Genomic DNA, 71,119 nt, shown 5'->3' with positions numbered 1-71,119 from the left:
TAATGGTGATTCGAAGGTTAGTTTTGGTCAGTTGGAAGATGCATTGAAGGCCTCCACAAACCCAGAAGATGCATTTAAGCTGGGTTTGTGCTATTTGATAGAGGGGGTACTGAATGCCCCAGAGAAGACAACAACGATATGGGGAGATTCCCTGAGGATGGTTGAGGATATTGATTACTTTTTCAAGTATCCTTGGGGGAAGTTAGCAAAGGCCTTCAAAAGGACATGAAGAAGCAATTGAAACACTATGAGGAGAAGAAGAAAAAGGGGTCAAGCAAAAAACAGAAGGAGGCGAAGTATAGTTTCACTTGCTATGCACCCGCGCTTCTTTACTGGGATTTTGAGGCCATGCCTTCTCTCGGGAGTAAGTTCGGTGAGAACAGTGGGAATCAGATTCCCAGGATGCTCAGCTGGGCTACAAAGACTGATATCACTATTTCGATAGCTCTGTTGGCTCCTATATTCGCCAATCGTCGAGTAAGTTCCATTTTATCTTGTTAAATGTCATAAATTAATGCTTTAACGATTTATTTTATTAAAGTTTTTCTGAGACATGTTATTCAACTATGCAGTTAGTGGTATTTTCCATGCTGAAGCCACGTCCCGGTGAGGTAGTCTACTACAATAGCCTCCCAGAAGTTTATTCCAGGTTATTCCCTGAGTTGGAGGTTGGGACTGTAGTGGATGAAGTAGTGGTACCTAAGAAGGAGGCAGAGAAGCTAGCAGAAGTTTCAAAGGAAGCCTCCATTTTTTATGAGGATGTCCCGAGGGTTGATGAGGGCACTTCACAGGCCTGTGCAGCTTCATCTAGTCAGGTTGCCCAGCCTGATTATGAGCAACTTCTGCAGAGGCTCAAGAGGGTTGAGGAGGGTTAGGCAACCTTACTACAGAATCAGACCACGATCATGGCTCAGTTGGCGCAGCTGCTTTCACTGGTCTCAGGTCGATCCACCGACGTAAAATCAGATACAGAGTCTGATATCTTTCCTGCAGACTACGAGCGCGGTGATCGCCATTGAGAAAGTCTCACATTGGATCGCCATTGAAGTCTCCATTCCAACGTGGTGCATCAACGTTTATGATTCCAACCATAGCGTGCTCAGTCCCGCTCTCATGGAGGAAGCGATCAAGCCTTGGTGCTTATTGTTGCCTTCGTTGTTATGGTATTCTGGCATGTTTGACGACCATGAGGACCTCCAGGTATATCCTGAGCAGAATGCAAAGCCTTTCTCATATTGTCGTATTCCTCCAGAGGAGTGTCCTCAGACTAAGACAAGGTATTCCCCTATTTAATTAGTGGATTTTGAAATCTGAAAATTAAAGTTATTTTTATCTTCTATTGACACAAAATCGATTATATGCAGTGGGGATTGTGGTATGTTTGCCATCAAACATATCGAGCATCTGGTTGCCAGGCTACCACTCGATACTGTTATCAATGAGAACATCCAGCAATTCAGGACCAAGTGGTGTGTGGACCTGTTCTATCAGAATTTGGCCCCGTGATACTCTTTACATTTTTGTCTTACACATCTTGTATAGTATAGCATATAGTTAGTTCTGTATATTACTTTTTATCAAACAATATTTTTTGAAAAAGTTATTAAATAAAAAAATATTAAATTCACATAATGTGTCTGCCTCGACATCCAAACACACAAAGTATTAGACGAAGTATTCCATATGATAAATGCAGCAAAATCAATTAAATAATTACATAACACAATATTTTAAATCCTAGCCTTACATGACTTCCTATTGTGCCCATTACCATCGACCACAAGAAATTCGTGATAACCAAGGACTTGGACATCTAAAAAAAATTGCTTTATCACCTATTTGTTTCAAATCCTTTTCCATCTCAGGTGATAACACAGTTGTTGCTTTTGCAGCTCTTTTCCATCGAGATATGGGTGATGAAGAAATATGGTGTGTGGGATTCTTGGACTAAATATCTTTACGTGGACTTGGCTAACCAAACTGTGCCATCATCCTTAAGAAAACACTTCCGGCCATTAGGTGTTTCACATAATGGTAACCTCTTACTTGAATCAAGAAGTCTTCATGAGAAGAGATGGTATGCTCTGTCCTTTTATGATTCCAAGAGTAGGACAGTCCACTATATTGGTGAACGGGAGTGTCGTTCCTACTTTGCTACTTATGCCGAGAGTATCTTTCTAGGTTAAAAAGAGGCAAAGTTTTCACCTTTTGTTCTTTAAAGTATTATTCTTTGATGATTAATATGTTTCCTCTTAATTCTAATTGTGTTGTTTGGATGTCTAGTAGTTCGTATTTTTGGAATATTTTTTAGCTTATTCTGGTTTCTATTTAGATTTTTTGTTATTTGTTCGTTAAAATCTTTTCATGCTTACTTTTTATATATTTTTTTTGTGGGCATGCATACTTTTTATCTACATACAAGTTGAATCTACAATATGATTGAATTGAACAACCAAATATGAAACAACAAAGTGAACTGAGTAAATAGAGAGGTTGAGTTTATAAACAAATTCTAATTTTGCTAGTTTTTTTTATCCTATTTTATCATACTTCATATTCACCAAAGCACAAAGCAAAACATGTTTGTACGCCCTGATTTTCCCACGAGCTGATTAGCAGGCCGAGCTTCGGACTAATCATGGTTAGTCCATAAACATCCCCCAGACCGGAGCTCCTGTCTTGAGGTCGTACCCCCCTTAGCTCGAGGAATCCTCAAGGACTCGCCAAGACTGGAGCAAGGAATCGGAAGGCCGAAGGTCGGGTCAAATGAGCAGCTCGTGGTACGAGCTAGATATGGAGGCTATGACCCCTTGTAAAGTCAACACACGCAAGATAAACGTGCATATATCTGACATCACGTGTCCGATATCTCCCTGACTTCTCGGACACGCAGCAGGAACGTGCGTGTTCAAACACCCACGGCTGGGTTGGGCCGTGTGGCCCATTACTTCCTTGCCTGTTGATTTGACCATACTTATGTGTCAGGTTTAGGAATTAATCATGAATGTCACAGAATTGATACGACAAGTAAGAAGGTCACGAGATGACCTCCCTACCAACTTCCAGGTGCCTTCTCCTATAAATATGGAGACCCTGGGAGTTGATAGGGGTTGGAAAAAATAGTCCCTGGAAGGATATATACTTTGTAACCAAATATCCAGAATATATCAATAATATTGACTAGTGGAGTAGAAGGATTTTAACCTTTGAACCACTTAAAAACGTGTCTTGAGTCACCTATTTCATCCTCTAAGATCTTATATCTGTTACGGTTCTACGTTTGGCACTAATCCCTTTCTCTCCTTCTCTTAATTACCTGTTGCCGAAGAACCGCGTCAATAGTTTGGTGCTTTCATTGAGAGCAAGTTCGATTAGTGCTGCTGCAAACATCCAACTATGGTGACTACTCAATCCAGGCATGGCAACGAGACAGAAAAACATGATGGGCAGGAGGCTCATCATACCACCATCCCTGATGAACAAATTCCTAAAGTCCAACAGCGGCCAGGAAAGCAGCCGGCGGGCCAAGACGATACTGGTAGTTCGGCGCCCCGGCCACCTAATCCGAACCCGTGTTATTATACTGCGGTGGAGATGGAGAACGCTCAGCTGAGGAGCTAGTTAGCAATAGCTAGTCAGCAAATCCAGGATATCCTGGCCCGACTACCCCCTCTCACAACCAACGTTAACGTTGGAGAGAGGCAAGGTGAGGCTCCTAAGTCTCGCCGGGGTAATCGGTCCAGGCATAGCCGTTCGGATAAACTTCCAGCAGCCAACTCCACCCCTTCATTGCACCATCGAGAGGCAAACTTCGGGGAAATGCCTGGGACCGGACAACAGCAATACAGTCGTTCGGTTAGGACGTCAACTCCTAGCTCTCAGCCATCCTCGAGGATGCCCAGAGGAGCTCGAGGAAATTCCCGAAGAAGATCCGGGGAGGGCTCACGACGACAGCCCGTCCCCAACGACCGTCCTGTGCCTCGTCCAGATCGCCCGGCGTAGGACCAGCAAGCTGGCAGGGCCGAAAGGCCCCCACCAAACTTGATCCGTCCAGACGGAACTAGGATCGCCTCTCCAGTCAGGCATCCTCCATCTCCGATCAGATATCCGTCTCCTCCTCGGCCAGTCCGGGACATCCCAGCCTATGGGAGTAGTAGGAGAAACCCACCGTCTGCTGGACCTTCCCAGCGTAGCAGGGCGCTAGGGGAAAACTCAGGTCGTCACCATCGAAGGCGAACTCCAAGCCTATCCAGCAGAAGGCACTGGACCGGCAGTCGCCGGAGTGATCTCTCTGGGGGAGACCTGCGTCATCGGTTAAGTTCGGTGCAAAGTCACCAGAGAACCCAGGGAGGTGACCTGCGAGATCGCCTCAACTCTCACAGAGAAGACCGAGCTGGAAGTGGTGGCCAGGCTCGTTCAGGGGGGGTCATGTCCGAAATATGCAACGAAGGGAATGTCCCAAATAACCTATCTCAAGATAGGAGGGGCAATAACCCACCAAATGTGTATAATGGATCCGGAGCTGTTGAACAGCCCCGGAATAACCAAGGACATCAGGACCAAACCCTCGAACGCCTGACCCAGATGGAGGAGCTGATGAGGAAACTTCTATCAGAAAAAGAAAAAGACGAATATGATTCAGGGGACGAGATGGAACTCTTCGCCCCCAACATAGCAGCGACGGCATACCCGTCTGGTTTCCGTATGCCTCACTTGTCAAAGTTCAACGGGGACGGAGACCCGTCGGACCATTTAGGGATGTTCAACACCCTAATGATGGCCCATAACATTGGCCCGGAGCTGCGATGCTTAATCTTCCCTTCCACACTGACCGGACCTGCCAGGCAGTGGTTCAAGCAGAGTAAAAGACAATCAATCAGCTCCTGGAAGACTTTCTCAGCTGACTTCAAAAGGGTGTTCCGCGCCTCCCAGGCCGCCCAAGTCCAGGCCGACTCCCTAGCTAACGTGAGACAGCAGCCCGGTGAGACGCTGAAAGCCTACTTGAGCAGATTCGCAAATGTCGCTGCTCGAGCCAAGGACGCAGATGATAGCTCCAAGCTCATGGCCATGAGAACCGGAATCCTTGTCGGAGGAGACCTGTGGAAGGATATACAGAGAAAAGGAGTCAGCTCGGTTAACGAATTCCTTAACAGAGCCCAAGAATGGATAAACTTGGAAGAAGCAGAAGCCTCAGCCGCAGGAACCAGCCAGGTTCCCGATCAGCCTGCAGGGATAGGGGCGGAGGTCGTGGCAGCGACCCCAGACGTCATACAGAACAACCAGCCCGGTGGAGGCAAAAGAAAGGGAAATGGCGAAAACAATCAGCACGGCCAAAAGAAGAATAAGTCTGTAGACAAGTTTAAGCCCGTGTTCGCGACATATACCGAACTCACCCAGTCCAGGGAAAGTATCTTCCTGGCCAACTCTACTCGAGTCCCCTGGAAGAGGCCGGAGCCATTGAAACACCACAAGGGAAAGAGAGACACTTCCAAATTCTGCCGTTTTCATAACGACGTCGGCCACAATACCGACGAGTGCAGGCATCTCAAAGATGAGATAGAGACTCTCATCCGAGCAGGCCCCTTGGCTCAATACTCACGGAACAGGGTCCCAGCGAGTCAGCCTGCTCCAGAAGCCCCAGCCAGTCAGCCCGGGTCTCGGATAGATCAGGACGTCCCTCCTTCCGTGGTCGGAGGAGAGATATCCACCATCTCTGGAGGTCCGCACATGGCTGGCACGAGCAAAGGCGCCCAGAAGAGATACGTGAATGAACTAAAGGCTCACAACGGAGTGGAGTTCATCCCGGAGCAGCGTCAGTCAAAACAGCAGCGATTAGAGAAGCAACCGATCACTTTTACGGAGGAAGACGCAGGCCATGTCCAATTCCCCCATAATGATCCCTTGGTTGTAGCAGTCCAGCTCGCCAACCAGAAAGTAAGGAGAGTGTTGGTAGACAACGGAAGCTCGGTGAACCTCCTATTCCGATCCACCTTAGAAAAGATGGGTTTGACCGTTGCCGAGCTAAAGGCGACCTCCATGATGCTGTATGGTTTTTCGGGAGAAGGATCGGCAGCGATAGGGACGATCGAGATGGTGATCACCCTAGGAGAAGAATCTCAAACAATATCCAAACTACTCGAATTCGTGGTCATAGACTGCTCCGCTGCTTACAACGCCATTTTGGGCCGACCCACGCTCATAGCTTTCGAGGCCATCACTTCCATCCGACACCTCTCCATGAAGTTCCCCACCTCGACGGGAATCTGCACGATCAAGGGCAATCAGCTCGCTGCCAGGGAATGCTACAGCATTTCCATGAAGGGAAAGTCCAAACCCGAGCAGCTGGCTATGGCCATTCAGAGTGAAGAGGAATCTCAAGGACCCTTGGCAGACCCTGAGATTGAGAAACCTCAGAGCGCCGAGGAGGAAAAAGTCGCCTTAAGTGAGGATATCGACCCCCGAATAGGCGAAGACAGATCCGAGCTCCAGGCCATTGAGGAGCTCGAAGAAGTAAACATTGATAAACAAAATCCATCACGGATGGTCAAGCTCGGAAAAAACCTCTGTAGCAAGAGAAAGGCGGAGCTGACTACGTTTCTGCAGAATAACTTGGACGTATTCGCATGGTCGCACGAGGACATGGTAGGGATTAGCCCGAGCGTCATCATGCACACGCTCCACCTGGATAAAAGCATTCCTGCCAAGTCTCAAAAGCAAAGACGTCTAGGAACAACCCGAGCTGAAGCCCTTGAAGAAGAAGTGGCCCGGCTCAAAAAATGTGGCTTTATCCGTGAAGCCAAATTTCCAATTTGGGTCGCCAACCCCGTGCTAGTTCCAAAGCCCAACGGGAAATGGCGGACCTGCATTGACTTCTCCGACCTGAATAAAGCCTGCCCCAAGGATTGTTTTCCATTGCCAAGGATCAATCAACTGGTGGATGCCACGGTGGGACACGAGCTCATGTCCTTTATGGACGCGTACTCAGGCTACAATCAGATCGCGATGAATCCGGCGGACCAGAAACACACCAGCTTCATGACCCCGACTAATGTCTATTGCTACAAGGTCATGCCGTTTGGTCTGAAGAATGCCGGAGCTACCTACCAAAGGCTAGTAAACAGAATGTTCGCGGACCAGATCAGAAAAAACATGGAAGTGTACGTTGATGACATGCTAGTCAAGTCAAAGATTGCCGACAACCATGTTTCTGACCTGGAAGAATGTTTTAAAATATTACGAGAATACGGCATGAGGCTCAATCCCCAGAAATGCATTTTTGGATTCGCGTCAGGAAAATTCCTGGGGTTTATAGTCAATACATGAGGAATCGAGGCAAACCCCGACAAGATCAGGTCACTGCTCGAGCTTCCTTCGCCTAGGTCGTGGAAAGATGTCCAGGGCTTGACAGGGAGAGTGGCCGCACTGAACCGATTTATTTCCAAGTCAACCGATAAGTGTTTGCCCTTCTACAACCTGCTCCGAGGAAACAAGAAGTTTGAATGGACAGTAGGGTGCGAAAGCGCATTCCTCGACCTGAAGACGCATCTGGCTGAACCACCCGTATTATCCAAGCCCAAGGCAGGCGAGCCTCTTTTTCTCTACCTAGCTGTCACTGAGGATGCAGCTAGCGCCGTACTGGTACGAGAAGAGGACCAAGCTCAGAAGCCAGTCTACTACATCAGCAAGAGACTTCTCGGGGCAGAATCACGATACCCACTTATGGAAAAATTGGCGTTCTGCCTGATCACGGCCTCGCGAAAGCTCAGGCCGTACTTCCAATCCCACTCGGTACATGTCATGACCGATCAACCTCTAAGGCAGGTTTTGCAAAAGCCTGAAGCATCGGGACGTTTGTTAAAGTGGGCGGTCGAACTCAGTCAGTTCGAGATTTTCTATACTCCACGAACTGCCATAAAAATTCAGGCCTTGGCCGACTTTGTGGCAGAGTGCACGAGATTCCAGGAGGATCCGTCAGAAGGCTCTCCCCAGATCGCCTCGCCCCATTCGCCGTGGAGGATCTTTGTGGATGGCTCATCCAACGAGAACGGCTCCGGGGCCGGAATCATACTGATATCCCCCGAGGGACATAGATTCCACTCGGCGCTAAGGTTCCGGTTCAAGGCCTCCAACAACGAGGCGGAATACGAAACTTTGTTGGCTGGGCTGAGGGTGGCCAATGAGTTAAAGGCGAGCTCCGTCCAGTGCTTTAGTGACTCCCAGCTCGTGGTAAACCAGGTTCTGGGCGAATATCAGGCGCAGGGACCCAAGATGGCTGCCTATTTGGCGAAGGTAAAAGCCGAGCTGTCCGCATTTGAGCGAGGATCGCTCGAACAGATACCTCGAGAACAGAACACCAATGCAGATGCTCTTGCCAAGCTCACCACCTCAGGAGAGACAGAGACCCTGGGGTTGGTGCCAATAGAATTCTTGGAAAAACCAAGTATAGAAGGATATCAGGCAGAGGTCGAGATGATCGATGCCAGGCCAACCTGGATGACCCCCATTCTTGAATATCTCGTCGAGGGCAAGCTGCCTGAGGGACGTAACGACGCGCGGCGAGTCCTATATCAAGCTCCGAGATATACGATAGTCGATGGAGTGTTGTACCGACATGGGCACTCCTTACCTCTCCTCCGGTGCGTTCTTCCAACTGAAGCGAAGGCCATCCTGCAGGAAATTCACGAAGGATTCTGCGGAGACCACACTGGGGGGCAAAGCTTGGCCTTAAAGGTTCTCAGGCAAGGTTATTATTGGCCGACTCTGTCCAAAGACTCAATCTCATATGTGAAAAAGTGTGACAAGTGCCAGCGATTCGCTGCAGTTGCCCGAGTTCCTCCAGTCGAGCTGAAAATGATCTCGGCCCCTTGGTCGTTCGCCGTTTGGGGGATAGACTTAGTAGGCGCCCTGCCTACCGGAAAGGGCGGGGTCCGTTACGTCGTGGTCACCATCGACTACTTCACTAAGTGGGCCGAGGCAGAGCCGTTGGCAACGATCACGTCTAAAAAGGTGCTTGACTTCGTGATTAAAAGCATCGTCTGTCAATTCGGCCTGCCCAAGAAGATCGTCTCCGATAACAGCACTCAGTTCGACAGTGACCTATTCACCGAGTTTTGTGAAAGGCACGGAATTGTGAAAAGCTTCTCCTCCGTGGCCTATCCTCAGGCGAACGGCCAGGTCGAGGCTGTCAACAAGACTCTAAAGGCGAGCCTCAAGAAAAGATTAGATGAAGCGAAGGGGGTCTGGCCGGAACAGCTCCCCCAGGTCCTATGGGCATACCGGACCTCGCATCGAACTCCTACGGGTCATACTCCTTTCTCCCTAACCTTCGGGAGTGAAGCAGTCCTCCCCGTGGAGGTTAAGGTTCTGTCGCATAGAGTCCAGTCCTACGACCAAGGTCGGAACCATGAGCTCCTATGCCATTCCCTAGACCTAGTTGATGAAAGGCGAGAGGATTCACAACTCCAGCTCGCCCATTATCAGCAGAAGATCACTCGCTACTTTAACACCAAAGTCAGAAAATGCGCCTTTAGCGTTGGCGACTTGGTCCTAAGGAGAGTTTTCCTGGTCGGGAAAGATCCCAAAGATGGAGTCTTGGGACCGAACTGGGAAGGACCCTACCAGGTCATCGAAGTCATCAGGGAGGGAACTTATAAGTTAGCTCGACTTGATGGAGGGGCCGTCCCACGGACTTGGAACGCCATCCACTTAAAGAAATATTATCAATGATCCACTTGTAAGGCCTGGAAGGCCGCTTTTTCTGTATTAATAAAAATCAGCTTTTCACGCATATTTGCAAGTGTAATCTTAAAGTAACCACGAAAGACCCTTTCCCAGTTACTTGGGGGGCATATGGTACCTGGATATAACCAGGTCTCCTTAATGACTTAGATGTTGATCCTTATCTATGGATCGTTGCTCTTCTTAAAGAGCTCTAGATATGGATAAGGGTTAACGCTAACTAAGTCCTATCCGTGTTTTAACCGGGCAATAAAACTTAGAGGTTGATTTAAATCTATTTCTCGTTGTTCTTCTTAAAGAGCTTGAGATATGGATAAAAGTTAACACAAACTAAGTTTTTCTAAATAAGTTCCTGGTTTTAACCGGGTCATAAAACTTAGAAGTTGATTTAAATCTATTTCTCGTTGTTCTTCTTAAAGAGCTTGAGATATCGATAAAAGTTAACACGAACTAAGTTTTTCTAAATAAGTTCCTGGTTTTAACCGGGTCATAAAACTTAGAAGTTGATTTAAATATATTTCTCGTTGTTCTTCTTAAAGAGCTTGAGATATGGATAAAAGTTAACACGAACTAAGTTTTTCTAAATAAGTTCCTGGTTTTAACCGGGTCATAAAACTTAGAAGTTGATTTAAATCTATTTCTCGTTGTTCTTCTTAAAGAGCTTGAGATATGGATAAAAGTTAACATGAACTAAGTTTTTCTAAATAAGTTCCTGGTTTTAACCAGGTCATAAAACTTAGAAGTTAATTTAAATCTATTTCTCGTTGTTCTTCTTAAAGAGCTTGAGATATGGATAAAAGTTAACACAAACTAAGTTTTCTAAATAAGTTCCTGGTTTTAACCGGGTCATAAAACTTAGAAGTTGATGTAAATCTATTTATCGTTGTTCTTTTTAAAGAGCTCAAAATATAGATAACGGTTAACACAGGACTAAGTTTATCAAAAAGATATATATTGTAGCCAAAAGCATAAAAAAAAAAAAAAAAGTAAGTTAAAGGCGTCAAGGCAAATTGTCTCGAGGTGAAAACACCTCATGCAAAGGTTACATACAAAAAACTTAAAAATATTCAAAGGCAAAAAAGAAAAAGCGCCCTAGGCTCCATCAGTTGGCCCTTTGGAGGTTGTTGTTTCACCCTGCTCCGTCACGCCAGAGGCTTCCCCGGTTTCCGAAGGCGGTGCCTCTTGCTCAAGGCGAGCTTGAAACTTCACCAGCAAGCTCGCCCAAAGGCTCGGTGACATGAAGGAGAAGTCAGCCTCCGGGTTGAAAGCCCAGCAGTGATAGAACAGATCCTGCATGGACTACTCCGATGTGGTCCGTTCGGCCTCCAGGGCGACCTGGGCGGCTTGGATCTCAGTCTTCGCAGCCTCGAGGTCTTTCCACGAGGTGGCAAGGGAGGTCTCGAGCTCTTGGACCTTCAAGCGGGTCTTCTCCAACTCGGCCTTCGAGGTCGCCAAGGCATCTTTAGTCACTTTGGCCTCCTGAAGGGTGGCCTGGTGATCGGTCCTCATATCCTCGAGCTGAGTTTTGGCCCTGGTGATGCTCCGGTGAAGAGCGACGACGCCCTGAGGGAAATGAAAGATAAATTGCCTTAGAGGAAAAGTAGGGCAAAGTATAATGGTAAAAGCCTAAGACAAAGAAAAAAGGAGGGGGCAGCTTACCGTTAGAGTCATGCTCATTGAAGACTCCATTACGTCAACCGGGCTCATTGTCTCAATAGCCCGGAGCTCCTTCTCGGTGAACTTACAGATATGGTCAACAGCGTAGTTCGCCGATTCGTACACCGTTCCCCGGAAGGCCTCGGGGATCTTCTCTAGGTTCTGAGGGTTGACTGGGATGCGCACATCGGAGGCCACCGCAGCCGGAGCCCCGAGCTCCGTCCCTGCGTCCTGGGTGATGGTTGGAGTTCGCTGAGGTGGTGGAGGCATTTGGCCTGCTTCGGCAGCAGGAAGAATCGCTCCCGCATCCTCGACTGACGGGGTTTTCTACTTCTCCTTTGACGGGGACTTGGTGGAGGTCCCAGCAGTGCTCCTGGACCCCCGGAGCCTTTTCAGTCTTGGCCCGGCTGAGGGGTTTCCCTCGAAGACTGCGCCTCGCAAGCTCCCCTCGGGCTGAGACATCTCTTATGTCAAACAAAAAACATGGTTATTACAAGTTAACAATCATACAGAGATAAAGACAAAAGGTTAAAGCTAAAAAATATACGAATACTAAGGGAGCCCTACCCCCCGAGCTGGAAGAACCTAAGACGATTATTTCCCGAACTGGCGCAGGTTCTGGCTCCGGGTCCGATTCGGGGCTAGATTCTCCTACGTACTGCCTAAGCCCCGGAGCATAGATACCCCTCTGGAGTGATGGCCATGTGCGTAAGTTTGTCCCATACTCCTGGAAAAGGATCGACCTAAAGGATAAGGTGTTATCTACTACTACGGTACCCCTAGGCCGGCTCTCCTGGTGGTCCAGCACGAGCCGGTCGACACAATGGAGCAGGAGCGTGTTCAGGTCCGGATCGCTCCTGTGACGATGGACGAGCTGCCTAGGATTGAACCTAGCCAGCCGGGGGTCTGCAGCGGCCCTAGACTCCTAAACAAGTAAGGGTTACCTAGGCCAGAAGGACCCGCGGCTGCTACGGATTGGCTACTACGGATTGGATCCTCTCCTCGCCCATCCTCTGGGTGACCTCCAAGGTCCTCTTCCTGTTCATCACAAGCGGAACTTCATCGCCCTCGTCCTCCTCACCTTCATCTTCCGCGACCTCCTCCACGTTGATAGGTCTGACGTCGCGAGCTGGGGGCAGCCCCCTGGGCCTCTTTAGGTTCAGAGTTTGATTCGGAAAAATCAACTTGCAAGCCACCATCATCTCGTCCGTCACGAGCACGCGATAATCCTTCTCACTGGGGGGCAAGCCCGCCAGTGTTTCATACTGTGCCCCGAGGGTCACAGATTTCTCTGTCCTCGCGAAGATGGCTGCGTAATGAGTTTAAGTCAGAAAGGGGTACAGGAGGAGCTAAAGTGATATTTAAACACACGAGCTAGGGTCAGAGAGCACTTACGAGGACGATTGAAGTAGTGGTGCTCGCAGTTCCGGAACCCAGTTGACATGAAGAACTGGTCATTGAAATCATTGGGGTGGCTGGGCAGCTCGATGACCGCCGCCGTGTTGGGAAAAAGGGTTAAATAGTAAAACCCGTCGCCTCGCCCCCGCTAGTCCGGGCTGGCTTTGAGGCAAAAGAAATATAAAATATCCGCAGGAGTGGGGACCTCCCACTCTTGCTTCTGGAACAAGTACCTCAACCCTACCAGCAGACGGTAGGAGTTGGGGGGGAGCTGAAATGGGACCAACCCCACGTAGTTCAGGAAATCAGAAGAGTATTGATCCAGGGGAAGGAAGGCCCCTGCCTTAAAGTGTTCACCACTCCAGGCCGCGAACGATTCGTCGAGCGGCGCGCAGTTCTGCTCGCCATCCGAGGCAGGTCGGGAAATAACGGAGGCTTTCCCCAGCGCGATGTTGTGAGTGAGGAAGAGTTTGTTAATCTTCATCTGATCGGTTATCTTTGAGATGATTCTCTCCGCCTCAAAGAATGCGTCAGGGGCCACCTCGACCTCCTTCTCCACTGCCGGCCCAAAACGAGGGATCGAGGAGCTAGGCACCACCGCCTTTCCTTTCTCCTGTTGGGAGGCCGAGCTTCCAACGTTCTTCTGGGGGAGATTCTTTTTTGGAGCCATCTGGTCGCCTAACGAACAAAAGAAAACACTTTAGAAAAGGCAACCCAAGCAGGAGAAAGAAGCAATTATTACTTGCACGAGCTGAGGTAAGCCCAGCCCGTGGAGAGTGGAGCCACGCGGTTCAATGAACACGCGCTCATACTCCCAACAGATCCCCGATTACTCGGAATTCGTGTGTCAGGAGGTTCAGAATAGAATTTGCCTTGGGGGGAAAGTTTCAGTAGACAGAAAATTGCAAAACCACTTGTGAGGCGTGTTCCCTAAGCTACCCGGTTTTGCACCCAAAAATTCCCAAAACTCCTACCCAGAAATTTTCCCAGGAAAGGCATCCTGAAACCCATATTCTAAAAGCGATTTCCTACAACAAATATACCCTAACCTAAAAAGGTTGTCACCCTCCATATCTACAAAACCCAGAAAACCCTTGCATGCGGCTATAGTAAAAAAATTTACCTAAGCTACAGTAGCATGTTTTCAAAGCACACAGGGTCAGGAAACTTACAGTGTATGGCTGGGAGGTAGACGAGAGTGTTGCGTTGGTAGGAGCTTCGTCGGTGTAGTAGCTTCCAAAGCTTCGGAGAAATCCGTACGCCTAAGCTTCTTGAACGATGAAAATGGCAGCAACAGAGTCGAGGGTTTCGTTCTTCTGGAATATGGAGAGGAAAGAGGAAAAGAGGTTTGGAAAATTTCGAACGAAAGGGTGGCCCGTACGTAGGGTGGCCACCCCCTTTTTATATGCGTGAAGGATCACGTGTAGAAGGCTCTTGGATGGCCCTGATGAGGGATCTGAGGCCCTCCACTCGAAATATGAAACGACGGCTGGACATAGGCTAGGCCATTAAATGCGGTTCTCGTAAGACGTACCGTCACCACCCACGATGTTCCACGTATCAGGCGCCTGCATAAAGAGTGGAATGCGAAGAGTTTGTGGGGAAGTCTAAAAGCCCCTACTATGGTCTTATATGCGACGTCATATACCACGAGCAGGAGCTTTGGGGGCAGATGTACGCCCTGATTTTCCCACGGGCTGATTAGCAGGCCGAGCTTCGGACTAATCATGGTTAGTCCATAAACATCCCCCAGACCAGAGCTCCTGTCTTGAGGTCGTACCCCCCTTAGCTCGAGGAATCCTCAAGGACTCGCCAAGACTGGAGCAAGGAATCGGAAGGCCGAAGGTCGGGTCAAATGAGCAGCTCGTGGTACGAGCTAGATATGGAGGCTATGACCCCTTGTAAAGTCAAGACACGTAAGATAAACGTGCATATATCTGACATCACGTGTCCGATATCTCCCTGACTTCTCGGACACGCAGCAGGAATGTGCGTGTTCAGACACCCACGGCTGGGTTGGGCCGTGCGGCCCATTACTTCCTTGCCTATTGATTTGACCATACTTATGTGTCAGGTTTAGGAATTAATCATGAATGTCACAGAATTGATACGACAAGTAAGAAGGTCACGGGATGACCTCCCTACCAACTTCCAGGTGCCTTCTCCTATAAATATGGAGACCCTGGGAGTTGATAGGGGTTGGAAAAAATAGTCCCTGGAAGGATATATACTTTGTAACCAAATATCCAGAATATATAAATAATATTCACTAGTGGAGTAGAAGGATTTTAACCTTTGAACCACTTAAAAACGTGTCTTGAGTCACCTATTTCATCCTCTAAGATCTTATATCTGTTACGGTTCTACGTTTGGCACTAATCCCTTTCTCTCCTTCTCTTAATTACCTGTTGCCGAAGAACCGTGTCAACAATGTTTATATCAAAACAACGAGTTCAAAAACATGTTTGGAGTAAAAACATTTATCACAGCCTATAAATAAAATTCCATTGGAATAGAGGAGAAGCAAAATCAATTAAATAATTACATAACACAATATTTTAAATCATAGCCTTACATGACTTCCTATTGTGCCCACTACCACCACATCTGCTACACTTACGTGGCTTGACAATATTTTCCCCGCTTGAAGCATAGCGATTTGTCTTTCGCCTACCCACTTTCTGTTTCCTGGGCCTTCCTACAGGGGTTTTCTCAGTAGGGACGTCGACAACCGTATCTCTGATGTGATCAGGGATTACCCATTCATCCTCGTTCCCAACAGGGTAAATAGTATCTTTATAAGTGTCCTTCAATGCCTCGATTCTATAGTAAGGGGAACACAGTGAGTAAATGTTTATGCTTCTTTTTCTGGCTGCAGCAAAAGCATGTACATAGGGTATCCCAATGGTTTGGAACATGCCACAAGTGCATGATTTTGTGGCCAAGTTCACCTCACCATCACCATTACCATCGACCACAAGAAATTCGTGATAACCAAGGACTTGGACATCTAAAAAAATTGCTTTATCACCTATTCTCTTCAAATCCTTTTCCATCTCAGGTGATAACACAGTTGTTGCTTTTGCAGCTCTTTCACGTCTATCTACAAACCAAGACTGAAGAGTGAATCTTATGAATTCAAGAAAAGTGGCGACTGGAAAGCTCCTTGCCTCCTTGGTCTTATTGTTAAAGCTTTCTGCATAGTTACTCGTCATGATATTGTATCGGTTACCAGGAAAATAAGCACTACTCCACCTTTCAAAGCCAATTCCCTCTAGCTATTGAGCAATGAGCAGATCAATTACCTTAATCTTGTCAAAGAACTTGTGAAATTCCGTTCTTCGAAATGCGTACGCTGCACACCCCATGATGTCTTGCACGTGGTCAGTTTTGAATTTTGCCACAACATTTATACAGATATGATGGTAACATGCACTGTGATACGCATCTGGGAACACAAGCTCCAAAGCATGATTAATGCTTTTATGCCTGTCCGATACAAAAGCAAGGTTCTCAACGTCCCATATGGTTTCCTTCAATTTTCTCATGAAATAAGTCCAAGAGTTATGGTTCTCACTATCCACCAATGCAAACGCAATTGGAAACAACTGGTTGTTTGCATCCAATGCAACAGCACAGAGCATGTGGCCACCATACTTATTCTTCAAGAATGTGTCATCCACACAAATTACAGGACGACAGTACTGGAAACCACACCTAGAAACACCGAGGGAAAATAAGCAATACAAGAAACGACCATCTTCTGCTACAAAATCAGTAATTGTACATGGGTTCTTATGCTCCAACTGACACAGGTATCCAGGTAACTTGGAGTATGATTCCTCAGGTTTCCCTCTGACATACATAAGAGCCTTTTCTCTGCATCTCCACGCCTTCTCATAGCTCATTTCAACCCCAAAAGAGTGCTTCATGTCCTCCCTTATGTTGTTTGCCATGTACCGAGTACCATCGGTAGCAAATTTCCTCTTGATTAGGTGCCCAACAACCCATGGTGATGCTTGACGGTGGTCCTTATCTCGAATTTCTTGTGAGCAAGTGTGTACTTTGTTGTATACAGTAATCTCGAACATTTCAGATCGCATTTTTTTCTTACCCCTCAATCTCCAATCACAATCAGGATCCTTGCAGGTAATGTACCACACATCAGTCCCAGATTTCTTCACCATAAACTCAAAATTATTCTTCATCGCAAATATGGATGCTTTGGTTTTCAATTCAAGCTTGTTCTGAAAGAACTTCCCAAGGTGCAATTCTCCTGAAGCTTTGCTGGTTGAGGAATGATGTTGATGTGAGGCCTCTATTTCCTCTTTGGTGAACATGGGAGCACTCCATGTTCTACGATCTTCACCTAATTCCAATGGAGAACTCCATCTAAAACTATCATCGATTCTACTTGGACATGGACGACTACTGCTGGTCCCAAGTGTTTGCTGGTCTTCTATTCTACGCTCCTCATCTACCATAACATCTGAACTCTGTGTTGGAAAATCTTCCCTAACATCTGGCCCACCAAGATCTGTTGCATCAGCAATAAGATCGTCGTTAACATAAGGTTCGTAGCCATAGGGATCGTACTCTGCCGTGTCATGCACATATGAAGGATCTCTAACCGGGATATCATCATGGACTATGACATCTGGATTTGTCTCGGGAACACATGTTCCAACGTCACCTTGAGTTCCTTTGAAACCATGACATGGAGGAAAAATGTTCTCTTCAAATCGAACTTCTTTATTAACACTGGCAGAAGCCGATGCATTTCTTAAACCTCCCTTCTTAATCAATGTGACACATAGAGGAATGAGCTTCTCTACAGATTTCGATGCTAACCCAATGAATGCACGCACATGCCTATCATTTTTTATAACGGTAGGTTTGACGGATTGTGATAGGCATGTGTACGGGACCTCAATTTTTAATTCATGCACACATTTATGCACTTCAAGCTCATCGTACAAAATGTCAAGCAGTTGCTCATATGTTACACCCTTCTCCACGGGCAAAACTTGATTTTCAGCATCTCTGAAAATCCAATCCTTATTTTCGAGTTCCCAAACACCATTGAATGCAACAAATACGGAAACAGTCGAATCTGCAAAAAAAAAAACAAAAAAAAAAGGTCAAAAAGTTAAACTACAACATAAAACAGAAAATATCGATTTCTATCGATATATGTCGAGTCCTATCGAGGTCACACATATCGAGTTTTATCGAGTACAGTCGAGGACTATCGAGGCAAACAATCCAATAAAATTCTTATACACCTATCGAGTTTTATCGAGTACAATCGAGGACTATCGAGGCAAACAATCCAATTAAACTCTTATACACCTATCGAGTTTTATCGAGAACAATCGAGGCAAACAATCCAATTAAACCTTATACTCCTATCGAGTTTTATCGAGTACAATCGAGTTATTAAATCCAATTAAACTCTTATACACCTATCGAGTTTTATCGAGTACAATCGAGTACCATCGAGGTACTAACATCCTAACACTATCGAGGCATGTCGAGGTCCATCGAGGACCATCGAGCCAGCATGCATGCAACACATCGAGACTTATCGAGTTTCATCGACACTCATCAAGGCAGGAAAAAAATCCAGAAAAAAACGCACGAAATATCCAAAATTAATTCCGTGAAAAATTACAATAAAACATGAAGGCATACATAGATCTGTTCGAACTAAGACAAGTAATGTAACCAGACAAGTTTCCTCACTACATATAACAAATATATACTTACCCATAAGATTTTTTCCCTAGATCCGAAATCCAAAATGAAGTTTCTTGACTTGACTCACAACTTGCCCCTAGATCGGAAATGCAAATTAATGGTGGCTGGCTTTTTTTTTTTGTGTACGAAAGTTTGAGAGACAGAGAGGGAAAACATAAGAGATAGAGAGTGAAGACTACGAGAAAAAGAGAGGGAAAATTATGCTAGGGGTATTTTGGGTAGTAACGACATTAGTAGCACCAAAACGAGAGTTTTATAGTAATAAGGTATTTTTCAAACAGAGTGTCACTTATTGCATTAAAACTCAAATTTTCCTTTTAAAAACGACACTATGGTACTGACATTTTCAGCGCCTGTACTGCAGTACCCAAAAATTTCCCAAAAATATAAATGATTTTGTTTTAATTTTTGAAATTTATCATGAAGCAAATTAATATTTTTTGATCAATTAGAAAAATAGATCGAATGGGGTGAAAATTCAATATCTAGTTAGAATGGACAAGCACTAAAGTAATGTAATTATATTTTAATAATAATAATATATATACTAAAATTATCTACTCAAATATTTCACAAATGATATGATATTATATTTTATAATAGTGAGTACCGTAAAAAAAAAAAAGATGGTGTAAAAAGTGCTGGCATCTGAATTGGTGTAAGTAACATTACTCTTTTTTTAAGAGAGGAAATCGGAATGTGACTGTTGAAAGGCGGTGGATAAATAAAGAGTGGTATGTATTTTTTTTTTTCGAAAAAATATTATAGATGTAATTTGATTCATACAAGATGTACATACTCTAATTTATTTTCCTCACTCTCTTTTCCCTTTTGATCTCTACCCACACTTGGTTGGATAGAAGCATCTTCGGCGGGAGTTCCAGGTGAGGCACTGGATCTTTTTCCTCGTCCACTTTGTTCTCTGGGAAAGAATTCTCAACCTCTGATGATCAAACAATACAGATTTATCATAAATTAAGGTATTCTTGTTTTCCATTTAATACATCCATACACATGTATAAATATATATATATATATATCTTTTTATTTTTCTACGTATTTGTACCGTGAAAAGCATCAAAACTCCAATTGTATAATTAGAAGATGAAAATGCTGTCCTTACTTTATGCCCGCTACGTGTTCGAAGAATTGTCTATTACCTATTATGATATGAGTTTAGGGAAATTCTATGGTGGTGTATAATTTTTATGATACATCCTACCACGTAAGGAACCCTCGAGTATAAAAGGGACTTTTGGTTTGGGATTTATACAAGTGTGGTGAGATAGGAAATGTGAATGAGTAGAGTCAGACTTCGAACTGTACATGTCTTCTTCCTTTAACCCCTTCAAACTTCTTCCTTTGAGTAAAAAAGTGTGGTGCATGTCTTCTATACGTTTATATATTAATACTAGTTACAATGCACGTTTTGTACTACATATGTTTGAATTTAAAATATATATATATTTAAATATTACATAATTTTTATAATATATATTAAATATGTGAAATAATTAAAATATACTACATGTTATTAAAAAGAAAGCGTTCTCTTAATATTTAAAAGATTTAGTTTAGGTAATTTATAAGTTAAGACGAAGATTCAACTATTTCTTCTGGTTGCAATTCTTGAATATAGTAGACATTAAAATTCTTATATTTTTGTTGCTTTAACTTTTATAGATTAGCGTAAATTTGTATTGTTTGTTCTTTATTTCGCCATTCTCTCTCTTTCGCCGACTTCCTCCGTCCTACATATTTGATCTGTTTGTCCTCCGTTCTGTTAAAGTGTTAATAACCACTTTTAAAACATACCAAATTTTGTTAAACTATACCAAATTCTATTGAACCATAAAAAATATTGTTTCATAGTAATTTCTTTTAAAACCATGTTATATATTTTAATTATTTCACATCATTTAATATATATCATGAAAATTATGTAGTTTTTAAATATAAATACTACAAATATGAATAAACTACAAATATATAGTTTTTAACCCTTCATCTTCAATTCCCCATATTGTATACTAAATGCCTAAATTTTGTTAATATTCGATTAGGGTTTGGATTCGTTTTATTTTTAGGGGTGATACATATAGAACATATGTGTGCATTTTTCAGATTTTTTCTTGTTGAAGGTTCATCTTTAATTTTACTTAGAAGAATTGTCTAATTAATTTTTTTTCCTCATTTCATAAGAACCATAACCTGTGTTATTAGAACCATAATTAGATCAAGTTTTTTTTTCACTAGTATCTTGGAATTCTCGAGTGGTATATTATGAGCATAATATATTTTATTCATTTTTCTGTAAAATAGTTCACTTATTTTAATTGCATCTGTATTTCAAACTCATGATAACAAAAAACTGTTTGGCATAACAAAAACTGACTGGCACAACAATTACTGTTAAATAGCCATTGTATATTTCTCAACTGTTGCATTGCTAGACTGAATTATAGATATTGTTAAAGTGTTAATAACGAACTGTTAAAGCATATAAAATTCTGTTAAACCATGCAAAATTTTATTAAATACAAAATACCGTTTGATAGCCATTTATAAAATACGTAAGATATTTTATTGAAGAAAATCAATCGGTCCTTATACATTAATCCAGGCTCCGTGTGCAGGTATAAGAGTATAAACAAAGCAAAATATGAGTGGCTCAGATCATAATCCACCGGTGGGTTATAGATAGCCACCACAGAATTTCCAGTTGAGTTTAATCTCATTTTTTTTTCTTCAAAATCATCATCTAAGATCTTCTTTATTAGAGGACATATTACTTTAGACCGCTTTTTCTTTCAACTTATCTTCTCGTTGAAATCCTACAATCCAGCCGTCTACCATCTTCAGGTGGCAACCAAAAAAAAAACTAACTAAACAAGTCCCATGAGAAATCACATAACTCATGGGAGCAAGTTATGAACCCAACTAGCCTATCTAACCCTATTGATTCCAGAGATCATAGTTTGGTCCGAAAACATGACACATCAATAAGAATGGGTAACATGGAATGCAACCAACCCCTCCATAATTGTCTGCTTTAGAACTCAAATTTTGCTTATAAGTTAAACTGGTAATGATCTTATATGGGTCTTTACTTTTTTCCACTTTTCAAGTGATTTAATTTGGTATGTTTCTTAGATTGATTTTGATGCAGAGGCAGACACAAAAGGCAGCAAAGATGACTAGTCTGAAAGACATAGTACCTGCAGCGCAGAACAACATAAACACACAGTTCATACTGTTGGAGAAAGGCAAAACGGTAACGGAAGGTCAAAACAAGACATGCTTGTCGCTTGTGGCGGACGAAACGGCAGCGGTTCACTTCCAGTTGTGGGGAGAGGAGTGCCAAGCCTTCGAGGCTGGAGACATCATTCGATTGTCCAAAGGGATTTTCTCCTACAACAGAAACAGCCTTGTGTTGAGGGCAGGCAAGAGAGGGAAAGTTGAGAAGGTGGGAGAATTCACTATGACTTTTGTTGAGATACCCAACATGAGTGAAATCAGTTGGATTCCTGATCCAACTAATTCCAACAAATACATTCAACAAGCTGTCCTTTCTACTCATTCACGCATCTTTCCACCAAAATATTAACATTCTTCTCTTTCTTTTCATGCCATGAATAATGCAAGTAAACCAACACTCATCTGTTTTTCCTATTTGAGAAATGCATAGAATGTCGTGTGCACACAATGCCCGTTCAAATCACCACCAAGTTACAGAATATGGTGCGAGAAAACCTTGTAAAAATTATTGATCGAAAGATATGATGGCTCGCCAAAAGAAACGGTTTTTTTTTTAAGAAACAAATGGTATACATAATTATTTTGTAATTTATATTACATTACACAAAGACTAAACCAAATTTCTCCCCTGTAAGTTTTCTCTATGTTGGACAGCAGAAAATACATCTCTAGATGGGCCTAAAATAAAATAATGTACATGTATTACAAACTCAATCTTGAGTGATGATCCCGCTAACAACTAATTTTCTACTACTTCCAATCTATAGTACATTCATCTTATGTGACTTGAATAAAATAGGAGAACCAATACAGACATTCTGCTTGAGGTTGAATCAAGAATAAAATAAGCATCTGGAGAAGAGGAGATCACATACAAGGCAATTTACAAAGATGCAAAAATCGGTGGCATGAGGAAAGATATATCATATATAAGCAAGAGAACTCCGGTCATGGTCAGGCTGTGGACGACCACGAGTCGGAGTCGGTGGTCTTTGAATGTTAAGCTCCTGCATAACAGCAGAAACATAGTTATAAATAACAGATGTCTTTTTAAAATTGAACTATGGTCGTGTCTGTTCCTTGATCATTTTGTAGCAATAGGAAGTTTGATACAACTTTCAGTATAGTACAACAACAGCATACCCACAAACAGATGACCAAACTGAAGTTACCCACCAAACAAGTAAAACAGAATAAATTGGCCCATTTCATATTCTAAACAACGTCCGGGAAAATGCATAAGTGGTGAGCTAACTGTTGGATATGGGAATTTCATTTACTTTCAATGTTTAGGATCTATTTTCAGATAAACTGAAGTTACCAACATATAACTTGAGGACAACTTTCTTCCAAGTCAGGGGACCGATGTAACATCATGTTCTAAAAATATTGGAATTTTCTATTAGGATTCTTAATTTATTAATTTGTTTAGTTTTATTCCTGGTCCGTTTACTTTATGTACTTTATTTCTGTTCTTCCTTCATATTATTATTATTATTATTATTATTTTCTTTCCAGCAAAAAATATAAAAGCCAAGTAAGTTTAATTTTATTCATTGATTATCAACAAAATTTAGCAATACTTCACATATTATTCTATACTTTCTGAACCCATGGTAAGAGTGGGAAATACCAATCCTTCCTTCCATGCCAAGCAGAGTGTAGGACATCATATTATAAATATTATATATATAAGAGTAAAAGTCTCACCTGCATCCATGTGTCTTCCATAACACGCTCTGGAGATGTCTCGGGTGATTGCAATGGAGGTGGCAATGGATGAATTAATTTTGGAACCACAACCAATCCCCTGCCAACTACAAGAATAGCCCCGGCATTGTTTGCCGTCCCTATATGCAGATATCATACACAACTGAAATTACTATTTTTTGCCTAACATAAAATTAGGAATAAAAAAACAAATTTTGCCTTTTCATTCGAAAAGCTCAAAAGTAAGCTTTTTTTTTTTAAATATAATATAAAATGACGACGACAACAACAACAACAATTATAATAATAATAATAATAATCTATTTTTACTTTAGGCTAAAAATTTGCTTACCACAGTAGTTCGTTGCTGAGAAAAGAGTGATCAACTGTCCCTGGGCAAATCTTTCAAACCCGTCCATGACACATTCATGGGCCCTTATAATTAGCTGTAACTTGTTTTTCTTACAGAACTCTGTGACGCGATCCGGCTGCAAGTAGCAAGCATAACAGTAGAACTTTCAGTTTATGGAGGCAAACTCTTTGTAACTGATTTTATAATTCTAAAACATAAAGATGAGCTGAAGACTTCTGAAGAGAAGGGATCAAGGAAAATTCCAATGGGCATAGTCTTCATTGAGTCTTCTCACTTGTCAAATTCCATTGTAGATGACAGAATGATATATCTAATCCATGCATAATATTATAAAAAAATGGATACAATTTTGGGCTGCTACAGTGATTCCTAGCATCAGCAATAGGTCTGAAAAATATCTAAATATATCAAATTTAGACATTTGTATCCTGTCAAAAGTAAGGAATCATGACATCGATGATTAAAATATATTCCATTTTGAGAATTGAAAAATCACTATTTCAATTCATTTCTTTTAGGCAAAGAGTAAGATTCCCCTTTTTTCCACTTCTGGGATGATAAATATTTCTCATAAGATCTAAGCATTTATACTGCTGATCACTAAGTTATTAAATCCTGCGGTTTCTAGTACCTTTTAAATTGAATTCATATTGTTCTATATCTAGATAAAGAAAAAAGTTGCACACGAACAATGATATGGATATAATTTTTTTATAAGACAATATAATCACAAATACAGGAATTCTACTTTCAATAGACTAAAATATGCATACCCCAAACGTAACAAGACCAGGCCCTCTAGCATTTGGTCTCAATCCTTCCACACTATCATTCTCTGTTGGATCAGACCTGTTTATATGGATACCGTAAGACAAAATAACTAAAACACAGATCAACAGCAAACGAAAAGTTGATATGAAAAAGAGCATACCATAACAGGTCCATTAGAATAATAGATCCTGCATCCATTGTTATAGGTCTCTCAAGCTTCTCTATTTGTTCTACAGAATGTATAGACCTCCCTATGCCACCATGCATACATATAATTTTCTTTTCGATGAGTGCAGCAAGTGGAAGATAGTTGAAAAGTTGATTGAATCGTGTCCACGCCCAAATTCCATCATTCTCTCCCTAGGTTTTCATACAAGCAACATATTAAGGCTAGCTCAAAGTGATTGTGTGGGTGAGTGTGTATGTAAGTGGTATAGGCTCAAATCCTCATAAATGTATCCACGCCCAAATTCCATCATTCTCTCCCTAGGTTTTCATACAAGCAACATATTAAGGCTAGGTCAAAGTGATTGTGTGGGTGAGTGTGTATGCAAGTGGTATAGGCTCAAATCCTCATAAATGTATCTTAATAAAATAATAATTAAAAAAAAAACATGAACAAAAATTTATACCATTCTCTCAATGCATTCAATACGAAAACCAAAAAGTGCATTTATGTCAGCAGCCTCATGATTTCCACGTATTAAATGAACATTTTCTGGATACTCAATCTGCAAAACCAGCAGGAAATTAAGAGGCGAGACTTCATATCAAAATTTTAAGTGTTACAAAGCAAAGCTTGCCTTGAGTGCAAGAAGTAAAGTTATGGTTTCCAAGCTGTGCTGTCCCCGATCAACATAATCTCCCAAAAACAAGTAGTCAATATACCTGAAAATAAATATAATAGGCTAATTAAACAACCCTGCTAACTTGTCCTGATGTTTTTTTACAAAACGAATCATAGATTAAAGTCTACCAACACACATTGCTCACATATTTTGTTACTGATACAGCTAATTCTTAATGGATAACGACACCAAGGTTCCTGCTGAAAACAAGACAGACAAGAAAACCTAACATCCACCTCAATTTCCTATTTACCAATACACCCACAAGGTCTCCTTACTATAAGGCAGAACAAAGTTCCCAGTCTCCCGCCTTTAAAAACAAACCAATCCCAATTAACTAAGAGCCCTTTCCTACTTCATGACAACTAAGAATCTAGTAAAATCAGTCTTTTGACAATTAAGAATCTAATAAAGTCAATTCTTCACATAACACAAGATGTTATACTTGCAGTAGCAACATGTTAGCAAACTGAAAAACAATTACCGAACTTACGTTATGTCTCCTGCCGTGGATGGAAATCCATATTCATCAAACAGCCGCATCAAATCACCAAACTGTCCATGAAGATCACCAAATACTTTAACAGGTGCTTTAAGCTGAAGAACTGTCGGCTCTTGCATAAAGATTTGTTCAGCAGCATAACAAAGCTCCCCCACTTCATAAGAATCCAAGAAAAACCTTCTGTTGACAGGAGGTTTCCAGTTTCGAGGCCTCAGCAACGCAGATATAATCTGCATGGAAAGAAATTTTAACAGGAGACATAATAAATAAAAAGGGGAAAAAAAGCTTTACATGTATAATGAAGTACCTTCTTATGTAAGCCCTGAGGAGATCTCTGCCTGGTGAACTTTTTGGCTGGATATGACAAGTCATTATTTACTGGAACCATTCTTCTGCTTTCATTTTCAAATTGATCCAAAGATAATTGTCTCACCATCCCACCCAGGTTACCAACAGCCTCTTTAGCTACTACAACCTGTATTGCAACAGCACAAAAACTTATAAATTATGAAGTTTCAGCACAAGATATCAATTTATAAGAAATTGGTGCAAACAACTTACAGCTCTAGGATGGAGCCGAACATCAGCCTCATTGTCACTACCATCTGAAATTGTTTCTGCCACTTGTGAGTTGTCATCGGATACAGATGTTTCTTCAGGAGCAACAGATGAAGACTGCAAAGCTTGCCATACAGCACTAGCAGCCTCAGCTTCAGCAGCAGAAGCCTCCCTGAGTTTTTCCAAAGAATTTTTGTCCATGCTGCTAAAGATGAAAAAAGATCACCAAAACTATATAAACATGAACCTGTTTAAAAGTAGATGGAAAAGAATTTGAGTGTGAATACATAGTAAAAAATAAAACCTCATGCCGCCAGATGTGGAACTCTCAGAGTCACCATCTAGAGAAGGTGTTGCTGAGAAAGATAGGTTAGCTTGATTTATTTTGGGACTTGTAATAGGCGTTGATCTCTCAGATGTCAAAACAGGAGAATTCATTTCAGCCTGAAATGATGAATTTTCTGCAACCAGAAAATCATCTAGCAGGATATCTGCACAAGAAAACGTTATTAAAAATATATCACATGTAGAAAAAAAACTTAGTCAAGATTACGTGTATTGCAAGACAAACCAGATCGAAATTAGTTCTCATTCTATGTGGAAATGACCAAACAGTGCTTCTTAAAATGTTAAATATGGCTTAGTTTACTTTTCACGACAATGGAAAAGTAAGGAATTTGCCAAATTTGTTCTACTTCCACTTGAACAACTTTCAGTAAATCTAGTCTTCAAGAAGGGGAAAAAAAGGCTACACTTTCAGACAATTAATTACAATCTTTAAATTGCAAACTGTAATTAGACTCTACCTCCTCTTAGGCCACCGTATATATAGATACGAACACCAATAGATGAAGCCGCATGGCGACAACGGCGCATAAGCTCCAATGAAGGATCATAGTCAGAATGTTTGCTGGTACGTGGGGAAGTCACAAGTCCATTTCTATCCAACCAAACTCCAGCAGCAGTGTCCAACACTATATAAACAAAATATCCATGATAAATAAATTAAAAAAAATGTTATAGCAAGTCACTAAAATTACAATAATTAGTGGTTAGCTTTGACTTAAAGCTTACCTGCAATAGCAGCTTCACCTTCTACTCCACGCCCTCCCCTTAGAGCACCTCCGGTAACATGTAATCTTGCACCAACAAAAACCTGAAACAAATAATGTTCAGAGCTAGGTAAGAAAAATTGGCTTAATAAAATATCTCAATAAAGTGAAGCACAAGTGCATGCAAAAGGTAACAAGAAATGAATATAGATACAAAACACCAACACTTCTATTCCCACGAAATGAGATAAAGGGCTAATGTAATTACTTTACTTCAATAAATATATCTAAAATATAATAAAAACCACGCTTGAAAGACAAATAGTACATTATAAAGTATACATAAATTAGTAACAACTAGCAACATAATTCAAAAAGTACATGGCTTACCGCAGCATGTTGGTATCTTGATGAAGGAGAAACTCCAGGTGCAAGGGTCCATTCCCATTGTCCATTCCTATGCATTAGCAACCCATAAGCATCTGCCATTGGCTGTCCAAGCAAGTATGTGGTTATACATTATTCCAAAGTTTAACAGATGCCCAGTTCACTATTAAACTTCAGGCAGAAATCAAAGGGCAAAACAAGGACAGCACGGTATGCACAAGGATGGTGGGTGATATAGAGTTTATTAATGTAGTTCCTGAAGCTTTTACATAAAGAGTCAACATACTGTGCCAGAAGCGTCCCTTCCACCACAAAGCAAAAACATGCCATCTGAGCGAGCACTGGCAGTAGCATACCTATAATACATGGTCAGTTTAGTGTACTATAGGTATTTAAGTAGCCAAAGAATACTTAAATCATAAAATGATAAATAAGAAAAACAGTACTTACATTCTAGCAGAAGGTCTATCACCTTCGGGGTTCAGCCTCTGCCATACATAAGGTTTTTGGGCAGTATCCAATACCCAAGCATCAGAAAGAACTCTTTTCCCTGAAAAATATAATTAACCACAATATGGTTTACATACATTCTCACAGGGAAAATAAACTTTTCTGGGTGAGGATCTAAAGATATACAAATGTAGTCCCAACTACAGAACATATTTGTACAATTGAGCCAACAGATATATGCTAAGAACCCTTTCTTTTCTTTTTTCCTAGCTTCATTGGGTTCAATTACGGCCAGCATGAAATCTATCTATGCAGTACTAATTTAAGCAAAAAACTTAGTACCTGTTGTACAATACAGACTTCCAAACTGACCGTCTAATACAGCCAGTAGACTCTAAAAAGATGCAAACTTCTACCATAAATACTCTATACTTAGGGTTGTCAACAGCAGATTCATTACGTACAAATAGGAATCTATACGTTACATACTAAACATAAGCTAGTGAAAAGGTGTCTAACAACCGAAAATGTCCACACTTACAATTTCAATAAAAATAAAATCTTGAATCTCAAATTTAATCCAACATAAAAATGCCCTCACCATCATTGCCACTAACAGTAACAAGGTATCTTTGAGCAACCAAGTCCATAACATGCCCATAACGAGGACCTGGCCCTTGCCCTTGCACGACCACTCTACAATCACATTTATAAAACCATAAAGCTTGATTTTCATAAACTACAATCAAACTTAAAAAAAATGATAGAAAGAAGTTGATTCTAACTGCCTAATATCACCTGTGCCACTTGAATTTATCGTTAGTCAAATCAAGCACATAGAGATCATCTGTAGAATGCCCGGCAGGACCAATGCCACCCTAGCCATACAAGATAAATTCAAAAATCAAGCTAACATCCATAGACATGGACACAAAAACCTTGTAAAAGTATTTCTTTGTCTCAAATTATAATGCTTTAAGCACCTGAAAGACAACCATTGTGCCCACTGCAGCTGCAGCGTGCGCTGCTCTCGGAGAAGGTGGGTCCCCGGCAGGCCTGACTCTGCATATTCCAAAATCAAACTCGCCACAGTGATTAACAATGTCCTACCTCATACACAATAATCAGTCGTCGAAAGAGAAACAAAAATAAATTGGATTCCCAACTTACCTAATCCACTTCCTGGTTAAAACGTCATAAGAATGAACCGAATTCGTCACACCCGCTAACCCTACATTACCAAAACGAACAACAATTCATTATTTTTGTTCTTCATTTTTTACAGCAATCGATTCAAAGAAAAAGCAAAGAGTGAAGCAAGAGTAACTAAGATGTAGAAAGAGAGAAGTATACTGATGCCAGGGGCGGAGGAAGCGGCGCCGCCTTCAATGGCGGTGGCGCCTCCAAATAGAATCAAGCGAGGGCCATGAGTCTTGGTAGCGGCGACGGCGGTGAGAGTATGACCACAGCGAGGACCAGGGGAATCTTCATCGGTATCCCAGTAGGTCTCGAGGGGACGATAGGTCGGAGCCGGGTGTAGCCACGGCTTCGAACCCATCAATTAAATCCAAAATCCAAACCCAAACCCAAACTAAAACAGAATTTCTCTTCTTCAAAGGAGAAACTGCTCAACTTTCGATTGAATCGCTAAACAGTGAAAAACCTAAGATCGAGGACGACGATAGCGGTGGCGAAGGGGGTCCGAGCTTCGGCTCCGGGCCCTCAGATTCTCATTAAGGCCCCAATTTCGTCTTTCTCCTAATTTAACTCACCGTCCTCTTCTTTTGAATTTATGTTTCTATCAGAGAGCATAATCCGAAATGTAAGAACAACCTGTGCAACCGTGAAGAACAGAACAGAACAACAACATATTTCATTTCATAGCTCAAAATCAAAAGGAAAAAGGGAATATTAATTAATTAATTTATTTATTTATAAAAAATAAAAAAATAAAAAAGTGGAAATGATATAGAGTTTGGGCCCACTAGCCATAAAGAGTCAACCGGCTTGCACATTTCCTTTTGGAAGTGGGAACCTGTAAATGTCAAAACAAAGGGCTGGCCTGGCTTACCCATTCCTTCCCAAATCATTGAATACAGCTGCTTCAAAATTCCACAATACATTTTTTCTTTTTTCTTTTTTCTTTTTTCAACGGCTATTTTCCAATGAACTCTATTCCAATAATAAACACACAAACTTAATTTCAAAATAAGCACACACAAATTTTAAGGAAACAAAAAAAAAATGTAGATATTAAAGAAACCACCTCTCTTAAATGTTAAAACCAACCTTGACTTAAACTAGCAACTATTCCCCTTTTTCTAGCAAAACAATTGGGTTAAAATTCCTATTATCGTGCTAATAAAGTATATGGTCAAGTCAAGGACAAGTATGTTATACTAGTAAATATCTATATATCTATATCTCTTTATATAATAAGTGTGTAGATAACAGAAATTCTTGTTTTTAACGGTTTTTTATTTTTTTAATGTTAACTTCGGAATATTTTTATATTTAACAGAATATTTTTATATTTAACAGTAGTTTGTAAACACTTAAACTTAAATAAAATAAAATAAATAATTAAAATAGAATATTTTTGAGATATTTTACTATGATAATTATTTAAATATAATAAATAATTAAATAAATTAAAATAATATCTTTTTTCAGATATTTTATATGATAATTATTTTAAAATAATAAATAATGAAACAAATATAATAAAATATGATATTTTTGAGATATTTTACAATAATAATTATTTAAAACTAATAAAATCATACGTTTTATAACTTAAATAAAATTTAATTAAAGTTAAACTCACTTATTAGAATAATATAATATTAAACATATAATATAATCTACTATGAATTAGCAACAAATTATTTTAAAAAAAACTAACAAGAAATTTAAATTTAAAATTCATATATAATATTTAATATTACATTAAACATATAATATATAATATCCTGTTGTTACTCCCAAATTCAAAAACTAGAACAAACATAAACTTAAACAAAAATAAATAAATTATTTAATTAAAATATGATATTTATTTCAAAATTTATATGACATTAATATAAATTTATTAAAAATAATTAATAAATTCTATAAATAAAACTAAGCAAACGTGCATATTGCACGTTGCTGGTATCTAATATCTATCTAGTATATATATAAATGAGAGCTTTAAGGATATTATGTGGCACCCTAAAATCTCTTCAAACCACTCTTTCTATTTTCTCATTTAATCTAATTTTTTTATTCATTTTCTATTTTCTAAAATATCTTAACAATTGAAAATATCAATATATATACATATTAATTTGATTAAAAATTTATTTAGTTAAATATCTTAACTACTTATTTATTGAAAAATACTAAAAAAATTAATTAAACAGTTATCACAATTAGATTTTATTATATTATTATATCATTTTATAATTAACATTTTACAATCTAAAGTATCTAATTTTTTATTTTCTTTAATATTTTATTAATTTTTTCAGTTTTAACCCATAAAAGTATACCGTTACAAAATAATATGTTGCTTTTGCAGACAGTTTTCTTCCTTAAAAAGAGAACTACCTTGATATTGGTAAGAACATATAATATCTGAATATTAATGAGAATTAAAATTTATTATCGGGTGTTGAATCGCTTGATGCTGTCATTTTTATTTAAAATTCTAATTATTATTATTTTCACTAAAGAAAGTAAACTCTGAGTATATCAATTTACACTGTATATATGAATTTTAAAGAACCCTAAATCTATATCTTTATATCTATATCTATATATAAATGAGAGTTTCGAGGAGATTATGTGAGACTCTAAAATTTATTCAAAGCACTCTTTCTATTTTCTCATTTAATCTAATTTTTATTCATTTTCTATTTTCTAAAATATCTTAATAATGAAAAATATTAATATATATACATATTAATTTAATTTACTTAAATATCCTAACTACTTAATCATTGAAAAATACTCAAAAAAATTAATTAAAAATTACGTAATAGTTTTCGATTCTCTATATATCTATTTTTCTGATTATATTATAATTATGTTTTTTATTCAAAAGTGAATAGTTTTACAAAATATTATAATTATTATCATCAATTATCAATATTTATAATTGTATTTTTCTCTTATTTGATATTTTACTAAACTTGTGAAAATAAGATATTACTAATGACATTATTTGGATTTGTAATTTGTTTTCACTATAATAAATAAATATTTTATAGATTGTAATTTTAGTGAACATTCCCGCAGCAACAAAAGATGCGGAGGTTGATGTGAAACACGAAAAATTCTTTTTAGAAATAAGGAACACATTATGAATGAAAAATAATATTACTAAAAATAAAATAATGCACAACAACAAAAATAATAAATGTTTATTTAAATTATTTATGTTTTTTTTTTTAATTTAAATGTAATAGTTTTACAAAAATATATATTAACAACATGTATAATTTAATTTAAATTTGATTTATTTCAACGATGTATATTTTGAATTTAAATTTGATTAGATATTTCATTATAACAACTATTTAATTAAATTATAAATATAAGTAAACAATATTTTTTTCTCATTTTTTATATTACTTTTTTAATTTATAGTTATTAATTTATTAAGGAATTTTTTTTATCTATTTTGTCTTTTCTCATTTTTATTTTAATAAAAATTATAATAGATAAAAATATCTACATATAATAATAATAAAAAAAAAATCTATCTGTTTATATTTTAACTTTTTGACAAAATGCAGGATCCAAATGTTAACTTTTAACAATAAAATATTCAAACGGGTAATCAACTAAATTATACGTGGTTCAAATAATCTATTTTTACATTCCTATTTTTTAATTTTTGACAAAACATAAGGTCCACAAGTTAATTTAATAAAAAATTAATGGTCAAAATTGGTATACAACTAAAATAAAAGGTTCAAAATGGTGTGAACCCTTATAGAAAACATAAATTATATATATTTATATAATTTACTTTTTATAAATCATTTTTAACCTTTTGAATAAATATATGATCCACATGTTAATTTTAAAAAATAAACAATCAAAATGAGTAATCGGCCAAAATATAATGTTCAAATAATAGATTTATCTAAATCTATTTTAATATTTTGACAAAACTTGAGGTCTACAAGTTAATTTGTAAAAATAAAAGTTCTAATGGGTGATCGACTAAAATACAAGGTTCAAAATAGTGTGAACCCTTACAGAAAACAAAAATTATATAAATATATAATTTAATTTTCATAAGAAGTTTGAACATTTTAAATAAATACATGGTCCAAAGGTTCATTTTAAAAAATATAGGGTTAAAACAGATAATGAGCAAAAATACAGTGTTCAAATAATCAATCAATCAATTCTAATTTTTATTATTTTGACAAAACACGAGATCTAAAAGTTAATTTTTAAAAATAAAGACTTCAAACAGGTAATTGGCCAAAATAAATCTTACACAAAATATAAATTTTCTTATACATAATTTAGACTTTTTATAAAAAGAACTACGCAAAGCGTATAATAATAATAAATAAAAGTAAATGTACAACAAACTTTTTGAACTTTGTTTTCAGTACTTTAAAATTTGTCGAAAAATTCTACAGGAGGTTCGTTATACAATAACAGTGAACACCATCGTGAAATAAAAAATTATGGTCAAGATGTCTTCACGTGTCTATATAAAGAATATATTGTACGAGTATGGTCAAAATGAATCACCACCCCACAGTCTCCCAAAAAATATTTTAAAATATATATGTTTTAATAATTACAAAAGACTGCGCGCGCGATTACATTTTCTAGTATATATATATACACAAGATAGAGAGTTTAAAAGAAAAAAGAAAAAAGAAAATGTCATAAAGAGATTCTTAAGAAACAATATAGAGCAAAGGGTATTTACTCTAGTCATATAAATTCATTGCAAAATCTAACAAGAATATAAACCCCTTGATTAGGATTGACATAGTTTGGGAGAAGAAGTATAATACTATTAGCCATTAGACAATATCTATGAAAATGACAAATTATACTATGTTGTATTATTTCTTGTATCATATGGTGATGGGAATAATAATTTTCAATATTTATATATTTGCTATGAGGTTTCTCTTTTTTTAAGTCCTGAAAAATTGTTACTTTTAGTGGAATTTAAACATTCCTATTAATTATAATAGAGTTGATTCTATATATAATTATTTTTTAAAAAAAATAATATATAAAATTCATGTGTTTAATTAAATAATATATTTCAATTAAGATGAATTTATCTAATTATTCTAATGTAGAACTAAACACAATTTACAAAACTACAAACAGTTATATGCTTAATAATTCCATTAATTAGATAATTTTTTTAGCTTCTCCTACCAATGATCCTTAGTATTAAGTTTTATATTGTAGACTAGAAAATATTAATTTTTAATGGGTAATTTAGCAAAATAGCCTATTTTTGAATACTCTAGCTTAATTTTGATATATTTTTTTGTAAAATAGCCTTAACATTCCAGACAACTAGCTGAAATTTTTTTAAAAATTAGTCAAAATTTTAGGCCGAATTGATTTTGAAAAAAAATTATAAAAACTATTTCAGAGTAACTTAAAAAAAAGAGTTCATTTTTTATTTTCGTTTGTCTTTATGAAAAGTTGTTCAAGATGTAACTAGCTGCCAGGTGGTCCAACAGGGAAGAGTAAGACGTTGCACTACCCCAACTCCTTCCTTCTTGAAAAGGCCAATGTGCCCCGCCTTGAAAAAGTCTCTAGCTCCTAAAAAATTCTGCCCAAGTTTTTTGTCCAACCAACATTTATTATTTCAATCCCCCCGAAACTTTGGCATCAATAAATTCTATTTTAGAGAAATAAAAATAGAAAGGCACCCACTTTTTGAATCCTTAATACTTGGTTATTGAAAGTTGACATGTATGGATTAACTAATGGAACCAGCACAAAGAATGACACCCAATTGAGCACCGAGCACTGAGCACTGCTGCTTCTCTCTATTGCACTCTTTATTCAATTCAATTGTTTCATATTTTAAAAGTAGTATAAATCATTTATAGAATTCACATATTATTTATTGATTTAAGAGAATGCAAAAACAAATAATAATAATATAAGTGTATTTAGTGTTTTTTTCTCTGGAAATGTGAATATATTTTTAAATAATTTAAAAAAAATGCTAAGAAAAATCTATTTCATGCTCTTTTTTGCATTTTTCTATGTAAATGTTTGGCAAATGACATTGTTCAAAACATACAACTTCCCAACAAATGAACAAAAACAAAAAACATACAACTTAAGAGTGTTTTTATTTTAACTTAGTTCATTTACCCAGTTAGCTCAAGAGATAAGAGTGATTATAGAAGCATTATACTACTTTGAAATCATACAAGTTTTTTGCATGGGTCCATAGACTATGATATCCAACACGATTAGGTGGCACAACTACTACTAGCTTATATAATACAATTATACAACCCAGTACACGTGAGTCGTAAATCATGATGTTACTCTTGACGAAATCCGAATAAAAGTGGGAAAAGAAAAGAAAAGAAAGCGTAACCTACCCCTACTTCCAATCAATGCTTGGGTTCTCTTTACACGCTGTGGCTGTGCAATTAGTGGCCATTTTCTCAAATACTACATGTCTGGTTTTTATACAACATTATGCAATAAACAACTCCAAAATAATGTCCCCAATGCGATTGTAATCTATAATGAAGAGTGCTAAGTAGCCTCTTCTCTTCTTTATTCTTTCTTTATTTTTGTTACAAGTAAACTTAGCATTAGTCATGATATTATACTTTTATTACATTTCTGCCACTCTAACTAAACTACTTCACTAATTTTTTTTTACTTAAGGGAGAGTAAAAATAAGAAAAAAAATTAATCATGTAAAAAACAAAAAATAACATAACTTACTTGTAATTGTAAATAGTTATATTTTATAAATTTGTTATTATTTGATTAAAGAGAGATTCTGTATGAGTTAAAGATATGACTTGATTTAAATATTTAATTCCACCACCAACGTTGTTACTAATTAGTTATTAAAAATAAGATATTACTAATCAATTAGACAAAAAATAAAAATTTTATGGAAGAAAAACTCAGGATCTCTGCAGTTAGAAAGTAATGACAATACTATAACAAATATAAATAATATATAATTTGTTAAATATAGTTATTTTGTGTCACTAGTATGACTATTACTCAGTATTGTATTTAGAAAGAAGAACTGTTGATGTTGATGTGGGATGCATCCCATTAACTTGTTTGTAGAAATAAGTGATTATAGATGGGAAATTTGATAAATCATGCTTACATTAGCTTAATAATTAAAATTTGAACCAAAGTTAACCACCCTATGATACAAATGCTTATCTTTCATTTAATACCAAAAATACCCCTCTCATAACAAAATCCCATACCTTTCCTCTCTAAAATCTTGCAAAAAAGATACACATGGGTAAGTAATTTTCTTTGATTCTTGTTGTTGTTGGTTGTTTTTATGATTTAGATTGCTGTTTAGATGTTGGATCTGTAGTTTGTTGGTATTTTTTGCTGTTTTTTGGGTGAAAATCGTGGTCTGTGAAAATCTGCGTTTTTTTGGGTTCTTTGAATTTTTTTCTAAATGCCCGATAGTGTCCGATATAGGCCCGATGCAGGGACGATAGTTGTTGGGTTTCAAGGTTAGTGATGAGGTCCGATGGCCACCCGATGCTTGCCCGATATGTTTTGGTTACCCAATGGTCATTAAGGTTCGATGGCTACCCGATGGTTGCCCGATATTTATTTCATTCTACAAACCCTTTAAGTACGATAATGGATCGATACGAGTCCGATGCATGCCCGATAGTTGTTATTAAGTTAATGCAGACTTATTAGTACGATTGTACACGATGGTACCCGATAAGTGCCCGATGCTTGCCCAATAGTACGATGGTACACGATTTTACCCGATGGTACACGATAGTGATAAAAAAACTTAATAAAAACCGTACCTTTCGGCTTTTCCCCTGCCCATTTCCCGTTCCCTCCCAAATCCCAACTCTTCACTCCCACAAAACCATCGAGCAACATAAGTACTCACACCCGACACTTCTCTCTCCCTCACCCACCATCACCCGACGCTGCTCTCTCCCTCACCCGACGGTCGGAAAAACCCCCACCGGAGACGTAGAAAAACGAAGCCCCAACCCCCACTGGAGACGAAGAAAAACCAAGCCCCAACCCCCACCGGAGACGAAGAAAAACCAAGCTCCAACCCGTCACCGGAGAAGAAAAACCGACACCCCATTGCGCAAAAATGTCTAGGGTATGTGTTTTTTTTAATCTCTTCTCCATTAAAAAATGTTATAGTATGTATTGTTGAATTTGACTGTGTGACATCTGATAAACCGTAAAATTTTGAAAAAAATTTCTGGGTTTTTTTAGAGGTACGATAAGGTACGATAGTGGGTCGATATGGGTACGATAGTATTTGTGTTTCTCATAACTTCAGGTTGAAGATGAGTGTACGATAGGGGTACGATAGTGGTTCGATGGTGGTACGATAGGTTGTGTTTTCTGATAACTTGAGGTTGAAGATGGAGGTACGATAGGGTACGATGTTGGGTACGATGTGTGCCCGATAGTGGGAACAAATTGTTGTGTATGTTATAATACGATGGTGTACGATGTGAGGTACGATTGTGCACGATAATGTTATAGTTCCAGTTTTCCATTGGTGTCCGATATGGTGCGATAGATTCCGATAGTTGCTCGATAGTATATTGCAGAATATAAAATTTGATGTTTTTTTTTGTTATTCTATTTAATTGGGTATTTATTTGTTTTATGCAGAACTTAAGACCTCCACAACTGATAGTTCCAGTAGAGGAACATTTTACGGGACGTATCACTTGGCGCGGCAGTTGGTACTTTCCAAAGATTAAAGCAAAATTTATACAGTGTGGTTTATTGGATAGGGTGAAGGAATCCCCTTTCAAACAGTTCTTCATGGCGGAACCATTAAATTTTTCTGGTGCCTTAGTCCATCAATTGTTGTTGCACAAATTCAGAGGGGAGAAGACTGACGAAGTCCAGTTTTATATTGGGAAAAAAAGATGTAGATTTAGCCAATTGGAGTTCGCTTTAGTTACTGGTTTAAATTTTGAGGCCGGACCGTCTGAAGCTGAGATTAAAGCGAAGACCACTTCGGATCGGTTAATTCTTGAGTACTTCAATGGTCATTCCCAAGTGAGCATAGGGCAACTGCGCAGAACTTTTGAGAGTTTTCAAATAGTTGATGATGTGTACAAGATGGGTTTGTGCTTATTAGTTGAGGGTGTTTTGAAAGGTCGTGAGGAGAAGTTGATGGTTTGGACTGACATGCTGAAGATGGTAGACGACGTTGACTTCTTTTTCCAGTACCCGTGGGGGAAGATATCATACCAGAAGTTGTTACAAACTTGTCAAAAAGACTTTGTTGAAATGAAGAAGCATTTACAGAAGAAGATTGAGAAAGGAAAGACTCAAAAGGAGGCCAAGTACTCTATTTATGGGTATGCTGCAGCATTGCAGTATTGGGCTTTTGAGTCCATCATTGAGTTGGGTCAGGATCATGCTGTGAGATTGGGCCAAGGCATACCAAGAATGATCAACTGGCAGAGCAAGGAGAAAGTAGAGATACACAAAGAGCAACTTATTAAGTTGTTTGCCAAAAAGGTGAGCTTTTACTTTACTTTTGAATGTTCTATATTTTTTTCTAGATATGCAATTTTATGGGTACTGCACGATAGGAATACGATAGAGTACGATTTGAGTACGATTATGGGGTTATTTTGTGGTTTTTTGTCAACTGTTTGAAAACTGACTAAGTGGTACGATTTGGTACGATGATGGTCCGATGGGGGTACGATATGTATTCTTTGTTAATGTAGTAGTAGTGGTACGATATTGGTACGATGTTGTACGATGATGGTACGATAGTTAGCAAGCAATTCTCACTTACGGGTACGATATTGTTATGTTATGGGTACGATATGGGTACGATAATTGCATGATATGGGTACGATATGGGTACGATTGGGGTACGATAGTTTACCATTTTTCAGAGATGACAATTACTTATTTTTTATATTGTTTTACTTTCCAATCTAAATATGCATTGTTTTTTGTGGCAGTTGACAGTATACCCCTACCTGTGTGCCCGACCTGCTGAAGAACAGTATGTGAGGACCCTTACAGACAATGAAGCCCCATTGTATGTGGACATGGGGTTAGAGGAACTAGAGGTGGGTCCCGATGGACAGCCTACACAGGAAGCCTTACAGAGCCAGGCTGAAAAGCTTGCTGAAAAGTTAGCTGAGCAAGCAGAAGCAGCAAATATTTTTAAGGAGGTTCCACCAGCTCAACCTGAGGCACCTGAGGTTCCCCCATCAACACCTCATGCCAGCACCTCCTCCCAAGCTGAGCAACCAGGCTACTCTATGATTTTGGCCAGGTTGGAAAAGGTTGAAGGGCAACAAAGTGCCCTTATTAAAGGTCAGTCCGAGATCTTGGGTCAATTGCAGAAGCTTATGACAATGATGGAAGATCTTAGTAGGCCAGTTCCAGATCCACACCCTCAGTCCACTGAAGAAGGCCCTCAGTCTCCTGTAGATGAAGACATTCTCCCTAACGATTATAGACCTGATGATGTAGATGATCACATTTTTTGCACACCAGAGGATATGCAAATTACTGTAATCGGAGATACTGAAGATTCTGAAGTACAATTCTTAAACATAGCTCCACCAGCACCGGAGAAGAGGAGAGAAAGAAAGAGGCCTAGGTGGTTCGATGAGTACACTGCAATGAGGAAAAGGAATAAGAAATCGAAGACAGCAGTGAATGTGGATCCATTGAGGGTTGTTGATGGTAAATTACTTATGACCTTTCACAAGTGGTTGCTTGGCACCATTGGGAATAAATATCCGAGGGAATGCTTCTCAGGGACACACGATGCTGCTTGGTTCCTGAAACTGCATACTCCGAGGATATGGCTTTCTGACTCTGTAAGTTTTCTATAACTTCATAATTAAATAATGTTGAAAATTTATTTAAATGTTTCTATATATAGTGGTACGATATGGGTACGATATGGTACGAATGTAGTACGATAATTATAAGTGTCAAATTATAAACTGTTTATATGTCAATGGTACGATGGTGGTACGACATTAGCACGATAGTGGTACGATATAATTTGTTAAGTAGTTACTATTACCATCATAATTTTAGAATTTGTAGTGGGACAATTTAGGTACGATGGTAGTACGATAATGTACGATGATGGTACGACAGTGGGACGCTAGTGGGTACGATGGTGTATAATACTAGTTTTTGCCATAAAGGTACGATGATGGTACGACATTAACACGATATTGGTACGATAGAAGGTTTTATTGTTACTATATTCATGTACGATTGGGGTACGATAATGGTACGATTGGGGTACGATAGTTACTATATTCATGTCTGATAGTTTTTTGTTTGTTTATTTTGGTACGATATTGTGGTTACTGACTTAATTTTCCTTTAATGTAGCATTTAGATGCAGCATTCCATCTCATGAGGAGGCGTCTAGAATTTTATCCTAACGTGTACCCTCAGAAATGTGTTGTTATGCCTACAATTTTTCCCGAATCATTGAAGGGTCGGTGGGACGCTTTTCCAGGTTCTGACTACTCTAGATTTAGTTGGGATGACAGTATATTGGACCTGGTTAGGGGTGATGCAGTCCAGTTCTTACCGAGTTGGCAGAACAAGGAGTTCATTTATTTTGCCCTCTTCTTGAAAGACCAAATGCATTGGGTAGCTGTAGAGGCAAACCTGAATGGGTGGATGCTCAACATCTTTGACTCCAGTATTGGATCAATTTCCGAAAACGATTTGATCAGCTTGATGGTTGACTGGTGTACCATTTTCCCTTCGGTCTTGCGACAGTTCGGTTTATTTGAGAACCATGACGTTATACTCGCGCCTCAGTTGACAGCATCAGAGAGTCAGGTCAGACCCTTCGATTGGAAACTCATTCCACGTGAATTCGTACCGCAAACAAAATCCAGGTGAACTTTATTAAATATCACATATTAATTATTATTTCTTAATTACAAAACTTTATTAAATTATTGTTTATTTTCTAATGCAGTGGCGATTGCGGATGTTACGTAATTGAGCATATTGAACATAAGCTTCTACAACTACCATTTGATAATGTAACTGACAATAATATGAAACTTTTTAGGCAAAGGTGGTGTGTAGACTTATTCTACCAAAACTTATGTTGAACGGTCTTAATTTTTTTGAATTGTATAATTTTTTTGATTGCTCTTTTTGTAATTACTACATTTTAATGTGCTTAATCTTTGCATCGTACTATCATCGATCACTATCGTATTCTATCGTACCCTCACTTGCCTCACAAATTTCACGAACAGTCCTGAAACCATACCATCGTACCATTATCGGACCAATATCGTACATTATCGTACCCTAATGTCGTACATTAACTATCGTACTACATCGAGCAACGTCGTACCATATTGTAAGATACATTTAAATAATCCTACAACAAACAATATCGTGCATTGTCGTACCGGCATCGTGCACTATCGAACCAACACTGGATTATTACATATTTAAGAGTTTCATAATGGAGAAAAAAACAGAAAAAAACCTGCAAAATCCAGCACATAACAAATATTACTAGTTCAAGCAGAAATAAAACATAATAGGTCAACTAGAATACAAACAAAACAAGTTAACCTCGGTACTTGCAAGACGCTTTGTTGTGCCCTTTACCACCACACTTGCTACAACATCGTTGTATCACAACCTTGTCTCCATTAGAAGGATATCGATTTTTCCTAATTCGTCCGACCTTTTGCTTCTTCGGTCGGCCTACAGGTTTCTTCTCAATCGGTACTCCAACTTGGATGTTCTTAATGTCTTCAGGCAATTCCCAATCATCCTCATCACCAACTGGCATAATTGTCCCCTCATATGTGCTCTTCCAACTCTCTCTTGTGTAATATTGAGAGCACAATGCGTACATGCTAATATTTCGTTCTTGAGCAGCAGCACATGCATGTGGACAAGGAATCTTCATGATTTGGAATAGGCCGCAACTGCATTGTCGTGCCTCCAAATCAACTATACCACCGCTCTGAACTGTTCCTCCGGGGTGGACATTAAATGTATAAGGTCCAGCTCTGTCGACGCTTAAGAACCGAGATTTCTCAAATTGACATGACAAGTCCCCCTCCATAACTGGTGATAGAGTCGTGCTACACTTTTCAGCGTTTTCCTTTCGAGTAGCAAACCATGTTTGAATAGTAAACCTGATGAATTCAACAAAAGCAGTGATCGGGAAGGCTCTTGCGTCCTTAGTTTTGCTGTTGAAACTTTCAGCCCAATTACTTGTCATTACATTGTAACGGTCCCCTGGAAAGTACGCACGAACCCATCTTTCAAATCCAATGCCCTCAAGATATAGTGCAACTCGAACATCCATTGCTTTTATCTTTTCAAATTCTCTTTCAAAATCTGTCTTCTTATACGAGTATGCACAACTGTAAATATGATCCGTGAAGCAATCAGTCTTGAACTTGCTAGCCACGTTCATAATAATGTGGTGGTAGCATGCGCCATGGGGTGCATCAGGGAAGACAAGTTCCAAAGCATGAACAATGCTTTGATGCCTATCCGATACGAATGCTAAGTTCTCAACATCACCAATCGCTTGTTTCAACTTCCTCATGAAATAGGTCCAAGAGTCGTGGTTCTCACTGTCAACCATTGCGAAAGCAATCGGAAATATGTGGCTGTCTGAATCCAATGCCACGGCACACAACATTTGGCCACCATACCTAGTTTTCAAGAAGGACCCATCAATACATATAACAGGTCGACAAAACTTGAATCCCCGCCTACAAGCACCCAGAGAAAAAAAGCAATACTTGAAGCGACCCTCGTCTACCTTGAAATCAGTAATGGAATCGGGATTGTTCAACCGCAGCATGTGCAAGTACCCAGGTAACTTCGAATATGAAGCTTCAGGCGTACCCCTAACTATGTGGAGTGCTTTCTCTCTGCATCTCCAAGCCTTCTCATAACTCATTTCGATCCCGAAAGAATTCTTCATATCTTCTCTTATTTTGGAGGCTAAATAATCTGAACCGTTAACTGAGAATTTATCCTTGATCAGTTCGGCAACTACCAAAGGTGATGCTTGACGGTTATCTTTTTTTCGAACATCGAGGGAACATGTGTGTACATTTTCAAATGCTGTCACCTCGAACATGTTAGAAAGTTGCTTCTTCTTCCCTCTTAACCTCCACCCACAATCAGGATCCTTGCATGTAATATACCAAACATCAGTACCAGACTTCTTAACTATAAAGTCGAATCCCTTCTTCATTGCAAACAAGCCAGCAACCTTTTTTAAATGTTCCTTGTCTCTGAAAAACTTTCCTAAATGAATCTCCCCGCCCGATGTGCCACCCATAGATATATAGTGACTATTATCCTCAATGTCTTCTCTTGTAAACATCTGAGCTTTGAATTTACTATAATATGTCGAAGAAGAGAGTGGATCACTAAATTCTCTAGCATCATTTGTTCCGTCTGGACGACTACTACTAGTACCAGGTGTTTGGCGATCTTCTCTACGGGGTCTACTTCTACATGTTGTTTGCCTCGGTATTTGGTACGACAGTGGACTCAGGCTCAAAGCTTGAGAACGGACCTCTGTTTCTTGGTCGTCATTGCCCTCAAAATCATTTTCAGGGTCAGGACAATCAGGAAAATCATCATGAAATGGCATCTGTGCTACATGGTCAACTGTTGGTATGAAAGGGTTTGATTCAGGTATAGCAGTGGCTACCAGCACCTCCGGATTTGTTTCTGGAACATAAGTCCCAACCTCACTACGAGTATCCTTAACAGTACTTGGTGGAGGATTACGATCAACAATGATATTCTTCTCCACCAAAGTCACAAAAAGGGGAACAAATTCATCTGGCTTCTTCAAAAGCATTGACAAATATAAGCTTACACCCTTGTCATTCCTTATAAGTTCAGGCCGATACATTAACCCTTTCATGTACTTATAATTCACTTCTAATTTCAGGTCATACTGCACTTTGTCAACCTCCAGCTCTGAGTACAGAAGTTCAACAAGTTGTGAGTAAGTTATGTCCTTCTCCAACTCGAACGTTAAATTTTCGGCTCCATTAAAAACCCAATCTCTACCTTCACGCTCCCAAACACCATTATACATTAAGTACGCGAACAAAGTTGACCCTATCATGTACAAAGAAAAAAAATCAGTAAATGGCAACAAAATGTCGAAATTTAGTTCAAATGTTTGGGAATCGTACCAGTATCGGGCCATATCGGGCGGTATCGGGCAAAGTTTTATTTATGTTTTTTGATCACTTAAAACACTAATATCGGGCAAGTATCGGGTAACATCGAGTACCATCGTACTATTAGGTCAGCAGTAACTTAATAATAACTATCGGGCATATATCGGACTACTATCGATCCATTATCGTACTTAAAAGGATGTGTAGATTTAAAATAATAATCGGGGCAACCATCGGGTAGCCATCGTACCCTTATAACCATCGGGTAACCAAACTATCGGGCAACCATCGGGTTGCCATCGGACCTTCATCCCTAACCTTGAAACTCAACAACTATCGTGCCTGTATCGGGTCTCTATCGGACACTATCGGGCATTTAGAAAAAAACTCAGGGAACCCAAGAAAACGCAGATTTTCACATAACACGATTTTCACCCAAAAAAACAGCAAAAAATACCAACAAACTATAGATCCAACATATAAACAGCATTATGAATCATAAAAGCAACCAACAACAACAAGAATCAAAGAAAATCACTTACCCATTTAATATCTTCACTATGAGCAAAAATAACACAAAGCTTGGTGTTTCTCCTCAAACAATCCACAATGTCCGAATGTGTATCTTTCTTGCAAGATTTTAGTATAAAAATCTTGTGTGTAAAACGTATGGTGAAGAGAGAGTGAGAGAGAATGTATGGTGAAGAGAGGTATGGTGAAGAGAGGTAGAGAGGAAGAGGGAGAATAGAGAGGAAAGGTGTTATGAGAGGGGTATTTTTGGTATTAAATGAAAGATGAGCATTGATATCATATGGTGGTTAACTTTGGTTCAAATTTTAATTATTAAGCTAATGTAAGTATGATTAATCAAATTTCTGTATATTTTCATCACTTTTATTTCTCCTATAATTTTTAAAAAAGATAGCCCATATGCAAAAATATGAGAATTATAATTTTTTTTAATTAATATGAGAAAATTTATTAAAGAAAAAATTAAAATATAAGAATATAATTAGTAACTAACTAAAATATAAAAACTAAATTTAAAACAAAACACATCAACCAACATAAGAGTACTATTATAAAATTAGCTTATACTTTTCTCTCTACTCAAACCCAACCACAAATATCTCTGAAACCAGAAAGTTCCACCCTAGCCTCATACAGGGTAGAAAGATGTACACATACATATCTCTACCGCTCATATAGAGCAAAAAGATGTATTGATGTCTAAAGTGAATAAATGTGAGAATTATACATCAAGATCGATGGTAGTCTGCCTTCCAATTTATTGCATTGAACTTAAAGATAAAACAAGAACATGGAAAATTGGGAATAAGTTAAGGATTAATACTGGCTATAAGCAACAAGACACCCCAACAGACATTTATTCTGTTGAAACTCACTGATCCGAAGGACATCAACATAAAAGAGAGAAAAATGAATAAAAATTACCTGTCTCATTATTTTCTGTCACTTCCTTGTGCCTCCAATAAACAATTGCCACATCATTTTGTTTTAAAAAACCAAACAGAAAGAAATTAATGCAAAGTTACGGGAAAAAACTGAATTTGTTTTTAAGAACTTGTTCTAAACATATATTTTCCAGATATTTGGCAGTTGTTATATAGCATACAAATTAGCGTAAAGAAACATTATTTTTTATTTTAAATAAAAAACACATTATATATCTAGCAGTTATTCAACAATTTTTTTTTTCTAAAAAAAATGAATTTGTATCCTTCTGTCTAGAAAAAAAAAGTTAACAAAGCAATTTAAAAAAAAAAAAAAATTATTGTAAACGTATCAACACCTACAACATAATACTAAAAAAGAAGTTGAAAACCATGGTATTCATGTGGATAAGAAAATATAAAATATATATATATTTCAATATATTTCGATTTGAAAATCTGTAAATTATTTTTCTGTTGTATTTCTTAATTAGAAAGAAAGAAATTGATTTTACATACTAATAAAAACAAAAAACTTTGAAATAAAATCACTCACAATAGAAGTTAATATTTAATTTTTGTATAAGTATTGCAATTCATTTTGGTGCAATTTTATTTTCTGGCTTTTAAAAAAAAAAATTATTTGTATGTGTCTGAACTCTGAATTTATTCATATAAGTATTATTTGAGATGTAGCAAAAAAATTATTTAATAATTTAATTTAAAAAAATAGATATATTTCCATTAACTTCCTTCCGTTTGGTTTTCAAAACAAAATAATGTGGCAATTGTTTATTGGAGGCACAGAAAAGTGATTGGAAATAATAGAACAGGTGATTTTTATACGAGAAAAAGACCATTTACACTAACCAATCCGGTCCTAGCCATTGATTTCAAAGTTCTCTTTCCTAGGAATCTTGATTATGATGAAATTGTATAAAAACTTGAATCTTTTAAAGATGAATTTTAAGTACAGAGGATAACAAAAAAATCCCAAAACCCTGATTCATAAGATGTTTAGTTCCCAGAAACCGGGTTTGATTCTGGAATTAATTATTAGTTCACATTCACATTTCATGTATCCAATCCATTTGAACAGAAAATTCTCAATGAAAATGTATTTTTGAATATAAAGATGCTTCCTTTTCACGTGAAAAAGAAGCAATTGGTCTCCACAAATTAACAGAAGGCATAAATAAAGTTAATGTCTAAATTGACACAAGGGTAGAGATATGCATATATCTCTCTCAAACCCCAGCCAACACAAGAACATGAAATCTCCACCTTAGCCTTGTCGCACCCAAGCGAGTCCCACCCCCGAGTGCCAGCCCATTTTCAGATCTATTTTTTTTCTATTTTCGAGGTGATGCAAGGAGGTGGTCGAAGTGGAGAGTCGGCAATGAGAGGCAAACGATGGCTAGGGTCTTTGATGAGGGAAGAGAAGAAGATGGGAGAGAAAGAAAGGGGGTGGATCTATTCTTTTTTCTATCTTCAGGTCTGTGGTAACTGGTTACCTTCCTGTTCTTTGTGTGTATATTTATAGGGGTAACTGGTTACCTTCTTGTTCTTTGTGTGTATATATTTGAGGCTAATTGGTTACCTTCACATTCTGATGTGTGTATATTTCTAGGTTCTTCATGGTAACTGGTTACCTTCACGTTCTGATGTGTGTATATTTCTAGGTTCTTTATGGTAACTGGTTACCTATGTTACTAAAATCATAGTTACTTCTTCATCTTTTTTAATGGAGTGTTCTTCCTTTTTTTTCTTCAAATTTGATGTTTTTTTTTTCATATTTAATATGAGTAACCTGCTACTCCTTTTATAGTAATTGGTTACCCCTCTTATGACAGAAGATTACTCCTTTCAGGGTAGCTGGTTACCCCTTCTGGTACATGTTATTTAACATAGTTCTAGGATTTTATTTTTACATAACTATCAAAGATCATCAAGTAACTAGTTACCTTACCCAAAATTTAAAAAAAGAAACGTACAATCTATGAAAAAAGGAAAATAATGTTTATAATAAATAAAAATAATAATAAACACAATTCTTATTACAAAAAAATTACAAAACAACCAAAGAAAAATTTAATATAAAAAATAAGCTAAAAAATAATAATCAAATTACAAAACATACCCTTTTAAATTAATAAAACTTAAATAAGAGTAAAACTATGACATAAACTAACTTTTATACACAAATATAAGAAAATAAACTCATAAAAGTGATTTTTTTTTATAAAAAAAAGTCAAAGATTAACTTTTTATTTTAAAAAAAAATCATATTTTTGTACACTTTATTAAAAATCTCATATAAAATATAATTTCCTCTTAATAATAACAAATTTATCAAATATAACTATTTACAATTACACGTAAGTTATATTTTATTTGGTTTTTTGTGTAGTTTAAGTAATTACTTTGCTATATAATAAAAAAAAACTTCTAAATATTTATTTTGTTTTTTTAAGTGATTAATATATTTTTTTCTCCTTAGCTTAGCACTCCTCATTTATAAAACCCAGTGGCGGTTTTCATTTTAAGACCGATACCCGTAATTTGTTACCAATATATCAGCAGATCTAAGAGCACAATCACTTCATATCTAAGACAGTAATTCTAGGCTGTCCTAGATCTCAGCCACTTGGAAACAAATCTCTCCTACTTCTACTTCATATCTCCCTCCACTTAGCGAAAATGCTAGACCCACCTGGATATAAATATTCATATTTTCTTCAGATGCTTCAATATTCTAAAACGTATTCTTGGCCTAATAAATGTTTCTCAAAAAGGTTTTTTTTTTTCTAAGGACATTTCTATCTCCAACCCATAACATTATATATAGTGTTGCACCAACACAAAAACTAAAAAATCTTAGCAACATTTTCTTTTTATTCCAACCACAACACAAAATATTACACCAAAAAATATATATTTTTATTATTTTATTGTATATATAATATAATATCCCTATATTTATTATTAAATACTAATACAAAAAACAAAATAGTACTGCTTTTTGTTAGTGAAATACTGTAGCTTAACAGCGTAATAATAAAATAAATGGAGTTAAGTTTAATTTAATTTTGTCTTTTTAACACTATATTTGCTGTTTTGGAGACTATATTTGCTGTTTTGAAGTTGGATTGGAGCAGACTAATATGGGATATTTTTTTAGGAACAATTCGATTTATCAACTTTATACACCAAACCCAATAGAATCTATGATTTAAGTAATCTTAAATCTTCACGATGTAATACATTGGTTATACTTTTTATATTCAGAATAATGAAAAGTGGAAATTCAAGCCGTAGGTAGGAAAGGAATAGGTGAAGTTGTCGTATACATGGGCAGTGGACTTGGGCCTTACCGAGAAGCCCGCCCAATAGAAAATGCAATCGACAAAACTATCTGAGACAGTGGAAACCCAATCAATCAGGCAGGGACGGACCTCAGCTGGTGGAGCTGAGAGGGAACTAAACAAATGACAGTATGTCATGCAAGCTCTCCCCCAATCCCAATTGCTTTTGCTTATCGCCAACATCAGCGACCGTCGTCGGCACCATCGTTTATTCAATGTGCACTGACGAAACAAGGCCACCGCTTCCTCTCCACTCTCTCAGTCAAAGCTGGGGATTTCTCCGCCGCCCACAAGTTGACCGGAAAATTCGTGGCAGGCTCACCTAAATCCATATCTCTCAACGTTCTTTCTCATCTCCTTTCTCCCGAAACCACCCACCCCCACCTCACGTCTCACTCCCTCCTCGTACGTACTTCCTTTTTTTTGTAGTTTTTCTGAGAATATTTCAGTGTGTAATCCGAATAGTGTTATATTCTATTTAACACAAGTGAGCTCCTTAAATGCAGTTGTATTCAATGATCAAAGAAGCATCTTGGTTCGAGTTTAACCCGAAGCTAGTAGCAGCACTCGCCGCCTTGCTTGATAAACAGGGTCGATACAGCGAATCGGAAGCACTGATTTCAGAGGCCGTTTCGAAATTGGAACATCGACACCGAGAACTTGCTCTCTTCTACTGCAACTTGGTTGAATCCCACTCTAAGCAAAGCTCGACGCATGGCTTTGACAGTTCCTACACTCAACTGTATCAGCTTCTTCGTAACTCTTCCTCTGTTTATGTCAAGCGCAGGGCCTTTGAGTCGATGGTTGGTGGTTTATGCACGATGGATCGGCCCAGTGAAGGGGAGAGCATAATGGGGGAGATGAGAGTCGATGGTCTTAAACCTTCGGTCTTCGAGTTTAGGTCTGTGATGTATGGATATGGACGACTAGGATTGTTGAGCGACATGCTCAGAATTGTGCACCAAATGGAGGATGAAGGGCTTGTGATCGACACAATATGTTCAAACATGGTTCTTTCTTCGTACGGAGCCCATAATGATCTTCCCCAAATGGTCTCGTGGCTTCAGAAAATGAAAACTTCGAGTATTCCTTTCTCAATCAGGACGTATAATACTGCCTTGAACGCATGCCCAACCATTTCCGCAATGCTACAAGACCTGAAGAATGATAACCCGCTCTCCATGGATGAGTTACATGCGACTTTGAAAGGCAACGAGGTTCTGCTGGTTAAGGAGTTAGAAGGGTCACAAGTTTTGGAGGAGGCCATGGTGTGGGATTCTTCCGAGGTCAAATTGGATTTGCATGGAATGCATCTGGGATCAGCCTACTTGATAATGTTACAGTGGATGGAAGAGATGCAAAACAGATTCAGGTTCAACAATGATGGCAAGCTTGTTGTACCAGCAGAGGTTGTAGTCGTCTGTGGATCAGGAAAGCATAGCAATGTAAGAGGAGTTTCTCCGGTGAAAACCATGATCAAAGAGATGATGGTTCGGATGAGGAGTCCCATGAAAATCGATAGAAAGAATGCCGGTTGTTTCATTGCCAAAGGGAAAAGTGTGAAAGATTGGTTGTGTTGATCCAGAAAGTAAGGAATCTTGCAACGAGTGTCTTCTCATAAGAGCCTGAGCTTGGTTGACCAATATCAAAGAAGAGAAATAAGCGCTCAATCCTTGGGTTATTCTCTCCAAACTTGAGATATCTGTAAGTCTGTCACCGTTATGTATTATTTGTATCAACCTTCCACGGTTCCACCTACACCATTAAAATGTAAAATAATGAGTTCTATTAAAAACAGTTACATCTCATGTTTTTATTGTTGATTAAACTTGGTACATCCAAAAGAACCAGATTATACATGTCTTTTTATTGTTTTGAAGAAAAAATATGACACCAATTGTCTGTCACCTGATTTATTTTTCGCCATTAGTAGATGTTCTCCGCAACATATTTTTCTTTGCAAAACCCATCAGTTTACGTAGTTTGGGCATAAACTTTAGAATTGAATACAAAGGTAAAAGCATGCTGTCATGCACCAATAACCACCACAGACCTTGATTTTCAGAGTGCGAAACAGGCAAGCTCAAACCCAAAAATCCATAGTATTAGCTGGAGATACTATGTGCTGCCTCAATCAAAACATGGGATAACTCCCAATCCCCTTACAATTTCAAAACCATGGCATCCACCATATATACATCTTGCCAAGATTTTTGTGCGAGATTGCTTCAGTAATTAACCGACGAGCCTGACCTTCAACAGCGAGAGGCAAGGATGGAGCTGCACCAACTCCAACCACGACTCCTCGCAACCTTGCTTCAATGTTACTAATGGCTCGCTGCAGTAATCAACAAATGAAGCATGTCTTAGCATTTATTTCAATGACCACAACCCGACCACTTTTTCTACTTTTTAAGCAAAATGAATTTTTTAGTCTCCTATTCAGGCAAAGGCTACGCACATTGAGCCATCGACTCGGCTAGCCATGTCATTTGATAAACACTGAGAAAGATATTTTGTTTGAGTAATGGAACTAGAAAGGATTCTCTAAAGACATGGTCCAGGATATCTTATTTCACTGATAGGATAAGAATTTATCCCTCTGTTTAGAACTTGGAATTCAAGGAAATAAAACAAATTTCAAATAATTCAATTTTCTTTTGTTTGGGTTCAAACAAAAAATGAGACTTATTTTACAGGAAAAGTAGTTCAATTTAATGTCATTTTATAGCATTGACAACTCTTATAAACATATTAAAGAAATAGAAAAGATTCAAAAAAAATATGTTACAGAATTTTTAGGGAAAATGGCTTCCTCTATTCTTCCTGATTTTTTCCCTCACAAAAAATTTCTTGGTAAAACCCTAGTTCCAAACAAAACCTACAGACTACAGTTTATTGTCACTGTAAATCTAGTGTATCAACTTTAGTTCCATAGCACCACAAACTATGATAGCTGGAACCCGGACTACAGATTTTATTTTCCCCTCTTATCTCTCTTTGGTGAGTTTAGAACAAAGTATTCAATCTAGAACAGGCCAATAAGAGGAAGGAGGGCTTTAACCAGTGGTCACCAGTTTGCCTCGGAAAAAAATATCAACTTTGTTGAGTTATGATATATAAACCAAATATCATTTTTACCTTGAAGAAATTGCATTAAAGTGGATGAAGGGGATCTCAGAGATGCAAACCTGTGCGTGTGGATTTTGAACTTCTACCCCACTGGACTTGTGAGATTTCGTCCATTCCACAAGAGGATCGTGAATGAAGGTTTCAAGCACACTCATTAAAGTCTCCCTATGCATCCTGAGAACCGAAAGTGTGATTTCACATACTCTCAAGAAGATTCCTTCATAACCAGTGATTCCCAAGCCATCAATCATGTTCTGAAATTTGATAACAGAATCCATCAAAATACATTCCAATATGATGAGAACTCTGAGCCATTACAAAAAGCTCAACTTAGGTAATGGCAATTTATCTACAACTAAGATTTTAACAAATATGTATATATATATGTATATATAATAAATAAAAAAAGAAGTCCTCATAAGGGGAAGAAAATCAAGTCAGAAATATCCTGCCAAGACATGAGTCAAACAATGCTTTGACAATTTTGTAAGTCTGGAACTGGAGTTATTCTTGCAGAATTCTATCCATGAACCAGTCATTAAAAAGTTCAACCTCACCAATAAAAAAAACAAATATTAGTAAAAATTTCTGACAATTACTTAACACTGTACACAAAAGTTCACGAAATGAGTGCTTCTCACCTGAGTTAGCCTGAACGGAACCAGCTCTGGTTTCTCCAACTGCAAACCCTTGTCAAATAAGCAACTGAAATCAACATGAACACAGTCACCAGTAGTAGAGTCGAAAAGAATGTTTTCACCATGCCTATCACCAAGTCCCACAATATGCCCAACCATTGACCACACGGCAGTAGTGTGTGCATAAGCAATCCTTGCTCTAAACCATGCAGCTGGCTCAGAAAATGTGGTCAAAAACCATTTATGAAAAACTGGGGGGAACATTGGAAGAATTTTATTCTTCAGCATCTCATCTTCAGGCATTTTACCGTGGCACTGATCATATAATCGTTTAATCTGAGGATTTGTCTTCAGCCTGTCAAATTTCCCACAGGTAATATAAATGTCTTGAAGTATATGCCTAAGTCCGCGAGTATGAGGCACCCACTCTACCATGCCACAATCCTCTGTCAAAGGTATCACAGCAAAGGTGCGAATGTAGAGCTTCCTCCGACGGCTTTCTGGGTATTTGGACAACAAACGATTTATCATTGCGGTGAACTCCATCATCCGGGCATCCTTCCGGAGATCATCTTTGGGTTTGCAGAGGAATGGACGTTCCATGCCATCACTGCCCAGTAGAATAATCTGAAATGCAGACAGATAAATAAATGAATGAAAAAAAAGGCATTGAAAGAGAGAAAAGAGAAGAGAGAAGAATTTAGAAGGTGAAATGTATAAATTTTAGAGAAAGAATCTGATTTCTTTGACAAAGTTGCATAAAAAGATTGAAAATTAATTGACACAGCTTAATCTATTTATAGTGGCAAAGAGCACAATTAGGAAAACTTGACAATCAATAAAATAATCTAATTACCCAAAATTAGCACTAAAAGTCACTTTCAAAAAGTATAGTTTCTTCAATGTCCCAATCAAATAATACTAAATAAAAAAATAACAAATATTTAGTTTCATTATTTAGCCTAACATAGTAAGTGTAATATACTTAGATTCTCCATCAAAGTGTATTAGACTTTTTGTTAAATAGACAAGCAGAAAGTTCACAAAAATGATCACGAGTGTCAAGACAATCTACAGATGGACAAGAGATTACAAAACAAGTTAAGGATCTCCAGTTTCTTTCCCAGTTCTCTTATGGTACTGACTAGTGTAAAACGTGAATTTTGAGAACCATGAACTAAAGAATTTGGAAGGATTTTCAGAAATAATAACAAATAACTGTGTATCATAAAACTACTCAAAATAACATACTTTCTTAGGTCGTTGAAGAGATGAAAGAATCTCAGCCTCGTCCGCTATGCCTGCTATTGTAGGAAGATCAGTAACAGAAAAGATATCAGAGGTAAGTGAATCAGTGAGATTCCCATCACAAGTCGGAAGATTAACTGTAAGAGATTGTTGAATCGGCATGATAATTCCTAGTGGCATCATCCTCTTCAGAGAACTAAACTCAATTGAGATGTTAATTGACCTTGATTTAGGTTGACCAGCATGAAAGCATAACTTAATCAAGTGATCTACCATGCTAGCGAACTGAATAAACAAATTGTTGCCACTATTACCCTGGCTAAATCCCTTTCGTGCAGATTGTATGATTTCTGCAGCTGCCTCCTTCCTAGAAGGAACAGTGGACTTTGAAACTGCTGCCATAATCCATAGTGCTTGTTGTGGGTACTGCCGAAGAACTGAGGTGATTACGTGTTTCACCAATCGAACAACTTCCTCATTCTGATGGCAAATTCTAGAAACCAATTGAGGCAGTACAGTTAACCACTGATACGTTGGCAAATCCTTTAAACAGCCTCTCATAATACTCATTACCTGTTGTCATAAGAAGAAAGGAAACATATTATAAGAAAGCAAAAGAGTTCCAAGACAACAGCAACAGTTAAAAAAAGGCCCTGTTTTGGTAAAAGTTCCTCTTTAAAATACAAAACATTAACGATAACAATTACCTTTAGGTGAACACTTTTGAGATCTTTATTAGTAGATGAACTGCTTCTTTGATAAAAACTTCCAAAATCAAACCATAGGGTTAACAACCTTGGAAGTGCTTGAAAGAGATTCTTATGGCCCCTGTGAAGCCCCTTGGCATAGAATAAAAGCACATCAGGCACATAAGACCACCAGCGCTTTTCTGTAGCTAAATTTGACGAACCAACAGTACTTGATGGCATCTTCCCGGGACCCAAATCAGAATTTTCTTCCTGACGTTTCCTGGCATCAGCAAGCACTTCATCACAATACTTGGCCATGTAGAAGAATCCTTTCTCCCACTTGGGCTGTAGTTCCTTTACCCTAGAGTAAAAAATAATTACATCTTCTTTCTGTTTCTGCCCAGTGTAATGGATCCATCTAGCATATAGGAGAAGAGTCTTCGCAATATCACGACTCTCATTCATACATTGAGTATCACAAACTAAAGGTGCAGAGTTCAGTGGAACCACTGACAGACTACTAATGGATGATACTGCTGCAGATCCTACAGCCTCCACAGACATATTCAGGAGTGATTGTTGCAACTCGGCTATGGCTCCATCAGATCTCCTGGTACTCCACAAAAGCTTAGCCTTCTCCATGTGTACATTAGGAGCACCTGAAGCTTGGGCTTCAAGGATGGCTCGGTTTGCCGTTTCATAATGACCAGCTGTGCGACAAAGCTTTGCATATTGAAGCCAACAATTACCTACTTGAGCACCACGACCACTAGCACCAAAAACCATTCTTCGAAAAGCTAAAAGAGGCTCCCTTGTCCATAGTGATGGCTGTGTAAATCGAAGGCGATTTTCCCAGTTCTCCATCATTTTAGAGAAGCTCGTATCGCCCACTTGAAACGACTTCTCCAAGAAGGATTCATTAGCAAGAATAGTTTGGAAGTCCTCCAACTCCCGGAGAAAGTGAAGTTTCACAACAAATGGGTATGCCCGCATGTAGGAATCCATTCCTGCAGCTGCCAGAGAAGCAATTAATGCTTGCTTAGACTGTGCAATCTTTTCAGCAACTGAAAACTGGTCCTTCTTTATCATTGCCTGGAGAATTTTGGCAACATCCAACTCAAATAATGCATTACTCTCAGAGTTGCTACAAATTAAACTGTCTTCATTAGCTCCATTAAGGAATTCATCCATCAAGTCCCACCTGCCAAGTCTCCATGCTGCTTGCACACCTTGCATGCACCATGTTTTCTTGTACTGCGGAATTCTGGAGTTTAAACCATCAACATGAGTAACCATGGCTTGGAGGTGGCACACATTGAGTAAACAATTTAGAACATCAGAATGTCTTTGTGCTGAAGTAGGTTCCATCTGCAAAGCTTGTTCACAATAAGTTAAAACCTCCCCCCAGTTTCCTGCCTTTTTGTTTATTAAAATCTGGTCCTGTAGTATCAAAGATTTTCGTAAAGATGCCACACCAGATAGACCATCAGGCTCATCTAGACAGCTATATAATTCCATTAGGTAAGAAACATCTTCATCCTCAAAAATTCCACTTCTCTCAGCTGCAGGGTTGAAAGAACCTGACTTCTCCCTTACATAAGATTCAAAGTACATTAAGGACCTTGCATATGCCTGACATCTTAAGGAGGCCCTGGCAAGTGTTACCTTTGGAATTGCCAACAAAAGTTCTGAAACATATTTACACTGTGTTATAAGTTGGTCATGATCCATCATAGAAGTTTGAGAATGATCTTTTGGCTTTAATGCTTGTTGCTTTGAAGAAGATGGTCGGGCAGCTGGGGAAAGAGCCAGATCTTGTTTCACGTCATCCACCCATTGCCCAAGATTATCAAGAAGAGTAAACACTGCTTGTACACAAACTTCAGTTTGCCTACCATTCACTCCACAGTTTTCTGATACGACAGCATCAAGAACATACAAGATTTCTTCTGTTACACAATGTCGTGCCTCCTCAGTTCCATGGCAGACAACATTAAGAACTAAATATGGCAGCAGATATACTGCTGTCTGCATGTCATGACGCACTATACCTCGACATGCATTAAAAATCCTTGCACGAGAACCTGTTGCATGTGCCATCAACTTTTTTATCCAAAAGAATATCCATCTTCTGAATGACATAGATGGTCGATAAATTGGGCCAACCAATGCAGAATCGACAACATTAGGAAGTTGAAATCTAGAGGTTAGACAAGGAGCTATTATTTCTTTCACATAATTAGAAAATCGATCCCACAATTTTTGACCCCTCTTTACCTGTATGCTACCATCAATACTATTAATCCCTCCTCCAGCATGCTCTGAAGATTTCTCCTTCAGTAATTCTGTCCTAGAAGCTGCAGCATTCTCATCCATGGATGCTTCACAACCAGCAATCTTTAGGAGCTCTTGCATTGCCAATGCAGCTGAGTCTTGAATAATAGTGTCAGGTGCAGCTCTAAAAGCTCTAGCAAGATGCTTGTGAATCAACTCATATATAAGGTCATCATCAGAGCATTCAATTTTAAAACGTTGGCATGAAAAGCCCTTCACCTTTGCTGGGTCAACTGCACCTAATGCTCCGAGACAATCAGCACAGACCAACTTCAGACGTTGTCCAACGGCAGTCCGCGATTCTTCCGCACAACCTCTCAATAAGGATGTGATCAAAGAGCTCAAAGTTTCCATGTTTCTGCCACCTTCAGCAATTATTAAACTAGTAACCTCTTCTCTTCTCAGATTTAGTAATTTTTTCAACTCACACACTACCATATATCTCACATTTAAGTTCTCATGATTCAGACCATCAACAACATCTCGCAATTGATCATTCAAAGTCATTGACCCACGAGCTTCCTGTAGAACTTTATTGACTTCTGATAGAGCTGGAAAACTAGGCAATATGGGGAACTCACAAAGATATTGCTTTAAAACAACTTTGTTGTTCAGCACAAGGTCTTCTAATATTTTTCCCACTTTCTCTAGATGTCTTGTTGGGTTTTCTTTGTCTCTCTCTGTGAAGGGAATCAGAGCAGCAAAGACTTGAGAAACTACATATTTTGTGCTAGATGGTGATCGTTCAGCCAATTGTTTGATGAAAAAATGCAATAAGTTGAGACCCTCTCTTTGGAGCAGTTCTTTATTAATAGCATGCATAAGAAGAACCATCAGTTTTGGCACATAGGTACAAAGTTGAGAACCCATCATCTTAATCAGCATCTCAATGCGTTGTAAGGCTTGCTTCTGCAGTGAATAATCCTCTGAGTGAAGCATCTTTCTATCAATACTGTTAAGGAGGCCAACAAAATGATGCCTTAGAAAGCTTGGAAGATCTTCACCACCAATTAGAACCCTAGCAATTTCTTTTATCATCTCAGGTACTCTTGCTAACCTGGAAACAGATAGAAATAAGTAATGCTTGGCATAAGGAGAGGCAAAGGATAAATATGAAGCAATATACAATCATAACATATCATTAAACTCGATAGCCATTAGTCAGTCATGGCTTGTGAAAATGCCTAAATGACTCAAAATAAAAAACGATATGTGAAGAGATTTTAAGGCAATGAAAAACCAAAATATAAATAGCAGACAACTGATATGTATCTCTACGGCAACAGAACCAAGTTGATAATCAACTCGCGGGCTCTTTTTTCTTCTGTTTTATTGTGGGGGAGAAGGGAAGAGAGAGATAGAAGGCAAAGAAAAACCAACTAATAGGCATAATTTTTGTCAATGTATTCTCAATTTTTTGATAAAGTATACAGCAATACCTTCTACTTATTTCATCTGCATCAGTTCCATCCAAAAAACATACAAGTTCATCTAATAGCGCCGGTAATGCAGCTGCAAAAATTTCTTGCTTGTCAGAACCAGTCTGGGCTTGGTAAAATTGCAAGACAGAGAGTAATTCTTGGCCATCTGCACGATGAAGAGCAAAAGCTAGCACTTTTGGTAGCCAATTAACTATCAAAGGGACCATATCAGTGTTCAAACATTTAGCCAACTCATATAACGCATCAACTGCTTGATCATCATCCTGTTGAGACACAATGAGTTTTGGAAGAACAACAGGAACCATTTTCTTGACAAGTTCTTCGGTTTCAACACCAAGAACTGCTTCTGCAAACTCTCTGATCATTACTGGACGGCAAGAAAGCCTTGCTGACAAATAATTAAATAGTTCGTTTTGAACATGAACCACTTTTGAGAGAATTAACTCAAAACCTCCTCTAAGATGGAAGTAGCAAGATTTGTGTATTAGCCTTGATGCATTCATTCTCACTGTCACATGAAAATTATCAAGCTGATCAATCAATAAGATTAGAGAAAATAAAAAGAGCTGATTGTATATATCGACAGCAATCATAATTTCTGCAGTTGTTTCCAAAAGGGTCTCAAATATTTGGGGGTCTTCAGCAGCTGCCAGTGCATGTTTGATTATATCCATAAATTTTTGTTCTTTACTTTTCTGTTGTGTGTCCTCGTCAGGAAATAAACAACTCAAAACAGTATCTTCAAGGAATGAGCTAATTTGACTGCAAAATGCTTCTCTTATAGCCTTCTTTCTGTTAAGAAGCAAAAAACTAACACTTCTAATCCATCTGGATCCTGTTTCAGTGAGATTAGTAGTGGTTTCATGTATTATGATCCTTCGAATATTTTTTACACAAGAAACTTGAACCTCTTCAGATGACTCATCATAAAGAAGTTCAAAAAACAGATTCCTTAGAAGACTGAAATCACAATCCATATTGGTTTCCCTCCAGTGTATATCAAGCATATTGACATCTTTTACATACACTTCATTCTTGCATTTATTTTTTGTGTCACACTTTGGACACCAAAATCCTTGCAATAAATAATCTAGTGTTTGACAGTGTTTTTCATTTGTTGTATTCAAGAACAATTTGAATTTACTTTTATCTACACCATCTCCAGCATTACAAGAACCATAAAGGCATGATAAATAACCAAGAGAAAACGGAATAACATTCTTAACCTTGTCATGCTTTTCTCCTTCTACGAATCTGCACGACCAGGGAAAAAAAGGTAATAAATGACTCTGAATCGTATATAGGTAATTGTGTGCACAAAAAACAACAATAGAATAAAGAAGCAGCTTCTTAGTGATAATATTTCGACAAACACTTTACTACCTGAGACTATAACACATAACTGTATACAAGCTATATACACCCAAAAAAAAACATAGATGCCTAGTGTATTCAAGATCAAAAGTAAAATGTAAGTTCCAAGACGAGAAACCAAAGTTATGATTAGAATTAATATTCAGCGATGAAAGTTAAAATGCATACAACATGTTATGTATTTTCTTTTCTATCTTAACCTCGTTCATGGTACCCACAAAAAGACAATTTCAAATAATCATTTATCTAAACCATAGCAATAAGTAACTTTGACTTTTGACTTACTCCAGCCTTCTAAATGTATGTGATAGTATTTGAGGACCAGACCACAATGCAATAACTGGCATTGACATTACTGCCTCAATTCTAACTTCTTCAGCTTCATCATGTAGGCCCAAATCAAGCACTTCCAGATCAGATTCACTTCTGCTATCAGCAAGTTTGCTTGCAACTTGAATAGAAAGACATTTTGTTTTCCTCAGATTATTAGGCTCGCTACCAATGACAGAATGGGTCCAAGGAAGTTTAATCAGTATGCGAACAAGATCTTCATTAAAACCCTGATTTCCAAATATCTTGCTCTCCCCAAAAAGTGGACCTACATGTGAACAAACTATCAGTTCATGTCAGAAAAGGAAAAAGGAGCCTATACAAAACTATTAACTGCCAAAATTTTAAAAGAATTAAGTTATTAGTAACTGTGGAAACTTTCCTAACAGCATTTTAAAGGAAAATAACCATCAGAAAACTAGCAAATTTTGTTCCATAACTTGACTACAGAAGAAACTGAAAAAAGAGGCACAACCCATACTGATGAAACCCAAGAAGGTGCACACAAAAATCTGATCTGAATACATATCTTAATTGAATCAAAATAGCTGACCCTGATCAAGGAGATCGGTTTAATTCAAGATGAGCCTCTTCCTCAGAAACTTATACCAGAATCTTCCTAGGGACTCGACTCTCTCTCAGCCTTTAGATACAGACCCCTGAAAGTAACTAACTCAGCTACAAAGCAAAACAAACTTAAACTATTTTCGTAACTATAAAACTAACAAAACAGAGCCTGCATACTCCTTTAACATACAGGCAACGTAGCACATTCTTGTGCATTTGATTATTTCAACATGGCTATGATTTATTATTCAAGCATGTGTACATGGTCAAGTTTGGTTATAGTCATCATATTTACTAGAGAATATATTTTTAGCATCAAGCTAACTTATTTACATCACCACGATCAGCTTGGCTGAAACTTAAAATACCAGGTTAGTTTCATCAACTCACTTTGCAAAAGCAATATGCTGTGAATTCCTTCAAGATAGATAGAAAAATCAGGCATGATTGAAGTTGAACTATCTTGGTTTGCCTACATTAACCAAAAAAACGAGTTTGTTAACAGAAGATGAACATGAGAAAGTTGACATACTGCATAAAACTTACAGTTTAAGCCCATATACCTGTTCCAGTATCCAGGATATCCATGAATACATCTCCTGAAAAATTACAAGTGCCATATTGGTCTGTGGATATTTACAGAAGGTGATGCAAAGCATGCTAAGAGCTGTTAAAGCTAGATGTGGTTTTAGAGAACTTGGACTGACAGCAGGAGATTTTAAAGATTTAATAAAAGAAAGAAGTGAGGAATGCATATCATGTGCATAATCTTCTTCTCTTTCACAAGCAACAACCCATGCATGCTTTTGCTCCATCTGATTACTGTCATCAGAAGCCATAATTTCCTCATCTAACTTCTGTCGTTTGGTCTTGAAAGCCTCTAAATCATGAATGTGTCTCTTTTCCCGGACCCTTGTGTTTCCAAATGATTTGTCACTTGGTATTGACAAATCTAGATTTCTATGATCTGTTACTTTCCCTCCAACACGATCAGGACCAAGTATGGAAATAGCTACTTGAAGACAATCTATCAGGGAGAAGCAGGGTTCTGGAAGAGAAAGTGTGTAAACAAGTGACTCAGGCTTCCATATATGAGCGGGACAGTTTTTTGCAATGCGAATATATGCAGTGCACATTGCAACCTGAGAAGCAGAAATTACTTTTAGATCTCAGAACAAATCAATTCTGCAGGCCTATCAGCTATTTAAAATTGATTTATGGTGCATAAGAATTATTATATGCCATCTCAATGTAGAAAGATGGAACATTAACCTTAAGCTCCTGGCTTTTGGTTCTCCTTATTGACTGAGGAAATACATTTACTAAATCAGCAGCTGTTAACTTGACAACAACATCAGAACAACCAGAGTGTAATGCATTCAGGCAACCACCCAATGACGAATCATAAACCATGTTTCTGCAGCATAGTGACATTGTTAGCATTCAGAGAAAGATGGACAAAAATATTGTTCCAGTGGATTTCTAAAGAGATCCACTAGCAGGCGATTGATTACAGGCTACAGCACAATGCATGTACATGGCTTACACATATACATAACATTATCTCCTAACCACTAAAAAATAAGTTAAACAAATCAACAGATAAATTCACATTGCAATATTATATATGAAAGTTCTACTAGAAAATAACAAGCTCTTCCAGTCAAATACCTATACACAGGAAGCTCCTCTTTGTCCTCACTTAATATAGTGGATATCGACTGAATTATTTTCTGATGAGGGAGAATGTCAAAATTTACTGCCGATGCAATGATACTTGCAAAGTCAAAACATGCCTTCAACAAATTCAAAGTGTTAAAAACTGTACAAAAAAATCTAAAGAAATACATATATAAATCAGGCTAAGAAAAAAATATGTAGAAATCTCTATCAACACGCTTCTTGAAATTGATTAATATGCTAAAAGTAAAAAACGATAACAACTTCAGGATTACCCACCACATGCAAATCTACATCTCCGTAACATAATAGAGAACATGCAGCCATTACAAATGATACATTAATTAGTCCTTCTACATAGAGAGTTCCTTCTGTAAGGCATTTTGCAAGAAGCCTAATCATCCAAGTTGCAAAAAGTTGCCACCTTTCTTTGCCCGATAGGTTAATCAAAATACCAGTGCCATCTGTCGGTTTGTTACATGCTGGGAGATCTCCTAGAGGAGCTGGATCATTTGAAATCTCATCAAATGACTTAAAGAAACACCTTAAAGTTAATCTAGTGGGTTCTGCAATGCTTGCATGGTCAGTGCAGCATGATGCTACATAGAAAATATCTGCATGAGAACAAAGGTGTGTCAGATTTATTATATGCCTTATAAAGTAAGAAACAGATATAGAAAACGCATCATAACATATTTGAGAGATTTATGGCAAGTGAGAGAGGGCTAAGGCAGGCCTTAACACTCTCCCATGTGGCAGAGTGCAAATAAATAGTCCATCCGGAGAGTTAAAAAAATTATATGACTTTTCCATCCCAATCCACTATGCAAAGCAAATATTTTCAAAAGCAATTGATCAATAATTACTTCTTATACCTTCAACAACCAACATGGCATCAATGAAAAAAAGACGGTAAGCATCTCGTGTTCCAGTCCGAAGCAAAGATAAAAGTGACCCGACAGTTTCAAAAATTACACCATGCCGAGAACTGAAATGAAAGATATTACTTGAACCATTAGTAATAATAGCAGGCAGCAAGATCATGAACAACAACAAAAAAAGTTATAAAATGCCCCCAAATAATTATTGTCTCGAAGCCTAAGGCTGCCTTAAAATGAAATAGAAACTTAACTGTCATATGAAGCCTGGGAAGCAGTAAAAGTTGGAAATATACTTTGTACCAAGGAGCATATAACTTCAACTTCTCAAGAATGGAAACCGGGAACCACGTTGAAAAAACAATTATATATATAAACATAATACACACGCGCACGCACACACACAATGAACTAACAACTTTATATTACCGGTATCAATTATCAAATTAATTCCTGTAAAAAAGTCTGCTGGGGTTTTATAACTATTCATATTATAAAATTCAAATCACAAATTAGATGAAGAGTTCAGAAATCGTCATCAAACTACAAGATTATTTCTTTGCTAGCAGCCAAAACTTAAAACATGCATAATCAAAAGATCGTATGTATCATACTGAAAGTTTCTCTGTTCCAACCAACCCTTTAATTACAGAAAGTTCCGTTGCTTATCTAGTTGTTTAGCAAACACATAATGCGCTTAGAATTTAGCTAACACACCCACGCGGCTAGGCACATGCGAGCATACAGAACTTGAGTTCCAACTTTTTTCACATAAATAAGACCAAGATCGTTGTCATAACTATGCTCATCAAAATTTCACACAAAGCAAGAAATTCTTGAATGTGTTACCGAAATGCGGGTTCCGCAAAGAAAGGAAGAATCCGACCAAGAACAGGTAAAATAGAGCTCGCCTTCCCATGATAAAAGACCCCAGGAAAATTCTTCGCAATGTGGGAAATGAGCTTCAAAACAGCTATCACTTCTCTCTCATTGGCTGCATATCATAAAAGAATCCCATTAAACTTATATGTTATCAGATTCTGAAAAAGCTAAATAGGTAACACTCCGCCCAAAGTGAACTTACAACGATTTTTTTAACTTTCTTTAAATACAATTAGTGTTAGGTGTTAGAAAGACTTGTTAACGATCTTTCCATCGTAATTAATTTCTCGAGAACCAAACGGATTTTAAGAGAAAGAAGAAGAGAGAGAACCAGAACCAGAGGGGGAAGGAACGACATAGGCGTGGAGGAGATTAGGAAGCACCGCACGGAACCTAATTTCGAGAGCGTCATCGTCTGCATTGGAAGGAGGAGTGGAGGGAGAAGCCGCAATGCGTTCTCGGAGCTCGTGAACGAGGCTCGACAAGTTGGCCATGCCCTAAAGCATCAGAGCGTCGTTCTCTCGGTCTTTCGGTTCCCTCTCAATCCCAATTTCGAAATGGCACACCAGTGGTAGTGAGCCGACAGTTGTAGCTTTTATACCGTTCAGTGGCCGCGCCACTTTATTTATCACTGCCTGCCCACAATTGTTTTGTATGTCGTCACTCGTCGGTGTCGGTTTCAAGCTGTCAACTTTGATTTACTTTATTTTTTAAAATACATTCTCCAAACACATATTTTTTTTTTTTGTGTGAGTTTTAGCTAAATATTATAAAGAAAGTGTATTACAAAATACGCAACCAAAACATATTTTTTTTTATAATTTCCTCAAACTTTTATATTATATCATACATCAGCTTCTTTATTTGTTATCTACATCATTTAAATATTATATATTTTAAAAATATTTTATTCATTTTAAGAAATAAAATAATTAAATATAATAATATTACACTCATATATATACAAAAGTTTATAAAAAAATAATAAAATATTTATAGCTTGATGAATAATATTTCACTACATATATAGAGAAATACTATTCATTTAGGTAAAAAAATATAACTTTACATCACTCATTGGAAAACTATTTAACAATTTTTTCTCTATCTTATAAATAATTAGACATTTTACCTCCTCCATTCAGAGTGCTCTTACCACTTACCACTACAGTCAAAGCATCTGTTATCCCCATTTCCTGTCGTGGGCCCGGGACGACGGTCTAGGCCCTTGGTCTGGGCGTTCGGATGTGGGCCCGGCCCAAGCCCGCTTGGTACAGGAGTAACCAAGGGCCACGGCCTTAGTGTGATTTTGGACCCGGATGGTGTCCGGGATGGTGATCCAGGACAGTTGTCCGAGAGACGTACAGAGCGGATTACAGTTGAAGTATACGTAAAACGATCCCGGAGCCTGGTAAATGGTCCGGGCCTGTGGTAAACGAAGAGGGACAAAGGTAAACGAACCCGGATCAGGTTCTCCCCGTTTGGCAAGGAAAAGCATCCGTGACCCTGAAGCCGCCCCACGAAGCGTGGGGGTTGTCCCCACTTTTCACCTGCGGAAAAGGCCACTTCGGGATTGCACGCTGATGTTTCATATTTGCACTGCCAAGTACTCTGACTGGTTTTGTCCCCTGAATCTGCCTCGTAACTCGAAGTGCCCAGACTAAAAGTACCGTTTTGTCGAGCGAAGTATAGTTCTTGGGCCGCCCTATTGAGCCTTAATTAGTCTTGAACCTATGTATGTTTTATCTTTTATATTGGGCTTCCGCCAGAGAAGTCAAGGGTATCCACATCTTTGATGGGCCCGGGTCATACCCGGCCCAGATCCAATGTTCCTATGAGCCTATAAATACAGGCAATAGAGCACTGAAAATAGGATCTCTCTTCGACTTGTATACAGTTACTCTGTCAAAAAATAGAGAGAAACTCCATTGTAAAAGACTTTCCAAGCTCTAATACAACTGACTCGTGGACTAAGGCTTATTAACGCCCCAACCACGTAAAAATCTTGTGTTAATCTTCTACATTCCATATCATTATTCTTAGCTAATATTCATTAGTGTAGTTTCCGAAAATCTCAGTAAACATTTTGGTGCTTTCATTGAGAGCTGAAGAAAGCTAGTGTAAACACCAAGCCTTTACTACAATGGTGAACACACGACACACAACTTTCGACCCTAGCAATCCAGAGCAGGGCAATGGAGATTCGTTGCCTTCTCAGCATCTTCCTCAGAATCTGCCCGAGAACGCGCCTCCTCAAACGTCTCACCATGACGAGTCACAAGACTATGAGGGTGGGACAGAATACAAAGAGGAGAACAAGGAGGAATATTATGAAGAGGAAAATGAGGGGGAGTACCACGACGAAGCTGCGGATCCCGAGATCCCCGAGGGAGAGCCCAACCAGCAGGACCTGGAAGTGACTAGACTGAGGCAGCAAGTCCTGGACCAGGAGGCCAAGATCGCCAAGCAAGCGGAGGCGCATCGGCGGATGCAAGAGTCTCTCCAAGCCCTGCAGGCATTCATAGTCGCGTAGGGTCCGGCAACCAATCCCGCAGCTGGCCCACTTCCGGGAGCGCAACAGCCCGCTCCGCAAGCCCAAGCCCGGGTCCCCGAAGAAGCAAGGCGGGCCCCTCCCTCGGAGTAGTTTCCTGAGCCAGCCCCAGGAAACCCGGACAGGGAGAAAAAGAAGGTCGGTGGAAAGACCCGAGAAAGGAGCACCCCCGTCACGAAAGCCGAGACCCGTTCCTGCCCGCTCCCTAGGAAAGAGAAGGTGCGCCCCGTCCCAGGACGAGGCCACCCGATTGATCCGCAGGGGACGCGGCCGCGGAATGCACGATCCCAGCACGCCCCAAGGCGAGACGAACGGGAAAGGTCTTTGCACCCAAGCGCCTCGGTAAAAAAAAACCGTCGGGAGCGGCCGCGCAGCGAGGATTGTCATGCCCTTAGTTCGGGGGTCCCGGATAGACCTACGCGACGGACTGAACGCTTGGAAGGAGCGGGCCCGTAAGGAAAAAATTCTCCCCCAAGGTGGTGACCTTAGGAACAACATCAATGACAGGAGGAACGAAAGAATCCCCCTGGAGGACGGCACGGCCAGGCAGCTAATGGAGTAGCTGGCCGCTTTGAAAAAGGTCACGGACCGTTTGGTCCGCAAACAGGAAGGAGCGGATACCGACTTCGATGAAGAGGATAAAGAGCCCTGCGCGAGGCACATCCTGGACGATGTACTCCCCAAGGGGTTCAAGATGCCAAGCCTCACCGCCTATACTGGAAACACCGACCCCAGGGACCATCTGTCCCGATACAACCGGCTCATGACAGTGGCCCACGTCAGTGACGACGACAAATGCCTCTGTTTCTCGATTACTCTAGGCGGTCCCGCTGAAGAGTGGTGGAAAAGACTTAAGTCGGGATCCATCCAATCCTGGTCCGGACTGCAGTCAGCGTTTCGCAAGCAGTTCGTGGCCGCCATGAGGATGGACATGCAGATCAGCGCCCTCGCAAATATCAAACAGCTCCCCACGGAGACATTGAGGGCCTACATCCAGCGCTTCACTGAAGAAGCCTCCAAGACAAAGGTGGACGACGGACAGCGCCTAGTAGCATTGCAGTCCGGAATCCGAGCCGGGTCCCCTCTCTGGGACGACATGCAGCGTAACAAGGCGGCTACCCTGGAAGAGTTCATCAGGAGGGCCCAAGGGTTTATCAATTGGGAAGAGGCCCAGATCCAGGTTTTCGGGTGGCCTCCGGCACCACAGCCCAGCGCCCAATCGTTCCCGGGGTACAGTTCCCGGCGCAGTCCTATGTCGCGCCCCCGATCGCCTCGGGACCGGCCATTACGCTTGGAGTCACCTACACCCCTACGGTGTACGGTCCTGCCACTTCAGGATATGCCCCGGCCCAATCCACCCACTTCTCCGGATATGGGGTCGCGCCCGCAAGTCACAGCGTCGCCCCCGTCAGGGCCCAGCAGTCACTGGCGGGAGTGACATAAGCGAGCGTGAACCCCTCCCGGGGGAAGCGATCTGGCAAAGGCCAGAACCGACCCGAGCTAGTCAAGAAGGGAAAAAGGGCTACGAGCCCCAATACTCAGAATACACCAATCTGGTGGACACCAGGGAGAACATCTACCTGGCCACAGAAAGGGTGGTTCACTACCGGAAGTCTAGCCCCATGTTCAAGGGGGGAAGGAATCCGAGGGATACCAGCAAGAGGTGCGCCTATCATAAGGATGTAGGCCACACTACCGAAGAATGTCGGCAGCTCAAGGACGAGATCGAAAATCTCATCAAGCTGGGGCATCTCCACCAGTGGGTCAGGATGCCCGTGGGAGTCTCGGGCCTGTCAGCAGGCCCCGGACAACCCACGGTCCTGGGAGCGCCTAGGGCATACCCGCCTCAGGGAGGGTATGCGCAGGGACCGACAACGCAGGCCCCTCAGGGGGCCCCCGTCGCGCAAGCTCCCGGCCCTGGAATGCCTTACCCATCCGGAGCTGCACCCTCTCGAGTGGATGGGCATGTAGCCACCATCTCAGGCGAACCTCACCTGGGAGGACCGTCCAGGAACGACCAAAAACGCTATCTGAGCAAGCTGGACCATGATCAGGAGGTATGCGCCCTTGTTTAGGCCCCGGCTCAGTGCCCGAAGTTGATGAACCTCCCCATCACCTTCACGGAGGACGACGCCCACAACGTCCACTTCCCGCACCATGACCCGCTGGTCATAGATGCGCAAATCGCCAACAAGTTGGTGTCCCGCGTGTTGGTGGACGACGGGAGCTCCGTCAACCTCTTGTTCAAGCCCACCTTCACCGCCATTGGCTTGACCGAAGCGGATCTGGCAGCGTGCCTGACCCAGATTTACGACTTCAACGGAGACGCGCTACTCCCCATGGGGAAGATCCATTTGCCCGTTACGTTGGGAAGTGAGTTGCAGCACTCGTTCAAGTTCTGCACCTTTGTAGTGGTGGACTGCCCCACCGCTTACAACGTCATTTTTGGCCGGCCTGCACTAATAGAATTCGGGGCCATCACCTCCATCTGTCGTCTTTGCATGAAGTTCCCTTGCGACAATGGAGGAGTGGGGACTGTCCGGGGAGATCAGAAGAGCGCCCGGAAGTGCTACCATGTGTCCGCCCTTCTGATATATATGGTCCGGGACGAGCCCTTTACGAACCTCATCGACCCGATTCCTCCCCCACCTGCTGAGAGGGTGGTCCGGGAAGAAGACGACCTGGACCCGAGGATAGGGAATGACCGCATCTTAGAGCCAATGGACGAGATAGAGGAGGTGTGCATCAGTGACACCGATCTGACCCGGGTCATCCAAGTCAGAAAAAATCTGCCGGCGGATGTTCGGGCTGCCATCATCGCCCAAGTTAAGGAGAACCAGGATCTCCTGCCCTGGTCTCACTCAGACATGACGGGGGTCGACCGCAACATTATCTGCCACGAGTTGAGTATTGACCCAAACGTGACTCCGGTCCGCCAGAAACGCAGGCCTTTGGGGACGGAGAGGGCCGAGGCCCTTAAGCTGGAAGTTAAGAAGCTGTCTTCAATCAACTTCATACGCGAGGCTGTGTACCCCGTGTGGCTGGCCAATCCCGTCCTGGTGCCGAAACCAAACGGGACATGGAGGACGTGCATCGACTTCACGGATCTCAACAAAGCCTATCCGAAGGATTGTTTCCCGCTGCCCAGGATCGACCAAATGGTGGATGCTACGTCCGGGTATGAGATCTTAAGCTTCATGGACGCTTACTCCGGCTACAATCAGATCTCTATGCATGTGGCAGACTAGGAGCACACCAGTTTCCAAACCGACAAGGGAATATACTGCTACATAGTCATGCCCTTCGGACTGAAAAACGTCGGAGCAACCTACCAAAGGCTCGTCAATCAAATGTTCCGAGCCCAGCTAGGGAGAAACATGGAAGTCTACATCGATGACATGCTGGTTAAGTCCAAGACATCCGGGAAGCATTCGGACAACCTGGCGGAAGCTTTTGCAGTCATTCGGAAGTACGGGATGATGCTGAATCCCAAAAAGTGCACTTTTGTCGTGGCCTCCGGGAAGTTCCTGGGCTTCATAGTGAGCTTCCGGGGAATAGAGGCCAATCCGGATAAGATCAAGGCACTGATTGATATGCCCTCTCCCCGGAAGCATAAGGACGTGCAAAGCCTGACGGGGCAGATAGCCGCCTTAAGCCG

General features: G+C 39.3%; 5 protein-coding genes across 17 annotated transcripts; 3 read left to right on the top strand and 2 right to left on the bottom strand.

Moving 5' to 3' along the window:
• Nucleotides 1–19,162: 19,162 nt before the first annotated feature.
• Nucleotides 19,163–22,560, top strand: LOC133793663 (uncharacterized). Of its 6 annotated transcripts, XM_062230966.1 has the most exons (4): nt 19,163–19,286; nt 19,413–19,532; nt 21,189–21,241; nt 21,722–22,560. In XM_062230966.1, the coding sequence occupies exons 3-4, from the start codon at nt 21,215–21,217 to the stop codon at nt 22,157–22,159; spliced, it is 465 nt and encodes a 154-aa protein (XP_062086950.1). In that variant the 5' UTR covers nt 19,163–19,286; nt 19,413–19,532; nt 21,189–21,214; the 3' UTR covers nt 22,160–22,560. The 6 variants fall into 6 exon arrangements, with proteins under 6 accessions (XP_062086950.1, XP_062086956.1, XP_062086968.1 ...); XM_062230972.1 differs by lacking the exon at nt 21,189–21,241 and having other exon boundaries at nt 19,165–19,286; nt 21,706–22,560; XM_062230984.1 differs by lacking the exon at nt 19,163–19,286 and having other exon boundaries at nt 19,325–19,532; nt 21,706–22,560.
• LOC133793635 (serine/threonine-protein phosphatase BSL1) lies at nt 22,336–30,365 on the bottom strand. Of its 5 annotated transcripts, none has more exons than XM_062230945.1 (21): nt 29,815–30,362; nt 29,632–29,692; nt 29,445–29,523; nt 29,260–29,339; nt 29,063–29,157; nt 28,462–28,561; nt 28,298–28,367; nt 28,015–28,116; nt 27,647–27,728; nt 27,379–27,546; nt 26,877–27,063; nt 26,576–26,777; nt 26,322–26,489; nt 26,006–26,244; nt 25,468–25,552; nt 25,297–25,395; nt 24,825–25,024; nt 24,667–24,742; nt 23,873–24,008; nt 23,521–23,660; nt 22,336–22,817 (listed from the first exon to the last, which is right to left on the bottom strand). In XM_062230945.1, the coding sequence occupies exons 1-21, from the start codon at nt 30,017–30,019 to the stop codon at nt 22,734–22,736; spliced, it is 2,658 nt and encodes an 885-aa protein (XP_062086929.1). In that variant the 5' UTR covers nt 30,020–30,362; the 3' UTR covers nt 22,336–22,733. The 5 variants fall into 5 exon arrangements, 4 of the variants coding, with proteins under 4 accessions (XP_062086929.1, XP_062086933.1, XP_062086937.1 ...); XM_062230949.1 differs by having other exon boundaries at nt 26,576–26,774; XR_009874910.1 differs by lacking the exons at nt 22,336–22,817; nt 23,521–23,660 and adding an exon at nt 24,239–24,321 and having other exon boundaries at nt 23,992–24,108; nt 29,815–30,363.
• Nucleotides 30,366–41,045: 10,680 nt separating this feature from the next.
• On the top strand, nt 41,046–41,917 carry LOC133792108 (uncharacterized). The gene is made up of 2 exons (XM_062230046.1): nt 41,046–41,594; nt 41,678–41,917. The coding sequence occupies exons 1-2, from the start codon at nt 41,098–41,100 to the stop codon at nt 41,814–41,816; spliced, it is 636 nt and encodes a 211-aa protein (XP_062086030.1). The 5' UTR covers nt 41,046–41,097; the 3' UTR covers nt 41,817–41,917.
• Nucleotides 41,918–49,532: 7,615 nt separating this feature from the next.
• Nucleotides 49,533–51,623, top strand: LOC133793627 (pentatricopeptide repeat-containing protein At2g17033). Its single transcript, XM_062230937.1, has 2 exons — nt 49,533–50,121; nt 50,223–51,623. The coding sequence occupies exons 1-2, from the start codon at nt 49,840–49,842 to the stop codon at nt 51,294–51,296; spliced, it is 1,356 nt and encodes a 451-aa protein (XP_062086921.1). The 5' UTR covers nt 49,533–49,839; the 3' UTR covers nt 51,297–51,623.
• LOC133793603 (serine/threonine-protein kinase ATR) lies at nt 51,334–65,537 on the bottom strand. 4 transcript variants are annotated; one of them, XM_062230918.1, is made up of 16 exons: nt 65,242–65,537; nt 64,878–65,022; nt 64,026–64,138; nt 63,430–63,764; nt 63,142–63,266; nt 62,743–62,887; nt 62,034–62,612; nt 61,861–61,942; nt 60,859–61,186; nt 59,197–60,453; nt 55,442–58,814; nt 54,738–55,307; nt 53,490–54,113; nt 52,908–53,102; nt 51,770–52,054; nt 51,334–51,471 (listed from the first exon to the last, which is right to left on the bottom strand). In XM_062230918.1, exons 1-15 carry the CDS (start codon nt 65,402–65,404, stop codon nt 51,887–51,889), a joined length of 8,202 nt encoding a protein of 2,733 aa, XP_062086902.1. In that variant the 5' UTR covers nt 65,405–65,537; the 3' UTR covers nt 51,334–51,471; nt 51,770–51,886. The 4 variants fall into 4 exon arrangements, with proteins under 4 accessions (XP_062086902.1, XP_062086909.1, XP_062086906.1 ...); XM_062230925.1 differs by having other exon boundaries at nt 60,859–61,171; XM_062230922.1 differs by having other exon boundaries at nt 65,248–65,537.
• Nucleotides 65,538–71,119: the final 5,582 nt, after the last annotated feature.

The sequence above is a fragment of the Humulus lupulus genome, chromosome 1, assembly GCF_963169125.1.
Source record: "Humulus lupulus chromosome 1, drHumLupu1.1, whole genome shotgun sequence".
NCBI classification, from domain to species: domain Eukaryota; kingdom Viridiplantae; phylum Streptophyta; class Magnoliopsida; order Rosales; family Cannabaceae; genus Humulus; species Humulus lupulus.
Note: the sequence above shows the minus strand (reverse complement) of the source record. Positions and strands in the feature narration are given on the sequence as shown.

Excerpts from the sequence above, each read along its gene's own strand:
- LOC133793603 (XM_062230918.1), bottom strand. The coding sequence starts at position 65,404 with ATGGCCAACTTGTCGAGCCTCGTTCACGAGCTCCGAGAACGCATTGCG. Across the intron at positions 63,765-64,025 it reads TGCCATGTTGGTTGTTGAAG|ATATTTTCTATGTAGCATCA; the intron begins GTATAAGAAGTA and ends GTTCTCATGCAG. Across the intron at positions 61,187-61,860 it reads CAGCATATTGCTTTTGCAAA|TTTGTTCACATGTAGGTCCA; the intron begins GTGAGTTGATGA and ends ATGAACTGATAG.
- LOC133792108 (XM_062230046.1), top strand. The coding sequence starts at position 41,098 with ATGAGGAGGCGTCTAGAATTTTATCCTAACGTGTACCCTCAGAAATGT. Across the intron at positions 41,595-41,677 it reads GTACCGCAAACAAAATCCAG|TGGCGATTGCGGATGTTACG; the intron begins GTGAACTTTATT and ends TTTCTAATGCAG.
- LOC133793635 (XM_062230945.1), bottom strand. The coding sequence starts at position 30,019 with ATGGGTTCGAAGCCGTGGCTACACCCGGCTCCGACCTATCGTCCCCTC. Across the intron at positions 28,117-28,297 it reads GAAGGGACGCTTCTGGCACA|CCAATGGCAGATGCTTATGG; the intron begins GTATGTTGACTC and ends TTGCTTGGACAG. Across the intron at positions 26,245-26,321 it reads CTCAGGGCTTACATAAGAAG|ATTATATCTGCGTTGCTGAG; the intron begins GTACTTCATTAT and ends CTTTCCATGCAG.
- LOC133793663 (XM_062230966.1), top strand. The coding sequence starts at position 21,215 with ATGAGTGGCTCAGATCATAATCCACCG. Across the intron at positions 21,242-21,721 it reads GCTCAGATCATAATCCACCG|AGGCAGACACAAAAGGCAGC; the intron begins GTGGGTTATAGA and ends ATTTTGATGCAG.
- LOC133793627 (XM_062230937.1), top strand. The coding sequence starts at position 49,840 with ATGACAGTATGTCATGCAAGCTCTCCCCCAATCCCAATTGCTTTTGCT. Across the intron at positions 50,122-50,222 it reads TCACGTCTCACTCCCTCCTC|TTGTATTCAATGATCAAAGA; the intron begins GTACGTACTTCC and ends CCTTAAATGCAG.